This window comes from Ictalurus furcatus, chromosome 21 (assembly GCF_023375685.1).
Source record: "Ictalurus furcatus strain D&B chromosome 21, Billie_1.0, whole genome shotgun sequence".
Lineage (NCBI taxonomy): Eukaryota > Metazoa > Chordata > Actinopteri > Siluriformes > Ictaluridae > Ictalurus > Ictalurus furcatus.
The window spans coordinates 2,288,865-2,360,953 of NC_071275.1; the positions used below are offsets into that span (position 1 = coordinate 2,288,865).

At 39.8% G+C, this 72,089-nt stretch overlaps 1 protein-coding gene across 1 annotated transcript; it reads left to right on the forward strand.

The window, feature by feature from the left end:
* The first annotated feature begins 4,707 nt into the window (after positions 1-4,707).
* alpl (alkaline phosphatase, biomineralization associated) lies at positions 4,708-54,824 on the forward strand. Its single transcript, XM_053652513.1, has 12 exons — positions 4,708-4,867; positions 32,768-32,909; positions 38,351-38,467; positions 39,938-40,053; positions 41,207-41,381; positions 45,180-45,355; positions 45,571-45,711; positions 46,040-46,109; positions 46,200-46,334; positions 51,819-52,010; positions 52,090-52,209; positions 52,538-54,824. Exons 2-12 carry the CDS (start codon positions 32,822-32,824, stop codon positions 52,804-52,806), a joined length of 1,599 nt encoding a protein of 532 aa, XP_053508488.1. The 5' UTR covers positions 4,708-4,867; positions 32,768-32,821; the 3' UTR covers positions 52,807-54,824.
* Positions 54,825-72,089: the final 17,265 nt, after the last annotated feature.

Consider the following 72,089-nt stretch of genomic DNA (forward strand, 5'->3'; position numbering starts at 1 on the left):
AGATGTTTCTTGTGTGACACCTTGGTAACGAAAAGCCTTTTTATAGACCATCAATTTACTAACCCAGCTGATATTAATCTGCACAGATAGGGGGTGTAATTACTTATGGATTTCAACTGGTTCCTTGCCTTACCTTGTCTTGGAGACCTGCTTTATCCTAGTGTCTTCAATACTTTTTTTCCTGTCATTCCACTTTATTACACATAACTTTATTTATGGACTTTAATGTTATGAATTCTTTATATTTCCAGATTTCTTGAGTTAATACTGATGTCTGGTGAAAATTTCATGTAAACAGCCTCATTGGAAATAATATATTTACTGAAAAAAATGTTGACGTGTTTAATACTTATTTCCCCCACTGTGTGTCATACTGCACCATCTTTACACAGTTATCGCCAATAGCGAAAACGGCTTCCGGGCACGGCACTGGATGTAACTGAGCTGGCTGAGACAAAACGCGGAAGTGATCGTGCATAGAGTTCATTCAGTACTAGTACGATGAGGCTGGGGTTTCTGTGCGCATGCTTCAGGTGTGTGCACAGAAAGCCCTTGATCAGGCAGGCTTGTTATCTTAATTTTATGTTATGGTTTATCTTTCTTTTCATGTTACACATGGTGCGGACTCGACTGCACTCTGAAAAATTTCCGAGTTAAAAATGTATAAGTCCATGTCCAGTCCGAGTGCATGACAAGTCCGAATTCATTCATAATTGGACTCGAGTCCGGGATCGAGTACATAACTCTCTGATATGCCTTTCCTGAAGAAAAGCTTTAACACTCTTTGCTCTGTGGCAAGATGCAATATCACCCTGAAAAGTGACTTCATCATATTGATGGAATGAGAAAAGTGTCTACATGTGCATTGACTGTTCTTCCTTGGTCATTTATCTAGGGTAATACATGAGTGGGGAAATTTGATTGTTTTCTTCAGGCAGTCATCTTTACGCTATATGTTTCATTAGAACGGCACCAGAAAAAGTCCCAGTATCATCTCCTTGGCCAATGCAGATTCATGATTCATCAGTGAATATAACTCCACACCCCATGATTGCTTCTCTTTAGCCCACTGTAACCATGTTTTCTTCTGTTTAGGTGTTAGTGCTGGTTTTCTTTTTCTATATGTCATTCAGTCGATTCCTTAAAGTTCTGTCACGACACTGCTTCCTGCTTCCGCCCATTAGTTTTTCATTTCTTTGATTGTGCATTTTCTATTTTCAAGGCATATTGCTTTGAGTTTTCTATCCTGTCACTTTGCCGTCTTCCTTGTTCTAAACGTATGTTTTCCTTTTATAACCTTCCCATTTTGTTTATACTTGCACCAAATTTAGACAGCTGACTGGGAACAACCAACATCTTTTGCCACACTCCGTGTTGGATTTCCTTCTTGGAGGAGTTTTATAATCCTTTCCATTGCTTCAACTGACAACTCTCTTGTTGGGGCCATATTTCCTTTCTAAAAAGTCCAAGGTTAAGGTCTATAAGCCCTCTCTTCTAACGGCAGACTATTTCGCATTTTTAGACTTGTGCTGGTATTTGTTTTAGAAATGCAAATTAAAAGGTGATTCCATATTTTTTTTTTCTTCAACATTGAGTGATTCTATATTTTTTCCCTCTACTTGATCTGGAAAAAAAAAAATCTGACATTAATTAAAGGGGTCATATGATGCTTTTTAATGTTTTTCTTTTCCTTTAGTGTGTAATGTATCTGTTTGTGCATGTGTAAGATCTGCAACGTTACAAGCTCATAGTCTCCCACAAAGGGATTTATTCTATCTAACAGAGAACACTGATCCAGACCTGCCCAAAACACCTCGAGTCCAGATATTACTTCCACAAACATCTACATCACAATTTGAATTATCAGTATAATGCCACCATAATTATTATTATTATTTTTTATTAATTACATATTCAAAACTGTATTTGATGTTGTCACTTCAGGACATAAAGTTGTTATAATGAAGAAGACAAATGAAACGGTTATAATGTCGTATCTGAAAGGTAAGAGAGTTACAAAATAAAAACCTACCATCGTGAAACGTTCTGCTCAAGTCATGCTTGCAAAGTTGGTTCCAATTGATCTGCTCGATCATCTGCATTTTCAGAATCTGGCTTGGGCTCGAACTGATACGGTAAAACCGACAATATTATTAACTGTGTTTATAATTGCTTTAGAAGCCTTGGAAGCTGAATCTCATGATTATGGTAAGGGGCGTTACATTTCTGACACACACTTGAGGTCAGCTGACCAATCACAATGCAATAAGTCAGCTGGCCAATCAGGGCACTCTGGGCTTTTCGGCAGGAGAGGCTCGAGTGTTTCAGACAGACTGGGAATAGATGTACTGCAATAATGTACAGTATGTATTTTGAACATTAAAGCATGTTAACCTATTCTATTACACCCAATAAACAAAATCATGAACTTTTAAAATCATCATATGACCCCTTTAAAAAGATTTCATTAAACTTGTTTGAGGTATGTTTCACAAAGCCAGAATGTTCAACTATTAAACAAAACAGAAAAAGTGTTATATCGGTGATTTGTTTATTTGTTACGAAGTAAAAAAGCCGAACATCCTCTAAGTATGGTGATTCCATCATTTTTGCCAGGGGTTGTATATTCACCCCATTTATCGCCCTTGTCTCGTGAAATAATAGCGGATGACCTTCTGGTACACCTACACTCACTTCAGGACATAAAGTTGTTACAGTGAGGGAGACAAATTCACTGAGGTGGATGGTGTCCACTTTATTAGGAACACCTATACACCTGCACATTCATGCAGTTATCTAATCAGCCAATCATGTGGCAAAAGCCCAACGCATAAACTCATGCAGATACAGGTCAAGAGCTTCAGGTAATGTCTACATCAGACATCAGAATGAAGAAAAGTGGGATCTCTGTGACTTTAATCGTGGAATGTTTGCTGGTGCCAGAAGGGCTGGTTTGAGTTTTTCAGAAACTGCACAACAGTCTCTAGAGTTTACACAGAATGGAACAGAAAAACAAAACCCCCAAAAAACAAGAATAATAAATAAACATTGAGTGAACAACAGTTCTGTGGGTGGAAATGCCTTGCTGACGGAAAATTGCCAGAAGACTATAACTCTAGACAGAAGTCAATAAACTCTAGAGCCTGTTGTGGTTGAAATTCCCAGCGCCCGGATGTTCAAAAAGTTTCATTTGAAAATCCCATGTTTTGCTATCCAGGATCAAGCAATCCATTTTACTTTTGGTTCTGTTTTTCAAACCAACACTGGACTGGATCGCCCTGATCCAGATACAAACTTTTCAAGATGACCAAATCCGGATTACTAGTGCTCTAACTGGGACTACGTATCACAATGTAGGCTACAAGCTATGTAAAGAACAACAGGTAGATTAGCCTGCATGAGGTCACTTTAAATGTTTTTATATGAAGATACACAAAACAGCACAATACAAACATCAATACAAACATCACCATCCTTTTACAATTTCTTTTAAACAGTCACACCCCTCATCTGACCTGCAACGAATAAATACAAACAAACAAATCTACATTATTCACAAATACATTGTGGATATTTTTGAGCACGTTATAAATAATAAAAAGTCTATATGTCCAATAGTTAACAAAATAAGAATATTCAGAGTTCTTCATGTGTGGAGAGCGATAAGGGATGCAACTGTTAGAAACTACTTTTGACTGGTTCATCTCTGATGATTGTGTCATTGTAATAAATATACAGCGACAAATGACAGTTAAAATTAAATATATTATTTTTGATTGATATTGACAGCTGTTTGGGTGATTATTTATGGGGACAAAATAGTTTTTTGCTTAATTGGTAGCCCTAATGTATACTTTATCTACTTTATCACTGTAATGGTTAAACAAATCAAGTGCTAAATATGAATAAATATATATACTACATGAATAATACAAATACAATAATACAAACATTGTATTATTTGATCAGTTTGAAAGTTTTATTATTTTGTTCCTGAAATCCTCCCGGAATCCACCCTGTGGTTAGCACGTTCGCCTCACACCTCCAGGGTCGGGGGTTCGATTCCCGCCGTGGTCCTGTGTGTGCGGAGTTTGCATGTTCTCCCCGTGCTGCGGGGGTTTCCTCCGGGTACTCCGGTTTCCTCCCCCAGTCCAAAGACATGCATGGTAGGCTGATCGGCGTGTCTAAAGTGTCCGTAGTGTATGAATGGGTGTGTGAGTGTGTATGTGATTGTGCCCTGTGATGGATTGGCACCCTGTCCAGGGTGTACCCCATCTTGTGCCCCATGCTCCCTGGGATAAGCTCCAGGTTTCCCCGTGACCCTGAAAAGGAGTAAGCAGTAGAAGATGGACGGATGGATGGACATACTGAATGTTGGATACAGATCAAAAGCATGATTGGATTACATGATCTAATCTGATTTCAGAATCCTTTGTTCTCTTTTCAAGATTAGATCCAATCTGATAAATCTGATCAGATTACTTTTGACCATCTGGTCCCTGGTGCCAACCAACCATGGTACAAACATGGTACACTTTTTCCCCATTCTGATGTTTGATGTAAACATTAACTTAATCTATCAAGATTGAATGGTTAGATGACCGCATGAACGTTCCACAGGCGTTAATAATAATAATAATAATAATAATAATAATAATAATGTATAATAGTGTATCACTCTGAGTGAAAAGCTCGTGCTCCACTCAGCAGTAGGAGGAGCTCGCGCTTTACATGCGCCCTCATTATGCATAGCGGATTTTGTCTGTGCGCGCGCTTCACCCGGCGTTATAAGAGCATTCACGCACCACCGGGTGAAACCGCACAGTCATAGCCGCACGAATAGCGGGATAACGAGGACCTTACGAAGGTAGGTGTTCATTCATTAGAACTCACTTTGAGTTTTTTTTTAATTTTTTTTTTAAATCCTGCTACAAGAACTTCAATCAGGACATGCGTTCATTTCGCTTGCAATTACTTCCGATGCTGATGGTTGTTTGGAATGCTAATGAGCTCCTTTCTAAACCTTTTGGCTGCACAGAGTAGGTCTAAGCCACAAACAGCTCTTTGATAGCCGACAATTCAGGATGTTACAAGCCGTTACACAAGAGCCATTTCTGCATTTTATTGTCGCATAGTGTTGAGGAATCTTCTTCAGCAAAGATTAAATATTATTATTATTATTATTATTATTAATAATAATAATAATAATAATAATAATAATAAACTTCTGGAGGTGCGTCCCAATTCGTGTACTTGTAGCCTACACGATTATATGCAGTTTTGTAGTGCACTACTAGGCTTATTTACATTTAAAGTGTACTTTTTCGATTTGGAATTTTGAGTGCGATTGTCCAGTGTTCCAAAATGGAAAAAAAGTACACTTTAAATACCCGGATGATGCACTTAATTAACCGGGAAAAAACAACAACAAAAAAAACAAAACTGAAGTGTGGAATGTTGGAGACTTCATGCACGCAACTGTCGCAGCTTTAATTACGTTGCGGAGGGGGCGGGGCTATCAGACTCTGATGTTGGATGAAAAAAATAACCTTAAAAAAATAGTGCATAAGTAGACTACTTGGTGTGTAGTGTGTCATTTGGGACACAACTTGAGTCTCTGATGGGAAAAAAGAACAGAAATGAGACTTTTGTTACAATAGTAACAAGAGAGGACGAGTCGGTTTGCAAAGCGACTCTCCGACTCCATCTTAGCACACTATTTTATACCCCTCCAAAACAAAGACTCTCTACAGCAGGGGTGTAACCTGGCCTGGGCATTCGGGGCTGTAGCCCTGAAGGTTTTTTCCTTAGCCCCAAATAATTCTCCAGTTGGTGCGGTTTGTCACTATGTGACTGAGCGTCATTAAAAGAAGACCACCTGTAGTTTTATTTCTTTAGTGAATGGAGGCGAGACTGATCAGACAGGGTTTACAGGAAAATACATGGAAACACTTGTCTTATTGGCTGACGGATCTCAATTCTGCCAAACGCGATCTCAGAGTCACCTACAGTACCTTCATCTACCAATGTCCACTTTATTAGGAACACTTGTGCAATATTCATGCAGTCATCTAACCCAGGGGTGTCCAATCTTATCCGGAAAGGGCTGGTGTGGGTGCAGGTTTTCATACCAACCAAGCAGAAGCCACACCTGAGTCTATTGAAAGCCAAGATCAACCGATGAAACAGGTGGAATCAGGTGTGGCTCCTGCTTGGTTGGAATGAAAACCTGCACCCACACCGGCCCTTTGCGGATAAGATTGGACACCCCTGATCTAACCATTCAATCTTGGTTACCTCTCTGTGTGCGCCAAAATCACCTCTGGTGTTTATTGCCAAAAAGCCCTTGGTTTCATCTAACCATAGAACCCCATAGCGCAGAGCCGTCCCGGTGATGCCTAGGCTGGAGAGAGTTGACAGGAGGATCAGATGATTCACAGTGTCGAAAGCAGCAGAGAGGTCGAGTCGGATGAGGACAGATGATCTTGAGGTTGATCTTCTTAGTCGTAAGGCTTCAGTGACAGAAAGCAGCGCAGTCTCCGTGGAGTCACTACTTTTGAAGCCAGACTGCTTGGTATCCAGGAGGTTGTTCTGTGTGATAAAAATGGAGAGTTTGGAAAGAAAAGGGAGGAGGAAAACAGGTCTGTAGTTGCCAACCGCAGCAGGGTTAAGTGACTGCTTTTTAAGCAGTGGGGTAACCCAGGCCTGCTTAAATGAGGTAGGGTATGTGCCAGTAGAGAGGGATGTGTTAAAGATGCGTGGGAGTGCAGGTAATAGTGTGGGAGAGATGGACTGAAGAAGGTGAGAAGGGATAGGGTCAAGAGGACAGGTTGTGGGGCAACATGGTCTATGCATGTCTGGGGTTGAGAACTGGTTCCTGATTGATGTAACCTTGTTGGAAAAGAAAGTGGCAAAGTCGTCTGCAGTGAGAGAGGTAGGGGAAGGGGGAGGAGGGGGACAGAGAAGAGAAGAAAAGGTTTTGAAGAGAGTACAGGTATTAGGAGAGCTGTCAATCTTCTCTTGGTAGTACTTGGTAGTGTATGGCTTTAGCAGTGGAGATGCTATGGGGAAAAAGAGAAGTGTTTGTAATTGGACAGAAATGCACTTCTAATATTTTTATATATATATATATATATATATATATTTTTTTTTAAATCTTGACCTTTATAAAGTTCTATTAGACTTTTCTTAAGTCCTCTTAGCATAAACTAATAAACTAAACTAATATTAGCATAAACTAACATGACTATAATGTGCTAAATATGCAAAACGAATAATGTGAAAACGGTTTAATAGTCTGCAATCTCCAGAAATCATATATAATGCAGCCAGTATGCACATTCAAACCAACATTCTAAACTGCATTTATATGGCAACACCAATTAACCAGCCATCATTTTATTAAAGGTCATTTTCAGAGTCTGTGACTTAATTCCAGAAGGTACATCAAGAAAGATGGGGCATTTCACCTCCACTGTTTAAACACAAACACTTGCCTTTAAGTACAAAAAAAAAAATCAAAGCATAGATAATGTGGACTGATGCAGATAGATGTTTAAAGTCTTTCTGTCTCCTAAAGAAATGTTTATTTACCCGAAGCACTGCACAGTGGGAAAACAAAACAGGAGATAACATCTCTGCATATTTTTCACTTAGTTAAATTACACTTGGGCAGGCCAGAAAACAAAATAACCCCAACTAAAAAAACAAGAGAACAAGAAAGTACAAATGAGGCAAATATTTGAAATAATTAGCACTTTTGTACAAAAATAGATTTTAAACATAGTTAATTAGAAATGTAATTGTCAATATTAAAACAAAAAATTATGCACCATTGAATCATTCGTATTTTTTAAACCAAAAATGAATGAACGCAACGTACACAGACCTGTATGCGCTCCTCTTCCTCAGTGAGCAAATTCATTTCTCGTGTGGCAAGCGGAGCAAGCTTGGTGGATCTCTCTGCTCAGAGAACCGGGGTTACGGACAGTAACCTATTGTTCTCTTTCATCATCTCGTGTTCGAGATCCACCTATGGGAGAAATGGACAACTCCCCGGTTGCCCAACGCACTCACAATGAAGCCCCGTAAGCCAGCGGATGGTCACCTAGATAGGGGGTGCTTGACGCAGCCGATAATGACGTGCCTGATAACACCATGCACAAAGGTGATAGTGGTACACAGGTGGAACATGAAGGATATGCTGGTGACATGAATAAGAGAAGCCTGACAGTCCAAGCTTCAAGATGGAGAAGAGGGCTTAAGGGAGGAAGGCTATGAGGAGCCCACTCCTAGGACAGAGTCAGCTACCGGGGTCTTAGTGACATTGAGCCGGTAGTATTTGACAAACGTATGGGGAGAGGCCCAGCTTGCAGCAGAACAGATGTCCCACAGTGAGACTCCCCGAAACAGAGCCTACGAGGTGGCCACGCCCCTAGTAGAGTGTGCTCTGAGGCCCTCTGGACGCTGCACTCCCTTCAATTAATATGCCAAAGTAATAGCTTCCATAAGCCAATGGGATAGGCATTGCTTAGAAATGGGGTTCCCCGTGTGCAGGGGGCCCCAGGAAATGAAGAGCTGCTCACTCCTCTTGAAAAGGCTAGTCGTGTCCATGTAGGCCCGAAGGGCATGCACAGGACACAGAGCATTCCACCTCTGATCCTCTGCAGAGGAGAAGGGAGGAGGATGAAAAGCGGAACGCTCAATCACCTCACAGGTAAATGCTAATGGGAGGGGCCACCTCTGGGCATACAGGAGGGGAATTATCTCCACCAGCCACGGTGCCTTGGGCCACCTGGGTGCCACCAGAATGAAGGTCGGGCTCTTAACTCTCACCCTGGCTATGGTGGGGTCTATTAAGCAAAGCGGAGGGAATGCATAGAGCAGCACATTGGGCCATGAATGGGCCAGTGTGTCCACACTGAGGGGTGAATCTCTGTGCCTTAGCGAGAAGACCCTACCTACAGAAAGCCTCCTTTTCTTGGACGGGTGGGCTAGGAGGGCAAAACTGGAGTCCAGATGGCTGGATGCCCAAAAATGTGGATTCAAAGCACCGTGGAGCTGTGCATCAGGCCAGCCGTTTCCTTTTGAGGTCAGAGGGAGCGAGGCCAGGGGGTTTCTTGGCAGTGGCTGTGGTGAAGGATGTTCTCCTCCATGGCAGAAGGGGGATTACCCTGCTGCGCCGGTGGTTCGTTACAAGGTTTCTGTTTGCCAGCATTCTGGAAATGCTGTCCCGCAGTGGGATTAGGTGGCTGCGGGGGGGACGGGTGCTGGGGGGGCTGGTGCACATGGATTTCCTCAGCAGACACAGCTCGAGAGCCTCGTCCTCCGTTTTGTCGTCGCAGCGTTGTTGCATCAAAGCGATGACGGGACCAAAAAGGGCCCGGCCAGGCTCCACTGGTGCTCCTGTGATGCACTGCTTCTCGCTATCAGGGAGACCCGATAGGTTACAGCCAGAGCGCACGCTCGTCAACTACCGAGAGGGCCATGGAACTCCTGCTCGCCTGGATGGCTTGGCGTGCATTGCGGAGGACGAGGTCATTAATGGTGATGATCTCCTTCCAGAGCGAGGGTGAGGGACACCCTGTCCCCAGTTGCTGTCCCATGTCAACCAGGAGCTCAGTGTGGTAAGCTGATAGAAGCGAGGAGACATTGAGGGCCCTGACAGCTATGGCTGAGGCCTTATAAGAGGCCTGGTGGATGACATGGAAAAATGGTCCATTTTGCTGGAGAGAGTGGGCTTGACTGGAGTGAACAAGCCACCTTGGGAGGGGTTAAGTTGTCTGGCAATGGAGGGCTCATGGTCTCGAGTGCTCGGGGTCTCCCCAGCAATGTTTCATGTGCTTGGCACATACGGGGAGGACTAGGAGGAGCTGTTTTCTCAGGTCTGGAGGCGGTCCCAGGAGTTTCCCATCGTAAACATCCCTCTCTTGGTCAGTGGCACTTTGCAGGGCCGACCATTTAATATTGAGGCGAGCGGCTGCTCGCTCACAAAACTCAAACAGGATGTACTGAGGTAAGGCTACGGGAACATTAGCCTGGGGCTAACCCTCTAGAAGGCCCGCGACGTCCTCATCACCGGAGCCGGGCGGCTCATTAACTAAGGAGGGTTCACCTGGTAAGATGCCTTTGAGGGGAGAAGGGTTGCTATAGTCAGCCCAGCTCAGAAAGGCAGCGCCTTTGGAGATCCCCGGGAGCATGCTGTCATCACCGTTTCCCCCGTCAGAGTTGGACTGTCCAAAATCTACACTCTGGTTTGCGGTCACTTTGAGCCTTTGGCCCTTAGCTTTTTGGAAAGTGCTAGGCAGTGGCTACAGTTGTCAGGGAAATCAATGGCTTCTTCCACGTGTTTGAAGCCCATGCATATCACACAGAAGGGATGAGAATCCCTAGCTGCAATGAGAGCACCACATGCAGCCAGGCAGGCACGTGAGTGGTTATCCTCACCGGAAGCCGAAGCCAATTTAGTATGTGCCATGGCGATGAAACACAGGACTCAGTCGTGTCTGAAAGGCGGGCAGTCGTTAGACAGGAGAAAAAAAGGCTTAAGAGGAGGCGGGCAGCCTAATGAGCAGTGTGAGCGTGGGCGGCTTGCAGCGAGTGACACGGCTAACCTGGCTAGCGAGACAAATATGTCCGGTGGATGTCCTCCTCCAGACAAAAAGTGCAAGTCAATGAACCAGAGAGCTTTGCGCACAAAATAAGCTAGAGGTCGCGAGACGCGAATGTCAGCTGAGGAAGAGGAGCACATGCAGGTCATTTATGCACTCAGGTAAGGGGCGGGCCCTTACCTGTCATTAGACACACGCTCCTGTCTGTCACAGCCAGACTTGGTGCAATTGGATGCTACTACATAGGTCAGGAACGGATGCCTGTCCCATCGGTGGATCTTGAACGCTATATGATGTAAGAGTTGTTACATGTTGCTTCGCTCCGAGAAGTTCATCATGTGCTTTTCAAAGGTGGTAAGAGGGTTACAGGAAGGGAGGATGACCTGTCCGCTGGGAAAATTAGCTGGGTTTTTCACAGCAAAAAAGTTAGTTTTAGGTTCAATATTCACTGGATATTCACTTGATATCCCCTGCCCTCTATAGAGGCGACAGTCTTACACAGATATCAATACCACCATTAGTTTAAATAATATTTAATTATAATAAACAGATATAAAACATTTACTCAAAAATGCCAACGTGTATGCAGCTCTAGCATATTTACACCTGAGAATGTTCTGATGTGGTATCAATGTGGTATAACTCCACCCACTGAGTTAAAAATATCGACATTGTCCATACGTTAAGTACAATGACAAAAGTTTTAACATACAAAAGTCATTTTAAAAACACACATTTTTAGAAAGTACTAGAAGCAGTAGTGAAACAAAATGAAACAGTTATCAAACTTTTATAAACATACGGTAAAGCAGACGACATCGAAACCAGTGCAATGAAAACACATGAGAAACTGTTGTCTGTGATTTCACATGGGAAAAAAAACTAAACAATGACAATAAGTAATAACCTCCTTAGATGTGAGGATCAGCACAGAATAGAGCGAACATGAACATTAACTACAGAAGTAAATATCAAAGGCTTAAATTAGACCTACAGGCTACACTAGGCTTAACAAGACTACATGAGACCAGGCAAGGCACTACACATAAACAGGGCATGAACATGGAAGTGGTAGCACAAGATCATGGGAAGGAATAAGACTTAACAAGAGCCCAAGTTTAAGGTGTTTATGCACACACAATACTTTATATCCCTGTGATTATAGACAGCTTAGTAATGAACTGCTAGGGAAGGAGATTTGACATAATGATAGCATTACAGTGCACTGATCGTTTCTGCCCCAAGTCTATTTTCGCTGTGCTGCACACGCTGAATTAAAGTGATAGCGCATAGTTCGTGGTCAAAATGAACACGGATTGACACGAAAATCTAGTGATTACACCATAAATGCATATAAGTAAAGTATACTACTGTTTATCGCAGACATCTTATTACTTTAAGCCCGGGGTAAAGCAAAGAAAACCAAAACACTTACCAGGAGTTGCAAAAATAACTAATGCGGTCAAAATTATATCTAAAGTATACTTTTTAATGTAAAATACACTAGACAGCATGTTATATTGTGTGTGGATGAAGGGGGGAGATGTTTAAATGTTTTGCCACTTGCATGAGCAAAGTAATATATAAATCTATGTAGAAGTAATGAATTGAATATTGTGTTGTTTATATTTATTGTGTTTAAACATGAATACGTCTACGAAAGATTGTATTACTGTACTGTGTTGCTCTAAACTTCATTCAAAGTCCTGTCACCCTCCACCTTCATGTCCTTTTCTGAACGTGTTCCGCCGCGGGTCAGTAGCGTACTGCAAACGCGTCTTTTGTGGAAGCATAAGGGTGCGTGCTGCTTCCGCACCGCATACGTACTGCAATACGCACTGCATATGTACTGCAAACGGAGTATGTGCGAAGCAGGCGTTAGACTTTTTTATTTTTCATTTTGCACGGCCTGTTGTGTTTATGGTACATCTGCATCTGGCCTATCTGCTTCGGTCCGCATTTTCTATCCTTTTATTTAAAAAAAAAATATATATTTTTTTACTTAAAGTAGGGCTGCAGGATTATGGCCAAAATGATAATCCTGATTATTTTGATCAATATTGAGGTCTCGATTATTTATCACGATTATTCATTGATTTTAGTGACAACATATTTTTATTGCACTCTCACATTTATTAAGTTTTCTCATGCCACAATATAACACACAAGTAGCATGAGAAAACTTGAGCTGGTCAGTTATAACAGAATTTAGGAACATGGTGTGAGGCATGACAAATTAATTTACCTTCTGATAAACTAAATTTTATATTTTCAGTTAATTTTACAGACGGTATGCAAAAAAACAACGTTAACCTGTTACACCTTGTAAACAAATACAATAAACCTCAATGTTCAGTGTTTGAAGTCAGCTCCTCTTAAATATATTTAAAGCTACACTATTAGACATTTTCCACGGTCATGGTTCTGGGCTGGAGTCAGTTCTCGAACCGCTCTGTGTATATTGTGTAGATATCTGAATAATCTCATATAGGATGTGATTGGGTGAGTTCATTTACCCGTCAGATGCAAAGCGCTTTAGTTTAATGGTGTTCATTAATGCACCAATCAGGATTTTTACAGCCGATACCGATCCAGATACCGATCTTTTTTTGTTTAAACTTTAATCAGGAGGTCTGTTATAAACAGTTAAATGTAAGCTCTCTGCTCATGGTCACTGTTAATGGAGTTAAAATAATAGCAATGACAAATACTGTTGGTTAATTAATAAATAAACAAGCATAAAACATTTATTTTTAAATATCTTAAAAACAATAAATGAGTCCTAAATAAAAGTAGACTAACACAAAAATGATCCATATTAGGAAAAAGGCTAATAGCCTTCTAAGGAGATAGTGAACTAAGCTTAATGTCAAATTAATATTAAATGCAACCCATAGTAATTAAACATCATTTCATTTCTCATTTTATTTATAGTTTATGAAGTTATTATAATATCTATTTTTTTATATATTAAATGATTTATTTATAACTAAGAACATTTTCTGTCTTTACATTTTAGTAGTTTTATTTTTGTTTATCAGTTTTGGGTTCCCCCAGTGCAGTGTTCCATGTCTGCTGATAATATTGTGTTTTGGGGGATTAAATCAAAACATGGAAACTGGAGTGAGTTTAAATGAAGTGAACTAGAGTTAGTGAAGGAGAACGGCAGTGAACTGTATGTTTACAGACTGAACAGTTGCTACTCTTGCTTATAATTGGTGAGGAATTTTATTTAAACTTCTTTTTATTCCATTTTATCAAGTGCATTCATACAGTACAATTAGTAATTCAGCGATATAGCACAGGTATAAATGCCTTACAGGGCAGTCCATGGTTTCCAATATCGTCTCAGTGTCCACACATATTTCCCCCTCATGGGACAAAATGGTAAGTAAGGGATTACAACCACCAATACAGTAAATAGATAAAAATAAATAAATAAATCAACAAAGACAAAAATAGATGTACAGTAATAATGAATAAATAATAGTAATGTGTGATTAACATCAAGATGGCATTCAGATTTAGATAACAAAGAGAATCTACTCCGACTCCTACAATGAGAAAATATGAGATGATCGGGGACCATTTAATTGAAAATATTTCTGTTTTTAGTTGTAATTTTGTTTGTTTTTAGCCTGGCTGCGGCTTCAGCCAGGAGACCGTAATCATCTTCTTAGGTATTAAGAGTAAGACTCTCAGTAAGAATGTCACATTACTGTTCTCCACCTCCTCCGGAAGTAATCCCAATAAATATCAAGATGGTTCTAAAGGCAGTTCTATATGTAAACATTTTTAATTTCATTTTGTATGCTTTGCCAATATTCTGGTAATTTTGGACAGTCCCAGAATATGTGTGTATGGTCTCCCACCAGGCCGTAGCCCCTCCTACATTAATCTGATTTGTCTCCAAATTTTGAGGTAATAAGGGGAGTTCTGAAAAATCTCATCTTGACTTTCCTCCAAATGGGGCTGTTTGTTATTTTGTGTCCCTCTCCGCAAGATGTGGCGTATAAAGAAGTGCCCATTTTTCATCTGGAATGATGGTATTCATCTCCAGTTCCCATTTTTCCTTAATGTCCAAACCATCATCCTTTAGTTCTTCTTGTAAGATCTTATATAGGTGTGATATGATCTTCTTTTTAATGGTTCTTTTGATTATTAACATAAACAAACATTCTCTGTTGGATGGCGAAGTGCATAGTTTATCCCATTCATTGTTTGTCTGTAAGTAATGCCTTAGCTGCAGGTGGTGAGGAATTTTTTAATTAAGAAGTTTGAATTAAACCCACCTTGTAGCGTTAGCATTATTATTAATTTACTCCGCCCGACGCCGCTGTGTCTACATGAGCAGGTGCAAGTTCAGGTCATTTTGCGTGATCAATAAAAGATGGCGGATTGTGAGATCGGGAAGTTGAAGCAGATGATGTACAGAGTTACTCTTGTCATCATAATGGCTTCTCTGCAGTATTTACACACTTGTTCGGTTGACTGAGGAGATGAAAAGCAGTGCGAAAGTAACAGTTGCGCGGTGTAGATGCATTTTGGACTTCCTGTAGTTTTTATTCCAATTGTATTATACAACTCCGAACAGGTCCCTCGCACCGGTGCGAATAAATATTTATTCACAGTCGCACAAAATACTTTTCAGTCACAAATGTGAGTGAAATGGTCGCACTGTAAAGCCCTGAGTTTATCTGCAAAGTTTTTTCCCGTTTAATGTCCCCGACAACCTCTGTAGTGCCGTTTAGCATCATGTTAATATCATGATTTCCCCTCGCGCAAAGCGCTGGAGCTCGAAGCGAAGCTGGCCGCTCGAGCGCTAAAATGCTAACCCCGTTTAAGGGTTTTGGCACTACAAAATGACGTCATCATTGCACCACTCTATGGTGATTGGCTGTAAATATAGGAAGCGCTTGATTTGATCTGCAGCAGCGTTTTCTATGAGCGGAGGACGAACTTTAAACGTCAATATTGCAGTCGATCATGTTCATGTAATCGTGGGCAGTCAAAATCGTAATCGCAATCGATATTCGATTAATTGTGCAGCCCTAACTTAAAGGCAAGTGTTTGTGTTTAAACAATAAAGGTGAAATACCATATCTTTCTTGATATACCTTCTGGAATTAAGTCACAGACTCTGAAAATTACCTTTACAAAAATGATGGTCGGTTAAGTGGTGTTGCCATATTAATGCAGTTTAGGATGTTGGTGTGAATGTGCATACTGGCTGCATTAAGATATATATGTTTTCTGGAGATTGCAGACTATGCAAACGTTTTCACATTAGTCATTTTGCATATTTAGTATATTATAGTCCTGTTAGTCTAGTAGGACTTTTCTTTGAGTAGTTTATAAAAGTCAAGATTTAAAATAAAATAAGAATATATATATATATATATATATATATATATATATATATTTATAACCATTAATATTATAAAAATTAATATTAGAAGTTAATTTCTGTCAATATTTTTTTTACTGTTATTGCCCAAATTTCTGATATTCAATTCAAATTTATTTGTGTAGCACTTTTAACAATGGACATAGTTGCAGAAATATATAAATTTAGGACATTAATTTTACATTCATAAATTTACCCCTAATGAGCATACCAGAAGTGACAGTGGCAAGGAAAAACTCCCTGAGACGATATGAGGACGACACCTTAAGAGGAACCAGACTCAAAAGGGAACCCATCCTCATCTGGGTGACAATGGATAGTGCAATTACAAATAATTCCCCTATATAACTGTGTACTAACACAGTGCCCTCCACTAATACTGGCACCCTTGGTAAATATGAGCAACGAAGGCTGTGAAAATGTGTCTTTATTGTTTAACCATTTGATCTTTTGTTTAGCCTGCATTATACAAGGTACCAACAAATAGCCTGCACCTTTTGATCAAAGTAGGCATGGCGGATGACAAAGACCAAAAGTATGCTCAGGTGCGGTATAGGTAAATGGTAGTATTTTATGATCAATGCAAAATTTGATTGGGATCCAGTGCAGGGTGGATAAGATCGGGGAGATGTGGTCATATATTCTGGTTCTAGTAAGGACTCTTACTGATGCATTCTGGATTAACTTGAGCTTGTTTATGCTCCTACAGTACTGGAACAGCCAGACAGAAAGGGATAACAATAATCCAGCCTAGCGGTAACAAAAGCATGAACTAGTGTTTCTGCATCGTATAGTGACATTATATTTCTTATCTTGGTAATATTTCTGAGATGAAAGAAGCCTATCTTAGTAATATTATCTACATTATCAACAAGTACTTCTGTCTTGACAGAATTAAGTAGAAGGAAGTTGGCAAGCATGTCCTTTACACATTCATCAACTTTATTAAGCTGGTGTCTCTTATCTGGTTTTGCTGAAACATAAAACTGTGTGCAATCAGCATAACAGTGGAACCATGTTTACAAGTAATTTTACCCAGAGGTAGCATATATAAAGAAAAGAGTAGCGGGCCTAAAACAGAACCTTGCATAACACCAAACCCTACCTTAATATGCATAGACAAGTCACCATTTACATATATAACTCGATAACAATCAGTCAAATAAGACCTGAGCATGGAGAGGGCCCTTCCCTTAACTCCAATAACATTTCCTAGTCTATCAAGGAGAATAATAATTTATAGTCTGAACTAGGGCTGCAACTGACGATTATTTTCATAATCGATTAGTTGGCCGATTATATATTTTCGATTAATCGGATGGGGCGGGGCAAGCTTTCAGTACCATTTTTTCCCCGTTTATTTAAAATGAAATCCACAAACTGATTGTTACAAATATAAACTTCAGACTAAAACTTTACACAACTGTTTGTCTAATTATATAAGACTGAAAAGAACCTAATACACACACACACCAGAATATATATTATTAATTTAGGACTGTAGTTTGATTCAGTGCCATAAAAAAATGTATAAATACTTATATATATATATACTATATTTATACACACATACACACACATTATATATATAAAATATATAATATAATAGTATATATGCATGACTTTTTATGGCACTGAATTAAACTACAGTCCTAAATGAATAATAAAAACTCACTTTCACTGCACCTTGTGGTTCCTGTTACTCGCTGCCTTTAGACATATTATATTACTTGTGTTTACTTTTGATCATAGTGTTTTAATTAGACATTACAGATCTTACTCGCGCTTCCTCTCTGTATCGGCGCGTCTACACTGCGCGTGAGGAGCAACACGGCCTCCTTACTAATAGATCACTTCCGTTATAATAAAGAACATAAGTTACACTGACACAGCATATAATAACAATAAACTTAAATTAAACTAAACCTTTTAAGCAACTGGCGACAGCATCACTGTCGTGCTCGTGCTACACAAACTCCGCTTTATAAAGTTTATAAATCTTCTCCGCGGTGTTTAATATAAAATGTTCCACTGCCTTAGAGGACTTGAAGGTCGCACATTTTCTTCCTCAGTCACGTGACCATTTTCTCCTTCGTCTGATGGTCATTGAGAGAAAAGAAAGTCATGTACGGTGACTCTGGGTATTAGGCTAAAGCTAGCGCCGTCGCATTACGTGCATGTGACGTCATGTAGGAAGCGGCTTATGCTTCCTGTTAGTAAAAAAAAAAAACGCTAGTGTTCCATTTGAGATGATTTTACCTTTCTAAAATCCACACACTAGACGGTAGTACACAGTGCATAGTGTAAGTGTACAGTACTTCATTTGGGACACAACTTTAGTATTTACTTTCCGAAGCGTGTTTTCAGTACATAAGTAACGTAATGAGTAAACACGCCCCGTGCCGCACGCAGACCAACTAATCCATAATGAGATTTGTCGACGACGATTTTCATAATCGATTATTATCGATTTTATCGATTAGTTGTTGCAGCTCTAGTCTGAACATTCTTTCACTCAGGCATGTCAGTGTTTTGATAAGAGTTGGTGACTATGTGAGTATGGCTTTGTAAGACAGAGGAGCTAATACGTCTGATTCATTCAGAACGTATTAATCCTAATCCTCTCTTATAATCATCCTTACATGAATGCACCTGTATCTTGGTGCCTGAATAGGTTTGCAGTCTGACTTGGTTGGATCTTCTCTTTAACTCTATAAGGAACAAGTGGATCGTATACTAAACTCACTGCTCCGTGATTAACCTGTCTACTGATACCATGAATCAAGAAGTAGTCTGGGTTGGGGTGACCGCCTTCTTCTCAGGAGTGCTGTTCCTCTGTGTGCTTGCACTCCTCTGCTTCTTCACATGCCGACTAGCATCCAGAGTGGTTCCTCTTGGAACACCACTGCGTTTATGAAGATGATCTGGGTAAATATAGCCTAGAGTCATACATTTGTTTTTAATGCTTATTGTTCTGCATGCTTATTAGATGGATAGACTCACACATATGGTGTTTGACAGAAGCTGGCCTGGTGAATATGTACAGCATACTCATGTAGATAGTCAGTCGAAAGTTTAAGAACGCATGGAGTTTCTTTTTTGCGTGTTTGCTTTATATGTTTCATTTCATTTCATCACAAAACAAGGTGGTATATAAAAGTAATGAAAAAATGGCACATTAAACAAGTACTTAATTATCTTTGTATTTGAACACATCTTAACTGGCCACTCATAGATCTTATTGGGCAATGAAAATAAGCCTGCTTTTTTAAAAACCCTTTAAGCTCCAAGAACTGCTCCAGAAACTCCCAAGATCTGTGGACCCTGACTTGTAATTACTCAACTATTACTGGTAAATAATTGCTATGGTAATGAATAATAAAAAAAATAAAAGGAAATAGTAGTGAATAATATGTTTAAGTAAGTAATAGTCCTATAGAAAAAAAAAAGAAGATATTGCTAGTTTTTTTTACTTATTACATCAAGATGATTAAAAAAAAAAAAAAGTTACATACATTTCTCCACCAATACATAATTCGATTTTATCATGAGTAATTACTTAAAAAAGTAAATTACTTATTGATAGGATGTTTGACAACCTTTGACTCAGAGTGTATACTCTGTGTTACATTTAGTTCTTCTCCACTGAATGGTGTGTGTGTGAGAGTGAGAGAGTAGGCAAAAAATGTCCACTTAATCAGCTTTGTCATCCTTATTAACCTTCTCAGAACATTGCCATTCGAACTCATTAAAATGTCCCTTACTGAAGGGCCATTTTATAAAAAGGTTCCCTCTCACTTTTAAAGATCTTAACTGATCTCTCTTGTAAATTTACCACAAATCCTCTACAAGTGATTTCACTTCTACACTTGAATGATTATGACAGAATCATACAGCTTCATGCAATGAATCATACATTCAAAGAAATGCTGTAAAGCAAAGATGCCTTCAAAAATAATGAAATGAAATGTTTCTCCATTAAAACAAATGACTATAAAGAGCGGTAAACAGGAAACAAAGGCAATATGTGGTGTGACGACCCTTTGCTTAAAAAAAAAAGTAGTCTCAGGTAGAATGAGTGCAGTTTTAGAAGGAAATGAGCTGTAAGTTTTATTGAGCTTCTTGCAGAACCAGCCACAGTTCTTCTGGAGACTTTGACTGTCGCACTCGATTCTTATTTTTGCAGCTAAATCCAGCAGCCTTTATTATGTTTTTGTCTGAAAAGTGTCTCTTACAACATAATACGCCGCTTTCTTTACTGACATACAAACATTTTTCTGTGACATTTAATTTTGTGCTGGAAAACTAATGTTTTTGTTTTTGTACCGACTCGATAATGTAGAAGTCATAAAATAAAAATCTATAACAAAGTTTGTACTAAAAAAAAAAAAAAATAGGGTGCCTAAGACTTTTGCACAGTACTGTATATGAAAAAAGAAACATCCCTCCCAGAATGCTTAAGTCCTTAATAAGCCATTGTTCAAGTTCATGTTCAAGGAAACTTTGTCATTCATCCACATATAAAGTATACAGCTGTACGAAATATTGTTTCACTTGGACCAAGATGCTAAAAAAAACAATGAAAGAAACAGTGTGTGATGTCACAGCAAACCAGCAACTACAGTTCCCAGAATACAACACAAACTACAAACATGGCCGACGAGGACTACACTTCCCACACGCGCACCATCTCCTGAGTTCTAGACACCTGCATCCAATCACACACACACACACACACACACACACACACACAGCATATAAGTGAGTTTTGGAACATTACGAATTTGCGAAGTAAACGCTCAGGTGCGTAGTCTCTGTCATTATCCAAGCCCTTATTATGTGATCGCTATTCTGATTTTGTCCTTTGCTTTGTCCCTTGACATCGATTCTCTGCCCTGCCTAGTATTGCCTGTTTGCCTGATCGCCTGACCTCTGCCTGTCTCTTTCTCTTGTAATATTGTAAGACTTTGTAGGCTTTGTAAGACAGAGGAGCTAATACGTCTGATTCATTCAGAACGTATTAATCCTAATCCTCTCTTATAATCATCCTTACATGAATGCACCTGTATCTTGGTGCCTGAATAGGTTTGCAGTCTGACTTGGTTGGATCTTCTCTTTAACTCTATAAGGAACAAGTGGATCGTATACTAAACTCACTGCTCCGTGATTAACCTGTCTACTGATACCATGAATCAAGAAGTAGTCTGGGTTGGGGTGACCGCCTTCTTCTCAGGAGTGCTGTTCCTCTGTGTGCTTGCACTCCTCTGCTTCTTCACATGCCGACTAGCATCCAGAGTGGTTCCTCTTGGAACACCACTGCGTTTATGAAGATGATCTGGGTAAATATAGCCTAGAGTCATACATTTGTTTTTAATGCTTATTGTTCTGCATGCTTATTAGATGGATAGACTCACACATATGGTGTTTGACAGAAGCTGGCCTGGTGAATATGTACAGCATACTCATGTAGATAGTCAGTCGAAAGTTTAAGAACGCATGGAGTTTCTTTTTTGCGTGTTTGCTTTATATGTTTCATTTCATTTCATCACAAAACAAGGTGGTATATAAAAGTAATGAAAAAATGGCACATTAAACAAGTACTTAATTATCTTTGTATTTGAACACATCTTAACTGGCCACTCATAGATCTTATTGGGCAATGAAAATAAGCCTGCTTTTTTAAAAACCCTTTAAGCTCCAAGAACTGCTCCAGAAACTCCCAAGATCTGTGGACCCTGACTTGTAATTACTCAACTATTACTGGTAAATAATTGCTATGGTAATGAATAATAAAAAAAATAAAAGGAAATAGTAGTGAATAATATGTTTAAGTAAGTAATAGTCCTATAGAAAAAAAAAGAAGATATTGCTAGTTTTTTTTACTTATTACATCAAGATGATTAAAAAAAAAAAAAAGTTACATACATTTCTCCACCAATACATAATTCGATTTTATCATGAGTAATTACTTAAAAAAGTAAATTACTTATTGATAGGATGTTTGACAACCTTTGACTCAGAGTGTATACTCTGTGTTACATTTAGTTCTTCTCCACTGAATGGTGTGTGTGTGAGAGTGAGAGAGTAGGCAAAAAATGTCCACTTAATCAGCTTTGTCATCCTTATTAACCTTCTCAGAACATTGCCATTCAAACTCATTAAAATGTCCCTTACTGAAGGGCCATTTTATAAAAAGGTTCCCTCTCACTTTTAAAGATCTTAACTGATCTCTCTTGTAAATTTACCACAAATCCTCTACAAGTGATTTCACTTCTACACTTGAATGATTATGACAGAATCATACAGCTTCATGCAATGAATCATACATTCAAAGAAATGCTGTAAAGCAAAGATGCCTTCAAAAATAATGAAATGAAATGTTTCTCCATTAAAACAAATGACTATAAAGAGCGGTAAACAGGAAACAAAGGCAATATGTGGTGTGACGACCCTTTGCTTAAAAAAAAAAGTAGTCTCAGGTAGAATGAGTGCAGTTTTAGAAGGAAATGAGCTGTAAGTTTTATTGAGCTTCTTGCAGAACCAGCCACAGTTCTTCTGGAGACTTTGACTGTCGCACTCGATTCTTATTTTTGCAGCTAAATCCAGCAGCCTTTATTATGTTTTTGTCTGAAAAGTGTCTCTTACAACATAATACGCCGCTTTCTTTACTGACATACAAACATTTTTCTGTGACATTTAATTTTGTGCTGGAAAACTAATGTTTTTGTTTTTGTACCGACTCGATAATGTAGAAGTCATAAAATAAAAATCTATAACAAAGTTTGTACTAAAAAAAAAAAAAATAGGGTGCCTAAGACTTTTGCACAGTACTGTATATGAAAAAAGAAACATCCCTCCCAGAATGCTTAAGTCCTTAATAAGCCATTGTTCAAGTTCATGTTCAAGGAAACTTTGTCATTCATCCACATATAAAGTATACAGCTGTACGAAATATTGTTTCACTTGGACCAAGATGCTAAAAAAAAAACAATGAAAGAAACAGTGTGTGATGTCACAGCAAACCAGCAACTACAGTTCCCAGAATACAACACAAACTACAAACATGGCCGACGAGGACTACACTTCCCACACGCGCACCATCTCCTGAGTTCTAGACACCTGCATCCAATCACACACACACACACACACACACACACACACACAGCATATAAGTGAGTTTTGGAACATTACGAATTTGCGAAGTAAACGCTCAGGTGCGTAGTCTCTGTCATTATCCAAGCCCTTATTATGTGATCGCTATTCTGATTTTGTCCTTTGCTTTGTCCCTTGACATCGATTCTCTGCCCTGCCTAGTATTGCCTGTTTGCCTGATCGCCTGACCTCTGCCTGTCTCTTTCTCTTGTAATATTGTAAGACTTTGTAGGCTTTGTAAGACAGAGGAGCTAATACGTCTGATTCATTCAGAACGTATTAATCCTAATCCTCTCTTATAATCATCCTTACATGAATGCACCTGTATCTTGGTGCCTGAATAGGTTTGCAGTCTGACTTGGTTGGATCTTCTCTTTAACTCTATAAGGAACAAGTGGATCGTATACTAAACTCACTGCTCCGTGATTAACCTGTCTACTGATACCATGAATCAAGAAGTAGTCTGGGTTGGGGTGACCGCCTTCTTCTCAGGAGTGCTGTTCCTCTGTGTGCTTGCACTCCTCTGCTTCTTCACATGCCGACTAGCATCCAGAGTGGTTCCTCTTGGAACACCACTGCGTTTATGAAGATGATCTGGGTAAATATAGCCTAGAGTCATACATTTGTTTTTAATGCTTATTGTTCTGCATGCTTATTAGATGGATAGACTCACACATATGGTGTTTGACAGAAGCTGGCCTGGTGAATATGTACAGCATACTCATGTAGATAGTCAGTCGAAAGTTTAAGAACGCATGGAGTTTCTTTTTTGCGTGTTTGCTTTATATGTTTCATTTCATTTCATCACAAAACAAGGTGGTATATAAAAGTAATGAAAAAATGGCACATTAAACAAGTACTTAATTATCTTTGTATTTGAACACATCTTAACTGGCCACTCATAGATCTTATTGGGCAATGAAAATAAGCCTGCTTTTTTAAAAACCCTTTAAGCTCCAAGAACTGCTCCAGAAACTCCCAAGATCTGTGGACCCTGACTTGTAATTACTCAACTATTACTGGTAAATAATTGCTATGGTAATGAATAATAAAAAAAATAAAAGGAAATAGTAGTGAATAATATGTTTAAGTAAGTAATAGTCCTATAGAAAAAAAAAGAAGATATTGCTAGTTTTTTTTACTTATTACATCAAGATGATTAAAAAAAAAAAAAAGTTACATACATTTCTCCACCAATACATAATTCGATTTTATCATGAGTAATTACTTAAAAAAGTAAATTACTTATTGATAGGATGTTTGACAACCTTTGACTCAGAGTGTATACTCTGTGTTACATTTAGTTCTTCTCCACTGAATGGTGTGTGTGTGAGAGTGAGAGAGTAGGCAAAAAATGTCCACTTAATCAGCTTTGTCATCCTTATTAACCTTCTCAGAACATTGCCATTCGAACTCATTAAAATGTCCCTTACTGAAGGGCCATTTTATAAAAAGGTTCCCTCTCACTTTTAAAGATCTTAACTGATCTCTCTTGTAAATTTACCACAAATCCTCTACAAGTGATTTCACTTCTACACTTGAATGATTATGACAGAATCATACAGCTTCATGCAATGAATCATACATTCAAAGAAATGCTGTAAAGCAAAGATGCCTTCAAAAATAATGAAATGAAATGTTTCTCCATTAAAACAAATGACTATAAAGAGCGGTAAACAGGAAACAAAGGCAATATGTGGTGTGACGACCCTTTGCTTAAAAAAAAAAGTAGTCTCAGGTAGAATGAGTGCAGTTTTAGAAGGAAATGAGCTGTAAGTTTTATTGAGCTTCTTGCAGAACCAGCCACAGTTCTTCTGGAGACTTTGACTGTCGCACTCGATTCTTATTTTTGCAGCTAAATCCAGCAGCCTTTATTATGTTTTTGTCTGAAAAGTGTCTCTTACAACATAATACGCCGCTTTCTTTACTGACATACAAACATTTTTCTGTGACATTTAATTTTGTGCTGGAAAACTAATGTTTTTGTTTTTGTACCGACTCGATAATGTAGAAGTCATAAAATAAAAATCTATAACAAAGTTTGTACTAAAAAAAAAAAAAATAGGGTGCCTAAGACTTTTGCACAGTACTGTATATGAAAAAAGAAACATCCCTCCCAGAATGCTTAAGTCCTTAATAAGCCATTGTTCAAGTTCATGTTCAAGGAAACTTTGTCATTCATCCACATATAAAGTATACAGCTGTACGAAATATTGTTTCACTTGGACCAAGATGCTAAAAAAAAAACAATGAAAGAAACAGTGTGTGATGTCACAGCAAACCAGCAACTACAGTTCCCAGAATACAACACAAACTACAAACATGGCCGACGAGGACTACACTTCCCACACGCGCACCATCTCCTGAGTTCTAATCATAGACACCTGCATCCAATCTCACACACACACACACACACACACACACACACACACAGCATATAAGTGAGTTTTGGAACATTACGAATTTGCGAAGTAAACGCTCAGGTGCGTAGTCTCTGTCATTATCCAAGCCCTTATTATGTGATCGCTATTCTGATTTTGTCCTTTGCTTTGTCCCTTGTCATCGATTCTCTGCCCTGCCTAGTATTGCCTGTTTGCCTGATCGCCTGACCTCTGCCTGTCTCTTTCTCTTGTAATATTGTCTAAATCAGTACAGTACGGACGTTTCCATTCTGCTTTCACTTCCTGCCCTCCATCTGAATTTCGCGTGTCATCAGAATCACATGACCGCAAACAAGGGATAGGATAAAACGGACGTCATATCATAAAAAAAGGCATAACTCTACGATACACATCGTGACATTTTTGCATCGTGATATATCGTACCACGATATATCGTTACATCCCTAATTTAAAGTGATGTCTGACGACTGTAACCACTGGTATTTATACACAGTATATGAATAAATAGTCCATTGTCCACTGTGTGTGTGTGCGTGTGTGTGTGTGTGTGCGTGTGTGTATTGGGAAGGGGGGGATGTTTATGTGGTGAATGGCGGCAGGATGTTTAGAAGTCTGACAGCCTGGGGGGAAAAAGCTGTTGCAGAACCTTGTAGTTTTGAGTTTGATTCTGTGAAACCTTCTGCCTGATAACAGCGGTACAAACAGTCTGTGGGAGGGGTCCTTCTGGTTGTTCTCTTGTGTAAAGATGAGATGACACAGTAGAGTTGCCTGTAACTTCCATTTTCAGAGGTCAATTAAAAAATGACAAAAAAAAAAAAAAAAAAAACATTAATTGAAATGCCAGCTTTCAAAAGTATAAAAGTATCCTTTTTGTGGAATGATCCAGATGTATTTACAAATGAAAGTTAATTAATTTGCATCCTTGTTTTGATTAACAGCAGAGATGGTATGGATTAGAGACAGGTTAAACAGCTTAAAATGCGAATGGAGCAGTAGATAATTCTCAGCAGGGTTGCTATGTTACATAAGGTGCCCTCAGTATAAAGAACTGATTACCTTGTTTGTTAAAATGTGTGGGGTTGGCACTACTCTTTTTTTTTTTTGTTGTTTGTTTGTTTTAAATTGTCATGTGCTTTTAAAAAAAAAAAACCCAAAAAACTAGTCTTGTCTTCACCCTTGTCCTGTCATTGCCATGTTTGAAATATGGATTATTCTTCTTTGATGCTGTCTGCCTGTGATTTGACCAGCACCATGGAATTCTGATCATGAATTACATCCTGCCTCTGCATATACGTTACAGTTGCACGGACCTAAGCACACATGAAGACGCTGTGCTCCATTCGTTATGGAGAAATGGGCATGAGCAATAGCTATAGAAATCTGAAAAAATATTTTTTCAGTGATTTCAGATCTGTGTTTGAAACCGAGATATTCACAAGTAATAAAATGCAAGTCAGAGTCAAGTACTGAGTCTTTAAGCTCTAGTCTAGTCAGTTTAGTATCGGGGTGGGGGGTTGTGAAACACAATAGATCAACAGTTGTGTGGACATTCCAACAGTATTTTTTATTTTTAAGGTCCAACATGACAATCCCCATTTGGTTTTGACAACTCTTAAAACTTTTTGTCTCTAAACAAACAAAATATTATAATAACAATGAACAATAAAATTTTTTTAAAAATTCAGAAGACCACGTTGGGTTCCACTCCTGTCGGCCAGGAATAGGAATCTGAGGCTACAATGGGCACAAGATCACCCAAAGTTCACAGTTGATGAGTGGAAAAAAACCAGGCGATTTTTTCCCTCCCCTAATCTTAAACTGTCCCATTTTAGTGAGCCTGCACCCACTGTAGCCTCAGATTCCTGTTCCTGGCCGACAGGAGTGGAACCCAATGTGGTCTTCTTCTGTTGTAGCCCATCCACCTCAAGGTTTGATGTTTTGTATATTCTTAGATGCTTTTTTTTTTTTTTTGCTCAATACAGTTTAAGAGTGATTATTTGAGTTACTATATTCTTCCTGTTGGCTTGAACCGATCTGGCCATTTTCCTCTGACCTCTCTCTTCAACAAGGCAGTTCAACCCATGGAATTGTCACTCACTTGATATCTTTTGTTTTTGTTTATCGTGGGAAAATTCCAGGAAATCAGCCGCTACAGAAATATACACACCAACCCCTCTGGCACCAACGATCATGCCACGGTCCAAATCACTGAGATCATATTTTTTCCCCATTGTGATGGCTGATATGATCTTTACCCAGAGTTGCTGGCTTGTATCTGCATGATTTTATGCAGTGCATTGATTGGGTGGTTTTAAATAATTGCATGAATGACTAGGTATACAGGTATTCATAACAAAATCCTCAGTAATATATATTATATAATATATTAATATGATATGTGTGTGTATATGTATAAAATGTCTGTTAATACCAATGCAGGAAACCATGAAATGGATTCTAAGTGCACTTACCGATGAACGGTAGTGTTCCCAAATGTAGCAGGTACATCAACTTCCTTTGATAAATATGCCAAACATGTACCATAATACTGATGGCACATGCATGGCATATATTAGAATATTTGCTGATGTGAACAGAGGGATGTCTTAACAACCATAACATTGCTCTGACTAATGTAAACTAAACAAATCGGTCTGGCTGTGTTTTCCTGTGTCTTACGGAGTTTGATGTAGTTGATCCAGTGTCTTTAATTTTCTTCCCACATTCTTTATATGTTGCAATCCATCATGTACGGCGCTCCTGCTGAATAAAATTCGCCTGGCCGAAAATCCATTTCACTGCAGGGGAAAGGATGTGGGACATGAAAGACACATTTGTTTCTGGTAGTGGTACTTGGTGCAAAATTGATCTTTTACCAGTGAATTAGAAAACCATGGACTTGAGAATCAACAGAAAAGAAGATGGTGGCTGATCTCTTTGGTCAGTAAAACATGGAGGAGCTGCTATTAATGAAGTATTATTATATTGGTTACTTTTGGTTACTGGGGTTAAGGTTAGGGTTACATTTAGGTATATCATAGTATTAATAAGCCACATTAATAACTGTGTCAATGGAAGGTCTTTGCAAGTACAACGTGAGTGAGTGTGTGTGTGTGTGTGTGTGTGTGTGTGTGTGTGTGTGTGTGTGTGAGAGAGAGAGAAGGAGGGAATAATGTTCAGTTAATGAGCTTTGCCATTCTCATTACTTTTCTCAGCAGTGCCACTCAATCTCATTAAATTTGACCTTGACTAAAGGGTCTTTTTAGAAAAGGGCATAATTTTACTTTTAAAAAGATTATATTGCACATAATTCCTCTTGTCAATTTTTAAAAAAGTATTTTTGAACGACCTTTTTTTTTTTTTTGAAATGATAGGAAACTGTGCTTTCTCAGGCTGTATAGGTTCGCCCCTTACTAGAGATTTTTCTTAAACAATCACGCCACCAGATTTTCAGGCAACGATTGCCTGTTGATCAGAATAAGAATGTCAGCATGTCACAGCAAGTCCTATACACCTCTTTTTACCTTGTGCAATCAAACGGTATGCAGTGAGGATTTATTACCGCAATTACCACACATCAGTGTTTAGACTTTAGATGTAACAATGGACTTACAGCCCTCTCCACTAATATTGGCACCCTTAATAAATATGAACAAAGAAGGCGGTGAAAAATTGTCTTTATTGTTTAACCTTTTGATCTATTGTTAAAAAAAATTCACAAAAATACTCTGCTCTCGTGGATATCAAACAATTGCAAACACAACACAGGTGTTTAAAAAAAATCTTTGTTAAATATAGGTGTACAATAATTATTGGCACCCCTTTAGTCAATACTTCCCTTTGCCAAGATAACAGCTCTGAGTCTTCTCCTATAATGCCTGATGAGGTTGGAGAATACATGGCGAGGGATCTGAGACCGTTCCTCCATACAGAATCTCTCCAGGTCCTTAAAATTTCGAGGTCCACGCTGGTGGACTCTCCTCTTCAGTTCACCCCACAGGTTTTGTATGGGTTTCAGGTCAGGGGACTGGGATGGCCATGACCATTTCTGTGTTGATTTTGATGGATGTTTTGGATCATTGTCCTGTTAGAAGATCCAACCACTGTGCATTATGAGCTTTCTGTCAGAGGCAGTCAGGTTCTCATTTAATATCTGTTGATATTTGATAGAGTCCATGATGCCATTTATCCTAACACAATGTCTAGTTCCTCTTGCAGAAAAACAGCCTCAAAACATTAAAGATCCACCTCCATATTTAACCGTGGGCATGAGGTACTTTTCCATATGACTACCTCTTTGTGTGTGCTAAAACCACCTCTGGTGTTTATTACCAAAAAGCTCTATTTTGGTTTCATCTGACCACAGAACCCGATCCCATTTGAAGTTCCAGTAGCGTCTGGCAAACTGAAGACGCTCGAGTTTGTTTTTGGATGAGAGTAGAGGCTTTTTTCTTGAAACCCTTCCAAACAGCTTGTGGTGATGTAGGTGACTTCAGATTGTAGTTTTGGAGACTTTCAGACCCCAAGACACAACTAACTTCTGCAATTCTCCAGCTGTGATCCTTGGAGATTTTTTGTCCACTCGAACCGTCCTCTTCACAGTGTGTTGAGACGAAACAGACACACATCCAATTCCAGGTTGATTCATAACATTTCCAGTTGACTGGTACTTCTTAATTATTGCCCTGGTGGTGGAAATGGGCATTTTCAATGCTTGTGTATTTTCTTATAGACACTTCCTATTTTCTGAAGCTCAACAACCTTTTGCCACACATCACAGCTACATTCCTTGGTCTTACCCATTGTTATGAATGACTAAGGGAATTTGGCCTATGTGTTACCTTATATTTGTACCCGTGTGAAACAGGAGGTCATGGCTGAACAATTTCCTATTCCTAGTCACCCAGGTGTATAAAATATTTTTTTAGTTATCAATGGGAATATATTTTTCTCATATGAATTCATAGGGGTGCCAATAATTGTTGCACACCTATATTTAACAAAGATATATTTTTTGATAAACCTGTGTTGTGTTTGTAATTGTTTGATATCCATGAGAGCAGAGTATTTTTGTGAATCTTTTGAACAAAATATCAAAAGGTTAAACAATAAAGGCAATTTCTCACAGCCTTCTTTGCTCATATTTACCAAGGGTGCCAATATTAGTGGAGGGCACTGTAAGTGCTATTCAGAAGTTGTGCGAGAGCTACACATACAGGGTGTAGTTTGAGTAAATGAGGCATGTCTGAGTCACACATAAATCTGAAGCATTTTTTTCTTGCATGATTTTGACTCGAGTAAGGGACAGTATTGCAACCCCAATTCTGAAAAAGTTGGGACGGTATGGAAAATAAATAAAAACAAAGAAGAGTTATTTGTAAACGTATTTTGTGAAAATTTATAAAGACAAGGTATTTGATGTTTTACCTAATCAACTGCATAGTTTTTAAAGGTAAACATTTATTTTGAAATTGATGCATGCAACACATTCCAAATAAGGACAGGGGCAATTTAGGACTAAAAGCGATGTGAGAAGTTGAAATAAGAAGGTGATGTGAAACAGTATATAAGGAGCCTCCAAAACAGGCCTAGTCCTTCAGGAGCAAGGACGGGTCGAGGCTCGCCGATCTGCCAATGGATGCGTCAGCGAATAATCCAACACTTTGAGAACAACTTTCCACAAAGACAAATCTTTGGGCATTTCACCTTCTACAGTGCACAATATAATTAAAAGATTCAAGGAATCCGGTCAAATCTCAGTGTGTAAAGGGCGAGGCCGAAAACCACTTCTGAATGCGCGTGATCTCCGATCCCTCAGACGTCACTGTCTTAAAAACCGTCATGAGTCTGTAATGGAGATCCTGACATGGGCTCGGGAATACTTTGGTAAACCTTTTGTCATGCGACACCATTCGCCGCTGCATCCACAGATGCTAGTTAAGGCTTTACTATGCAAAGCAGAAGTCATACATCAACACTGCCCAGAAGCTCCGCCCACTTCTCTGGGCTCGGTCTCATCTGAGATGGACAGTAGCACAGTGGAATCGTGTTTTATGGTCTGACGAGTCGACATTTCAAATAGTTTTTGGACAAAACAGCCATCGTGCTCTCCGGGCCAAAGAGGAAAAGGACCATCCAAGCTGTTATCAGCGTCAGGTCCAAAAGCCAGCGTCTGTCACGGTATGGGGGCGTGTCAGTTCACATGGCATGGGGGTGTGTCAGTGGGTAACGTGCACATCTGTGAGGGTATCATTAATGCAGAAAGATATATACACATTTTGGAGCAACATATGCCTCCATCCAGAGCAGGACAACGCCAAACCCACATTCTGCCCGGATTACAAGCGCATGGATGCGTAAGCAGAGAGTGCGGGTGCGAGCATAGCCTGTCTGTAGTCCTGACCTGTCTCAGATTGAGAATGTGTGGCGCATTATGAAGTGCAAAATAAGGCAACGACGGCCCTGTACAGTTGCACAGCTGAAGAAATGCATAATGGATGAATGGGAGAAAATTCCGCTTGCTAAACTTAACCAACTGGTGTCTTCACTCAGCGTCCAAACGCTTAATAAGTGTTATTAAAAGAAAAGGTGATGTTACACAGTGATAAACAGTTGACTGTCCCAACTTTTTTGGAGTGTGTCGCAGTCATCAGATTTGAAATGAGTGTATATTTTCAAAAATAATTTAAATTCAAAAATAATTTAAATTTAAACTAAAGGGGACCCACAGAAAGAGTAGGTTCATTTTTAATTCTGTGTTTTTCACCGTGCCTTGCTTCATTATGAAGTTCGCTTCAATTGGTATGCAACGTATAAGCTTTTTTTCCCTTTAAAATCTCTCTGTGCCAATTTTCATTTCTCATTACTTTCATTTCTTGCTCATTTTTCTGTCTTTTCTTTCAGCTTTGTCCAGGCCAAGCTCCAGGGTTCTGGGAGAACTGCCTTCCTGACCTTTAATTAAACAAGATAACAATTAGAATGTAGATGAAAATCATGGCTCTTCTCAGGAGAGAAAGTTTTAAAAGGTTGTACTGACATTTAAAATATCCAAAAGGCACACGTCATTACATGTTTATTATAAATGTAGACCAGCCCGCTAGAGGATCTTTAATTAAGTGAGAAGTTGTCAGCAGTAATTAATATGCTTTCTAGCATCACATGTCTAAATCGCTTATCTTTTGTTTTGTTTTTTTTAGGAGAAGACTTGAAAGCCTTTTGCTGGGTTGTGAAATGCAACAGATGCCTGAAAAATGATGTCTACAGAGAACACGATTAAAGCCATCACACTCATCTTATCTTTCCTGTTCCGGCAAGTCCAGCCGAAGCCGATGTTTCCCGGTGAGCAACACTACTTTTTTATACTTTGGGTGCTTTCATGTATGCAGCGTTTAGTCCATTTGAACTGAACCCTGGTGCAGGTTGTTTAGGCAGGCAAGGACACAACAATTAGACCAGACTCCGATGCAGATCAAAAATGTATAGTCTGAGCGACGTGGTATTAGTCCTGTTGAACTTTAAAACTGTAAAACTTTACACAACTGTTTGTCCAATTATATAAGACTGAAAAGAACCCAATACACAAAGACAAGGACTGTGGTTTTTGCATCCATAAAAAGTAATGCATATATATATATATATATATATTATTTATGCATTGCTTTTTATGGATGCACAAAAAGCACTGAATTAAACTAAAGTCCTAAATTAATAATAAAAACTCCTTTTCACTGCACCTTATGGTTCATGTTACTTACTGCTTTTAGACATGTTGTTTTACTTTTGATCATAGTGTTTTAATTAGACATTACAGGTCTTACTCGCGCTCTCACTGCAAGTGAGGAGCAACGTGGCTTTGTTACTAATAGATCAATTCCGTTATAATAAACAACAGAAGTTACACCACAAGTCCGCAAATACACTATATAATGACAATAAACTTAAATTAAACTAAAGTTCTTAAGCAACTTGCACCAGTTTCTCCCACCCCTTACACACAGTGGAGCATTTTGGATACGAACATAAGTTTGTGTGCGTGCATGACTGTCGTGCTTCCCTGCTACACAAACTTTTATCTTCTCCGCTGTGTTTAATATAAAATGCTTCCCTGCGTTAGAGGACCTAGAGGTTGCACACTTTCTTCCTCAGTCACTTGATGATATGCCTCCGTCTGATGTCTGATGGTGACTGGGGTCATGTTGAGAATAAACGTGAAGAAAGCCATTGTCGGTGACTGGGTATCTGCTAAAGCTAGCGGTGTCACATGACATGCATATGACGTCATATGCCACTGACTAGGAAGCGGCTTATACTTCCGGTTAGTAAAAAACGAATGTGTTCCATTTGAGATGATGCTACCTTTCTAAAATTCATACATTAGACCAGTGGTTCTCAACCTTTTGTGAGCTCTGGGCCCCTAGCATATTTCGAACAATCCACAAGAACCCCCTCACTCCACAACAATTATAGGCTATATATTTAATAGGTAATTCTTTCTTCATTGTTTTATTTTATTAATATATAACATTAATAATTTTAACATTGGACTTTAAAATTGAATCAAAACATTTCAAGATTTTATTTTTTACTTTGTATTGTTGGTGCGACATTTAATTTGACTCTCTGGATTATCTTTTATTTATTTTATCCATCAAAGCGACACTTCTCTACCACTCATAGGTTTTTGCAAATTATCATTTAATTTGAAATAAATGTAAAATATAATCCATCAATGAACGATCATGATATTTGTGAATGCACGCGAATAACCAAATTGGTTAATTTTAAACCTCTCATTTGAATATGTTTTGATCCATTTAACAAAAAAATATATACAGTATTATTTAAACATTTTTAAAACTTTCCCACGGACCCCCTGCAATTACACCACTGACCACTAGGGGTTCGTTGAGAACCCCGGTTGAGAAACACTGCACTAGATGGTAGAGTACATAATGCATAGTGTAAGTGTATAACAGGGAGGGAATTTGGCCCGAGGCATTGGCGGAGCTTCACCGCACCATGGAAAGGCAACTCTGTCTCACCTACTCAGGAATGGGGGATAAGGATAACTTTTCCCTGCTGGATGCCCCTATTGAACCTTCCAGCCTGTTCAGCGGCATGGTTAATGCCATTGCTGACAGGTTTCATGAGGCGAAACAGCAAATGGCAGCCTTTTCCTTCCCCATCAGGTCGAGTTTGCCCAGGGATGCATGAGTGGAGCCCAGGCCAGCACTAGTGGGAGGGAGGCACAGAAGGCGAGTGTGATAGGCCGCCTCCCTCCACAGAAAGCCAGGAGGACCAGGTGGTCACAGTCATAGCCTGCTAGTAGGCCCAATCTAAGAATGATCATTAATGCCAAGCAGGCGAAGAAGGAGTGGTCCTGATGGGTCACAGAAGGAGGTATCAGGGGACGTGAGGTTAGCCCCCAGTATTACTGTAGGGCCCTCCCTACCCAAGTTTTCAATCCCCTCCGGTCAGCAAGCTGTCATAGAGCAACGGAAATCTGATGCTTTCCTTCCGACAGAATGTGGAAAAGGTAACACCACTTAAAGACCATAATCTGGCAGCATGGAAACTACTGCCAAATGTGTCTCCATGGGTTCTGTCCACCATAGAAAAGGGTTATGAAGTGGATGTGTTTGCCTACAAGGAGAGAACACACTGCCCGCTGTGGTTTGCCCTCACTCCTCCAGAACCATTGGGGCTGAATGCTATGGTACACATGTGGCCGAGGTCAGGTCTGTATGCCTTTCCCCAATTGCTCTGCTCCCACAAGTTCTTGCAAGAGTTCACCAAGACCGTCTACGTCTGCTGCTAGTAGGACCCTTTGAACAGGCCTTACCTTCAGTATGATGGGAGTGGGTATACTCATTCCCACAGCATGAAGCTCATGCAATGTTGAGTTCCCAACGTTGAGTTTGAGAAAGGGAATATCTGGTTTACACATATAACCCTATTCCCTGAAAAGGGAACGAGATGTTGCATAGTTTTGTGATACAGGCGCATGCCTGTGAATCGCATCTTTTCTTCAGATAATGACATGGTTTACAGATGCCGTTTTATGTTCATGTGGCATCCGAAATGCCACTTCACCTGACCACGGCAGGCCTATGAATAGGTGTCATTTCACACAGACTTCACTTACTAGTCACGTGTGAGGGCACTTCCCACAGTGTGAAGCTCAGGTAAGGTCTCATTCCCTTCTCAGGGAACAGGGTTACGAGAGTAACCCAGATGTTAGTTTGAATCAATCCTTGGTGTGTTTCATTTAAGCAGGTGAGTACACAGCGGTTGTTCTCTGATGTGGACCAAAACAACTGCTCTGAGCGAGATGTCATGAGCGAGATGGTCATGTTCCTGTACCAAACTGACTAGTTCAGTTGAATCCAACTGAAGGAAGTGAAACAAACATAACATTTTTTTTAGATTGCGGACAACATTTTTGTGTTAAAGCCAGCTGTCTAGGCACTTTGGATGTGATACACAAACCATTTCAGACTTTTTATTTACATTCTGTGAAAATGTATTTTGATTTCTTCTGTTCTTCTCACACTAAATTATTTCAGAAATGAAAACAAAATCTAAGAAAAAACAAAGGCAGCCTGAGTAATCACAAAATACAGTTTTTAAATGATAAGCTTGTCTATTGAAGCAAAAAAAATTATCCGATACCAAATGGGCCTGTGTGAAAATGTATTTACCCCCGTAGTTACTAATTCCCAAATTTATGAAACTGCATTTATGACTGGGTTCAGCTGGACTAAACGCAACCAGGCCTGATGCTGCAAACCCTGTTCCATCAAATAAACACTTAAATAGAACTTTTTCAACAGCAGGAAGTTGGTTAAAAGGTCTTACCCAGTAACACACTATGCCAAAATTGAAAGAAATTCCAGAAATGATGAGGAAGATGGTGATTGAAATACATCAGTCTGGGGTTACAAAGCTATTCAAAGTCTCTGGGACTCGAAAGAACCACAGTGAGAGCCATTATCTCCAAATGGAAAAACTCTGCACAGTAGTGAATATTCCCAGATGTGGCCGACCTTCCAACATTCCAAGAGCACAGCAATGACTCATCCAGGAAATCACAAAAGAGCCAAGGACACATCAAAGGAACTACAGGCCTGTCTTTCATCAATAAAGGTCACTGTTCATGACTCAACTATCAGAAATACACTGGGCAAAAATGGCATCCATGGAAGTGTGGCAAGGCAAAAACCACTGCAACACAGAAGAACATTAAGGCTCATCTGAATTTTGCCAAAACACACCTTGATTATCCTCAAACATTTTGGGAGAATTTACTTTGGATTGAAAGAGGAACTGTTTGGAAGATGGGAGTCCTGTTACATCTGGCATAAACCAAATACTGAATTCCACAAAAAGAACATAGACCGGAAAATCCTTAAGGAGAATGTCCGGTCTTCAGTCTGCAATTTGAAACTAAAGCACAACTGGATTATGCAGCAAGACAATGAACCAAAACATAGTGTCATGTATATCAGAGAAGGAACTCTGAACTACAGTTCCCAGCAGCCACCGCACCTCACTGCTTCACAGTCACATGACCACTTGCACCTGAATCATGTCATGTTAAACGGTCTGCACTTATGTAGCGCTTTTATCCAAAGCGCTTTACACTGTGTCTCATTCACCCATTCACACACACACACTCACACACCAATGGTAGCAGAGCTGCCATGCAAGGCGCTAACTTGCCATCGGGATCAACTTGGGGTTCAGTGTCTTGCCCAAGGACACTTCAGCATGTGGAATCATGTGGGCTGGGAATCGAACCGCCAACCCTACGATTAGTGGACAACCCGTTCTACCATCTGATCCACAGCCGCCCCGTTAACGAGCACCTATGTGTATATAGCCACAGTTTGCACTGTACTCCTTGTCTTACGTTTGTCTTTCTTTGCTGTTGTCTATGTTTCTGTGTTTATGGTGTTTGTTTCACGGTTATTCTTTGCTTTAGTGTACCGAGTAACAAACCAGAAGTATCAATCCCCATATGTGTAAACCGACTAATAGGTGTGAAAACACCCTTTATTATATTTTGACTCCATATGAACTAAATGCCGTGATACGGAAATCTGAAATAGATATACTGTTGTCGCTGTGGCATAATAATGGCTTAACAGCATTGTCTGTAGGTGTTTTAAACAGAGATTTTGACCAAATTGTATTTACAAAAATGACAAACTACTGAATTTTGAAAGTTGATTTTAAAACCTAATAACGACTTCCCAGACTACATAATAAATATCTGACACAGCCGAGATAGTGTTACATGTCATTTGATTACATCATCTTTGAAGAAAATTGTCACTTATAACTTTGACATTAGGTTGTATTGTTATTGTAAAAATGTTTTGCTTACTTTGCATTCCCCCAAAAAATGAATGGACTCTGCAGTCTCAGGCTCCTTACTTCACAGTGTGAATGTAAACAAAGTTTTACCCTGCCATCATGTGCTGATTTATGTTTACGCATGTTATTCACTGATAAGAGGCTTAAGTCCCCTCCAAAAGACAGAGAGATTATTATTTCTGCTGCCATGTCATTTTCCTACTGGGTTCACCGATGATACAGGATTTTAGTGGTTATGTCATGTCTTGTGTTGAAACATGGTATAGGTGTCATAATGATTTAGTTATAAATGACATTTTCTTTGGAGACAGAACATTTTTGTTTTTTTTTTAACTCTTGTAGTGTGCTTATCTCTATCAATATATAGCCAAAGTGAAACTGCTATGATTGATGCTCTGCAGAACAGGAGAAGGATCCTGAATTCTGGAACTCATGGGCACAGCATACTCTAGTGAAGGCTCTGGGAGAGGAGCGCAACACAAATGTTGCCAAGAATCTTATTCTCTTCCTGGGAGATGGTAAGTGAAATTAGTCCGTCCATCCATCCATCTATCCATCTTCTATACCACTTATCCTTTTCAGGGTCACGGGGAACCTGGAGCCTATCCCAGGAAGCATCGGGGTACACCCTGGACAGGGTGCCAATCCATCACACAATCACTTACACGTTTACACACCCATTCATACACTACGGACACTTTGGACACGCCAATCAGCCTACCATACTGGGGGAGGAAACCGGAGTACCCGGAGGAAACCCCCGCAGCACGTGGAGAACATGCAAACTCTGCACACACAGGGCCACGGTGGGAATCGAACCCCCGACCCTGGAGTTGTGAGGCGAACGAAAGTTGTAAGCCACCGTGCGCCCCAGTGAAATTAGTGGCCCTGTAAATCTGTACATCTCGTATCATTTATTAATTGTCAGAGTTCACCTCTTATTATTAAATGCATTATTATTTGTATTATGATCTTTTAAAATGTTGAATAACAGTCCTAAAGATGACGTTTTAATCTAATAGTTATTATGTAATATGGTCCAAGGACAGGAAAATGTACATAAAAAGTGTATTCCAGTGACTTATTTAAGAGCAGTTTGAATCACTGCTGAAAATGTTAACATTCTACATTCAAACTAATTCACAAACTACAATGAAACTTTACCCTGTATTTCACATAAAATCATGTGGTTATTATTAAATATAGGCATCCAAGAAATGCAGAAATCAAACTTGATTCAGTTTAATAGATGATGCACTGTGACAGAATATATTTTTGTGTGCACTTTTGCACAGAGTAGCATTAGGGCACATACTGCATAATAAAGTAAGCTTTTCTTCATAAAATACCACTTTATATTTTGTGAGGTGTTAACAAACATTTAAAATGAATTAAACCCACACTCCCGCATCTGAAAATGTAGCTTCCTTTTTATCAGGAGAGGCTAAAGGGGCTGAAACTAACTAATGCACTAGCATACTAGCATAAAAGTGTAATAACATATTAGTTTGAATAAAGCAGCGATGGCTATGCAAATTGCCCCAAGTCTTTAAGCTCTGGTGTGTGGGAGTACATTGGCTTCCTGGTAAGCTCTGACATTAAATTCCAGTGAGTTGTGGGCAGAAAAGTGAGTGTGAAAAGGTCAGAATTTCTCTGTTAATTTGGCTTCCTGTGTGCAGTGCTCTTACAGGCTTACTATTAATTACTAAGCATCTTATTATTTACAAGGCAGTTGAAACTCCAAATTGGGTTATTTGTTAAAACCATTAAACCATAACATTTATTTTGCGTCTATAATAGATATAGTTCAGTGGTTTATATTCGCAAGGATGTTGACTTACAGCCCTTAGACAATTGTGAATACTGTATTCTGCCTCTGTTATGTTTTTGTTTTGTCTGCCAAATGATTTCAAGTAACACATAAGCATGCTATTATAAATGTGAGATGGTGCATCGTGGTGAAATCTAATGCTCTAAATTTTGTCTAGGTATGGGTGTACCTACAGTAACAGCGGCGAGGATCTTAAAGGGACAGCTAAGCGGCCACTATGGAGAGGAGAGTCAGCTGGAGATGGACAAATTCCCATATGTGGCCCTCTCTAAGGTTTGACAGCACACCTCTTTGTCCCATCATTGCTTTCCTTTGTGCTCCTAATCCGTGCTGTGACATAATGGCCCTTGTTGGTCACCGCATGTCCACTGATGTCTGAATGCACATGAGGTAATGTCCATGTCTGTTAAATAAAGCAGATGAAAACAAACTGCATACCACAGTGAGGATGTATTTTCTCAGAAATCAGAAACACACAGGGTCATTATGAAGTCTGACTGTTAATCAGTACGTCTGACCAGCCTTGGTATATAATAAGGATGTGTACAGTCTCATCACAGCACACCATTTTAGTTCAGTCATTCAGTCATAGACTTTCAGCCTCAAGTACTTAGACTAAGGTCCAAAAGTGTACAAATCAGCATTTTATTTATTTATTTTTTTACAGTGTGAAGTACTGTAAATGTACAGTAAATAAAATAAACGTTAAGTATATTTACAGGTAATTACTGTACTTTGTATAGTATGTTACTGGAAACATACAGTACTGTGATATACTGTAAAAAGAACAATAATCAGCCGAATGAGTAAATGTAGTGGATTACATTTAAAATAAAATATAATCCACTACATTTGTTCATTTGGCTGATGATTTTATCCAAAGTGGCTTATAATTGAGACATGATACAACTGAGCAGTTAAAGGATAAAGGTCGAGGACCCAACAGTGGCAGTTTGGTGGTGCTGGGATTTGAACTTCCAACCATCAGATCTGTAGTGCAAAGCTTTAACTACTGAGCCAACACTTCCCTCAACTAGCTTATACTGATTCAACCACCTTAAATGTCAGTGCTTTACTAAACAAACATTTTACTAGCATATAAACGTAAAAAGTAAAATAGCTGCTAAAATAAAGGGCATAGAAATCCTAGTTGCAGATGTTGCATGATACTGAAATTTTTTACCATAAAACCAATATTCTGCTCTAAATTGCCCAATCATTTACAGATTGATTTCCTGTAAATAAAACAGTATTTTGCTGTAAAATAAATACTGCAAATATCACTGGGTGATCACTGTAATATACAGCATTATTTTTTATTTTCATTCCATCTGGATCTGAATCTAAACACTAACTTGCTCTGGGATTAGCCCAACATTGATGTTTTCCTATTTCACAAACATTCACAACCAGCTTCTTTCTGTAGACCTACAACACAAATGCTCAGGTGGCAGACAGTGCTGGCACGGCCACGGCATACCTGTGTGGAGTGAAGGCCAACGAGGGCACAGTGGGCGTGAGTGCAGCGGCTGTGAGGGGCCAGTGTAACACCACGCAGGGTAACGAAGTCACCTCCATCCTTAAATGGGCCAAAGATGCAGGTGTGCAAATGAAAAACTCTTCTACTCTTAACTACTTTTCTGAAGGCAAACAAAATGGACAGAATATAACAGAGAGCACATGAAAACATGAAGAGTGTCTAGTAGTAGTAGATGAATATGGAGCAGCGGCTCACTACCGTAGATTTTGGTTGGACAAGAAAACATTGATAATGACATTTCTCTCAAACAAAATGAAGTTAAGACCATTTTTAGAGTAACATTGTAATAGGCAGCTAAGAGTTGACAACATGCGGTCATCCTGCATGCAGTCTAGAAGCTCATTTTGTGTGGTTTTAGATGTAACTTTGTTCAGCTGTTTTTGAATCTAATGTCATTAACCAGGGTTTACAGGTTTCAGCAAAATTTCCCAACTACATCTTAAAAAGACCTATAACTAGCCCCCCAAAATTGTCTATTGGAAAAGAGAGACATGTATTTACTTTTTCTTAGCCCTTGCATAGGAAACAAATATTTCGCTTGTATTTCTATAATCCCCCTTTCCCTCTCCCAGTCTTTGCAATACAGTATATCTTTCAATATAAATGGTAAATGGCGCACTTATATAGCGCTTTTATCCAAAGCGCTTTACACTGCATCTCATTCACCCATTCACACACACACACACTCACACACCAGTGGTAGCAGAGCTGCCATGCAAGGCGCTAACTTACCATTGGGAGCAACTTGGGGTTCAGTGTCTTGCCCAAGGCACCAGGCTCCTCTACAGACATTGCTCCACCATCCTACTCAGCTGAGGACATTGCTCTGCCTTCCTGCTTGACTTCGGATGTCACTTCGCCTTCCTACTCCACTGAGGACATTGCTCTGCCTTCCTGCTTGACTTTGGACGTCGCTTCACCTTCCTACTCCACTGAGGATGTCGCTCCTTCCCTTTGCTATGTGCTGTATGTCACTCCCCCCTCTTGCTTCGTGGAGGACATCACACCCCCCTTGCTTCATGGAGGACATCACACCCCATTCTTGCTTCGAGAAGGACATCACACCCCCCTCTTGTTTAGAGGACAGCACACCCCCCTCTTGCTTAGAGAACGACATCACACCCCCCTCTTGCTTCGAGGAGAATGTCGCTCCCCCTCTGGCTCCGCAGAGGAAATCGCACCCCTCTCTGGGTTTGTGGAGAATGTCACTCTTCCCTATGAATCTGTCTTGAACTTCGTTCCCCCTACTGGCTTTGTGGTGGTCATTACTATGCGTTCCATCCTGAACGGTGTGCTACCCCTTAGCCATGTGGAAGAAATTGCTCCATCTCGCCGCATATTGAAGGACATTGTGATTTCTTTCCAGCAACGCTAAGGGTGTCACTTATGAGAAACTTTGTTGGCAGAAGGGCCCATATCTGCACACAAATTTTGTTTGACTGTCCTGGACCCCCTTTCGAACTAATTTTGTCTGTCAGGAGCCTCACAATTTTGGGTGGGGGGCTCTGTCAGGGTTATGCCGGAACTAGAGCAGGACTATAGTTCCCAGCAGCCACTGCACCTCACTGCATCACTCTCACATGGCCACCTGCACCTGATTTAGCTAATGAGCAATACTATTTAAGCTACGTTTTGCACAGAACTGATTGTCTAGCTTTTATCACTGTTCATTGCTCATGTTCTGTACTTTAGTCCATGTATTTTTTGTCTTGATATCATAGGTCATGTCTTTGTGTTTCCAAGCTTAGTATTTTGTATTGTTTGTTGTTTCATTGAACTACTATCTGTACTTGTATCCGGCTTCACCTCCAGAACATGACAAGTGCTGATCGAAGATGTCACATTTAACTGACAGGAACAGCTGTATGAGGTCAGAGAGGCAGCACAAATGCGCGTAAAATATTAAACAGAACTCCACGAAGCTATCTATCTAGCCGCATTTAAAAGACAAAACAGACACCATTAATTCCTAAAAGAGGAGCCCTATTGTACATAGGCTATATTTGTTATGTGTGGTGTGTCGTTAGCGGTTTGGTGTACAACACACAATTTAATTTGATTACATTTTTTTCAATGTACTTTTTATATATTGTTAAATAATAACAATCAAAGTTTGATATCAACCTGTCTTGCGTTATTGTGGAGGCTATTGTGCATCAAAAATTACCCCATAGCACCATCTAGTGTCCAAGGAGCGTTAATACTGGTATTACCGGTTTGAACTAAGGACACCGCATTGGTGTGAAAATTATGATATCATGGCAAGTCTAATATACCTATATGCTGATCAGCCATAACATTATAACCAACTACATAATATTGTGTGCTATGGTACCTGGTACCAAGATGTTAGCAGCAGATCCCATAAGTCCTGTAAATAGTGAGGTGAGGCCTCCATGGATTGGACTTGTTTGTCCAGCACATCCCACAGATGCTCGATCCTATTGAGATCTGGGGAATTTGGAGGCCAAGTCAACACCAAGCCATGGGCGCCTTCCTTGGACCACTTGTGGTAGGTACTAACCACTGCATACTGGGAACACCCCACAAAACCTTCAGTTTTGGAGATGCTCTGACCCAGTCATCTAGCGATCACAATTTGCTCCATGTCAAAGATGCTCAGATCCGTACGCTTGCCCATTTTCCTGCTTCCAACACATCAACTTCGAGAACTGACTGTTCACTTGCTGTCTAATATACCTTGACAGGTGCCATTGTAATGATATAATCAATGTTATTCACTTCACCTATCAGTGGTTTTAATGTTATGACTGCTCTATGTATGATCTATATATCTATGTGTATATATAGGATAGGATCTCATGATATATATTGTTTTTTATAGAAATGTGATATATTTTTTCTCATATCCTCTACCCTACCTAGAGTTACTACAGTTTTAAAATTACCCGGAAGAACCCCTTCAAATTCTTCAAACTAGTGGCGTTTTCAAGATCCTGAGTGTAAACAGCAGGTGCTTAAAAAAAAATTCTCAAAAGGCAGGCTTGTTGCAAATGGAATAATATCACTGTTAAAGCATGTGCTAAACAAATAATTGAAGGAATGCTTATAGGAGCAAAGGTAATAAAGGGAGTACAGAATCCTAACGGCTCATTCAAACATGAAATATAAAAATGAATAATTCATTTTATAAGGGCAAAGCCCTGTGCTGGAACAGTTGTGAATGGAGTAAGTGGAGTAGAATTCATGACATGCTCGGACAACTGAAAGACATCAAAAGAACAATCATTCAAAAGCCTGCCATGACAGTTAATGGACACGGAGGACAGCTAACAGTGCTGGCGTGATCCTACTGGACAGCTGCACATAGATCTAGGGGTTATGTAGTGTAAATGAGGGAACAAATAATAAATATAGATTTAATGCATTTGTTTTAGTAGCCTCTGATCAATATGTGACCAACCTTGTACAGAATCTGGGGTAGCCCTACTATTAATTAACCTGGACGAGCTATTAAGTATTAAGCCTATTTTTTAAAAAAAAAAAAATTAACATCAGTTTAAATACATTAATTATTTTTCACTCATAAGTTATTTGTCCTTTTTTTGTTCATTTCATTCATTGCCTTTTAAATCAATGCATGGATCCAAATCGTCAGAATGTTACACCCCTAGTTAGACACAAATAAAATATATTAATAACATATACGGCTTCGCAAGAGCGAATATTGTTTAAAGTAGAGATCAGGATAGATTTCAATTTCATATAAGGATATCAGCTAAAATATACTCTTGGATCGTTAGTACCAACAAAAATGATGTGTCGGATTTTAATAAATGACGATCCAAAAACAAACCCTGTGGTCATACTTTTGCACCCTGTTGTTTGTCTTCATCAGGAAAATCTGTGGGCATCGTAACGACAACACGAGTGACCCATGCCACCCCGAGTGCAGCATATGCCCACTGTGTGGACCGCGACTGGTATTCAGATGGAGATATGCCTGCTAAGGCAGTGCAGGAGGGCTGTAAGGACATCGCCCGTCAGCTCATTGAGAACATTCCAAATATTAATGTGAGCCCATGCGCCCTCTTAATTTCACTTGATAAATGGTTTATGTGGTTAGACAGTTGCATATTGATATATATTGGGTAATTTAGATTTAACTATTGGAGTTTGCCAAACCATTCCAAATATACTCCAATAAAGTATATTTTGAATCGTAGATAGGTTCATTTGAAGTTTTTGCCCTTTAGTTTTTGATTCTTGCCTTGGGTACGGGTGGACAGGTAATCATGGGTGGTGGACGAAAGTACATGCTTCCTAAAAACACGTCGGATGTGGAATACCCCGGTGAAAAGAAGCACAGTGGGACACGCAAAGATGGCCGGAATCTGATCCAGGAATGGATTGACAGAACAAAGAACAAGGTAAGAGTAACAAGGGAGTTTGAATACTGAATCATTTTTTTTTTTTTTTATTTCAGGCAAAGAATATTTCTGCTTTTCATTTTCTTTCACATTTACTGATGCTTTGCAAGATAATTTCACTCTTTGTACTAGTCATGGTTCACTGGCTGTCTGGTATGTGAGCTGATGAGCTTCGGCTCTGTAGAGCTGTCTTGTTATTAGTACCACATGACCCGCACATCATTCAGAGGAATTACACCAGTGATTTAGCCACAAATCCCCCCATAAGAAGGAGGTTTATTCTACATGTATCATAAAATGAAATAACTTTTTTTTTTTTTTTCCACAGAGGGGTCACTATGTTTGGAACAAAAGGGATCTCCTTTCAATAAATCCCTCTTCTGCTGATTATCTACTAGGTGAGTTTTTCACTTGCATGCTTTAGCCAGTCTTTAACAATGCTGAGGTGTTGGAAAATATGCCCTGTTTTTCTTGTGTCGATGGTGTAGGGCTGTTTGAGCCAGCAGACATGCCATATGAACTGGAGAGGGACAGCAACACTGATCCTTCCCTCACCGAGATGGTGGATGTGGCTATAAAGATCCTCAGAAAAAACCCTAAGGGCTTCTATTTGCTAGTAGAAGGTGAGAGAATCATGGATCTTCAAGTCACATTGGTTTCACAATGTTTATATTTAAAGCAGGGTGATGCAACATAAGCATACAGTATTTCAGGAGTTGTCCAAGGGCAGACCATGAACCCAGCAAATTATTTCAGTGGACTGAAAAGAATACTTGAAAACAGATACTGTAGCAGAGCTGATAAAATATATGAAAAACACTGGCTGTAGTATAGCGACTCCAGTTTTCTAAACATGACCCAGCGTGGCTTCTGTAGCAGATCACATGCATTTAAGCCTGTCTAAGTTACTTAGCTGAAGGCAACAGAGACTCAGACCAGAGAATAGATACATGGCTAGAGTGAGAAAGGGGAGAATCTTGATAGATGTTATTATAGTTTTCATTATGTTTACCCTCTATATCTTGATTATTCAACTTCATTCACCACTACTCCAGCAAAGGGCTTTGCCCTTATAAAATGATTAAAAGAAAGGTAATGACCAAATCAGAATGCTTAAAGATGAAATAATAGAAAAGTATGTGTGAATTCTCATCTGTTCAAGCGTCCGCAGTACTGAAGCGCCACTACGAAACAAAATATAAGCACTTGAATTGTGCTATTTATAGCCATGGACAAATCAGTAATGGTTAAGCATTATAAGGTAACTGCTGTCGCCATTCAGTCAGTCTCTTATCTATTGATTGTCTATTGTCTATCTAATGTAGTAACTAAAAACTATTTAACTGTTTATTATAAATAAATACAGTCTGAGCACTTTCTGATGAATGTTAAGTGATTTTAAAGGATATCAGTTATTACAGCATCTTTGTGTGTCCTATTTTACCGTTTGGGTTTAGCAGCTAGGGCATTTTGAATTTGAAGAGAGTAAAGAGAAAAATGTAACAATGGACAGAGGAAATTCTGTGACATTTAGACTTGGTCGGACTTGACTTCAAAGCTGGTGATGACTAACATGAGGAGGAGCTATTTTTATAATGAACAAATTGTTAGACCAAGTTTTTTATTGCTGCTGTTTCCATCCCTCGGGGTGTCTCCTCAGGAAGATCCTAAGCATGCAAATGACTTTTTCTGTCTATTTGTACTGACAGTTAAAACAAAATTAAAGTATTTTGTGAATTTTAAAACGGCAGGACATGTTGGACTGGAGCCGGACTGCTATGGAATAAGATTTATTTAGAAAGAGTTGAATATGCTTAATTGAAAAATTGAAACAAAGAAATGTAGGACTTTGTCTGCTACTGGTTTGCTTGTCTGTTTCTTGCCATATAAATTATGCTGCTGGAAATTCTGTTATCATTGTGACACAGCCCTCTTGTATACAGAGATACAGAGATAAATTCACATTGGCTAGCGAGGTTTGCAGTAATAGGCCTAATGCTAGGACATAGGAAGCGTAACAGTGGAAGAAGCCTTATAGTTGGCTTTTGAGATGATTTTTTAAAACTCATTTGATACCTAAAAAGTATATTCAGTACACCAGTGACACCATTTTGATGCTATAGACTGGCTCTATTACACAGTAGTGAACAGCATACTTGGTTAAGCCTGCCATATCTAAGGGGCTGTTTACACGACAACGTTTTCAACTATAAACGGAAAACTATTTGTTACATACGCCAAATTATGAACCCACATCTACGCTGATGAAGGGTATTCAAAAGATGTGTTTGAGTCAGACCTGGGAGGACAAGCAGTTTGTGGGAAATCTCTATCAATGGTGTTGTTGACGAGCGTGAATGGAAGGAAAACTTCTGCGTGTCAAAAGCCTCTGTCTTTGCCTGCCGTGAAGAACTTCGTCCTTACGTTCAGGGTGAGCAGACCAACATGAGATCACCAGTTGGAGTCCGTTATAAGGTGGTGTGCATGCTGTATTACTTCAGTTCTGAGAGGAGACTTTGAAAAACCACCAGTGCCTTCAGATTGTCATGGCCAACTGTGTCTGTTATTGTCAGGCAAACGTGCAGAGCCATCTCTGTCCATGTAGGTCCAAAATTCATAATGCTGCCCTCCACTGTGCCCGAGGTGTCCGGATTTGAATGTGCTCATGGTATGCCTCAGTGTTTAGGAGCTGTAGATGGGACCCACATCGAAATAATGCAGCCATCTGTCAACTCGATGGATTACCTGAACCCGGAACGGTAAATATTCACTGAATGTGCAAACTGTATATGACTACAAATACAGATTTGTGGATGTCATCATACAATGGCCTGGGAGTATTCATGTCACGTGCGTCTTCACCATTTTGAAGGTAAATACATATTTTAAGACCGGAAAGATCCTTGCACTGGAGAAGAAGATTGTGGATGATGAGGAGGTGATACTAATATTTCTTTTGGGAGATCCTGCCTACCTGCTACTGGCTTTCCTGATGAAAGAATACGCAAATAATGGCTCTCAAGAACAATATTTTCAACTTTGTCCATGTAGAGCCCAGATGGCAATCAAGTGTGCATTTGGCCAGCTTAAGGCCAGGTTCGCATCCCTGAGGCGGCCAAAGGTGTGAGTTTGAGTCTGTTGTAGTCTGCATTTAGACACGACACTCGCCAGATTCACCTTGGTTTTACGTTAGCGTAATCTCAAACATGTTTGTGGGCAGAGGTTTACAGCATTTCACCTGATTGGTAATGAGAAGTGAATTTTAAAAAACTGTTGCCAAATAAATTGAGCACTTCCTGCGGTTTCCCGCCAAAATTAAAGACACAATGTCTAACACATAAAAGTGAATTAAGTCAGAAATATATTACTATTGTTATATTACTATTTGTACCCCAAATAATTTATTATTATTATTATTATTATTATTATTATTATTATTATTATTATTCAGTGCAATAGTGATATTACAAAATAGCAAAGGTTTTTTAAAAATATATTTTCTTCTTTATGAAAATTTATAACACTACTTGTTACATTACCCTGGCATTAAATTACAAACTAAAAAAAACCTCGTAAACACTGCAGCGAGGGGGTTTCTAATACAGCTGCTGAGGGAGTGATGGTAAATTTGACATCTTTTTCTCTTCTGCCTGCCGTAATCCATCTCTCTATATATTTTTCTTCCTCTCTTGGAAAGTCATGGAAAGGAAATACTGGATTTTATTTTTCTTTCACTGTTGGAGCAAATGGTAACGTAAGAAGGATATTTCCTACGGTCTTCCATCTCCCCTCTATAGAAGTTTACCCTGCTATAGTTTACTTAAACCCAGAAATGGATGTACTGCATATGCATGAACACAATCCATTATAGCTGATGTATCGTGTAGCATGATTGAAGTGACGTGCAGGTCTTTAAATATTTTGGAAATGTCTTGAATATGGTATTAAAAAGTATTACATTTGAAGTGCTGACACCTGCAGATACCCTGAGCATAGTGCAAGTGATCATTCTGTCCTATTGCAAGTGATGGTAAGACGTACATTCTGCGGTATCAAGTTCTCACTGCTTTTCAGTGCAAGTATCTCTGATAAACTTAAGTGTCACTATGCACCCGCTAATACTGAAGTCAACATTCACTAGTTTTTAACAAAAGATGGCGACATATATTAACATGTATTAACACTCTTGAAAAACATTGAACATTCAGTCTAGTGCCTATGGAGGACGAAACCTGCAAAAGCAATACACAAATAAATAAATGAACACACAAATCCTTATATTCCTGCATAAATAAATATGAAATAATTCAATTTTGCTCGGAGAAATGTAAACAAATAAACTAAATAAAATAAATGGTTAGGAAAATGCTAAATAAATAAATGAACACATAAATCCTTATATTCCTGCATAAATAAAAATAAAATAATTACATTTGTGGGGAGGAATGTAAATAATTAAACTATATAAAATAAATGTTTAGGAGAATGCAAAACGGAAAGTATTTTTTTTTATGCAGGAATATGTGGATTTATATATTCATTTATGTATTTCTTTATTGTTTTTGCCATATATTGCCACTTTTATATGTTTATCTGGCCCAACAACGGAACTACAATAAACCGTAGTAGTGTCAACAATAGCTGGTTTAAAGTACTGTAAATATCTGAATGAGAATATATTATCAAGTGACTACCATGGAATATGCAAAATGAGGTTGCAGCTGGGACATTAAAGCATCATAAAACATTAAACTACATTTGCTGGGATTTTAACTGAGGTGTTCGTATCACACATCATAAAAGACAATCTTAGCATCTGTTCATTTTAATTGTAGGAGAAAACTGGTTAATTTTGAGCTTTTTCTCCGCTATTTTTGTCTTCCTGGTTTAAAATCTCAGTCGCAGGCGGTGACGTGGCAATGTACTATAGTACTTCGATGACGTGTCGGTGTCTCATAATTATTCATGAGCCTGCGTGTTGTTATCCTATGAGAAGATGCTGTCTCTTAATTATTCATGACAGCACGTGGTGCTTTCCTACAGATGTAGTAGATGAGAGGCGTTCAAATGGGTCGGAGGTGTTTGTTTCAGTGGTGTAAGAGTTCGAGTGTGTTTATTCTGGAGAGCGATGAGAATTGGAGAAAGGTGGACTTCGGACTCGCTCATGATAGCAGTTTGCGTCTACACAATGATGCGGTAATAAGTCCCGAGGACTTTTCCATCCCTAATTTTTAACCATGACAGTTTTACTTGCCTTTTGAGCTAATTAAACCGCTTAAAGCTCCGTGGGCCGTCGTGTGCAAAACTATACACTGAGAGTCCGCGTTGAAGGGACGAGTCTTCCCCCTTTTATTCGTGAAAAGCTTGAGCCTATTAGCTAGCTTCCATTCCAGCACTCCCCCAACCGCGCTGCCCCCGGCTTGAGGAAAACAATATACTAAAATATATTATAAAAACTGTACATACAATATATAATATAATATCATATATGTAATATTAAAGCACCGCGGGCCGTCGTGTGCAAAACTATACACCGAGAGTCCGTGTTGAAGGGACGAGCCTTCGCCTTTTATTCGTGAAAAGCTCGAGCCTATTAGCTAGCTACAATTCCGACACTCCTCCCATCTACGCTGCCTCCGGTTTTATTTGATGTTTTCCTCCATAGTCACACCAGGTGCTAATGGTTTAATAGATAGGGCAGAGGACCTGCACTGCTTTCTATTGTGTCTCCATTTAGCCCTGGGGATTCAGGAGGAGAGAAGTCCTCTGTCTCGTCTGCAAACTTTATCTCTATCCATTTTTTTTTTTAATGTTCTGAAGGCTCACCGCTCTGTGGAAGAATTCACCTCTCTGTGGAAGAATGCTTATGTGCGCAGGCGTGTAGTGTTTCTTTACAAAGTGACATCGCCAACTACTGGCCTGGCATGCATAGTAAAACGTCTTTAGTCGTTTTTGCGGATCCGTGTGAACAGATATCGTTTTGACAATGTTGCTGTCTGTACGCGAAACGTTTAAAAAAAATGCAAAGGAAAAACTTTTTCCATTTTTAGTACATTGTTGTTGTGTACATATACCCTAAGTGCTCTAACTTCTCTGGCCCGTTGCAGGCGGGCGCATTGATCATGGACACCATGAGGGCAAAGCAAAGCAAGCCTTGCACGAGGCCGTAGAAATGGACCGTGCCATTGGTCACGTTGATCTTCTCACCAGCATCCACGACACCCTGACTGTCATTACCGCTGATCACTCTCATGTATTCAACTTCGGAGGCTACACAGCACGAGGAAACTCAATCTTTGGTTAGTGTTTGAATAGAATAAAGGACTCAGTGTTGTTTAAAGTGTCATTCAGACTTCCAACACTCAGGTGTGTGTGCAGGACTTGCACCTATGCTGAGTGATGTTGACCAGAAGCCCTTCACTTCCATTTTGTATGGCAATGGCCCTGGGTTCAAGCTCATCAATGGTTCCAGGGTCAACGTCTCAACTGTGGATTATAGTAAGTCAAAAATGGTCTGCTAAACGCTTGAACAAAGGCTTTTAAAGAGTTGTTAATATTCAGTAGAAGTGGTGCGTGTCTGTCTTTTTATGACCTTTTTATGATTCATGTCAGAGGTCGTTAAATTGTCTGTCTGTTGAAAGACATAGTAAATGTCAAACTTTACAATGATGCTCAACATTAACGTATCTATCTTCCTTTCTTTCTTAGTCTTTATACCTTACTTTAGTGTGATACTCTAGTTTAGTTTACTGAAGTGTGCTCTGAACAAACCTTAACATAGGATGTAATGCACTGACATCTCTCTTTGCTTCTCTCATCCTCTCAGAGGAAAACAACTATCAAGCCCAGGCAGCCGTCCCGTTAAGCATGGAAACTCATGGAGGTGAAGATGTTGCTATTTTCTCCAAAGGACCCATGGCACACTTGCTTCATGGAGTTCAAGAGCAGAACTACATCCCCCATGTCATGGCATATGCAGCCTGCATCGGCCAGAACAAAGGCCACTGCCCTTCTGGCAACAGCTCCGCTCCTTCAGCCACAACAGTCCCTCTCACTCTAGCTCTACTAATTGTAGTCTCTTGGTTATTGTGCTGAAATTTCTTCTTTTGCCAACTTACTCACAGATGTACTTATATACCTTTATCTAGCTCCAACTGATGGATTTTATATAATGTTTTTTTTTAACTGTCAATTTTTAAATGATCTTTGTACAACATTTTACACTTTGGGATGACTGCTCACACATTTTGAAGAGAATAAAAACAAATAGCAAACTGAAGGCCCTAAAGAAGAATCAAGACTGATAACATGAAAATAGAAAGATGCCCCCCCCCCCCCCTTTACTTCACCTGTAGTACATAACAACCTCAGAAAACTTGTCTTAATGCACTGTCAAACCGAAGGAAAAAATCAACTTTTTTTAAATGTATTTTTTAAATGTTACTCACAATTTCTTACTATTTACTGGATAACATCTTAATTCTGATGCTGTAGCTGGTATTTTCAAGCTGTAGAGCTGTAGATACTTATCAATTCTATATGAATGTTAATTATAAAGCTTAATTATTTGTTATTAGTAGTGTTTAACAAAAATCTACCAAGACTATGACTGAGCTCTGCACAGATTTTGTAATCTGTAACTGTACAGTTACAGTCCTCAGTATTCCCAGACGTTCCCAGGACACCACTCTAAATCAAATCTCCCAAAAATAATAATGGTCCCTTTTTATAAAGTGAGTAATGTTTTTTTTTTTTCCCCCCTTTGTAATTTCCTTTGGATGGTTCTTCGTGAGAAGAATGAAACATTGAAGACAAGGTTCTTCGATTAGATATCTCTCTTGTTTCCTTTTTATCGACGCCTGTAACTTTCTCATACAGCCTAAACATTGCCTTTGGCGAGTCTCTTTTCCCAGTAAATTGAACTGAGCCGTGTATATGTTTCTTAAGCACTGGTATGTCGATAGAGGGAATTCTAAAAATGTGTTATTGATTACAACAATAGTTATAATCGAGCAATCCATGCATATTTGTCACAGACATGAAGATACTGGCTTGTTTGTGAAGTGATGTTCAATTGTTGAAATAAATGAAGGCAGAATGGGCCAAAAGTTTCAGTATATTTGTCTTGTTTTACTTTCACTCACTATCTATATTAAGACTAAACAGAGACAAGGACAGTGAGTACGTAGTTCTGCTTTGTTGTGCTTGGTATAGGTTCAGTGTCACTTGTGTAGTATGCATAACATTCAGGATAGAAGAACTTAATGAAAAAAATAACACTAGTTTTGGGCATTGAATTAGAAGGAGAAGTCATAAAATGATAGTCATCAACATGGAAAAGTGGTAGTGATTCTAAATGCCTAAACGACAAAAGATCCACCGTGAAACGCCCCGACACCTGCTCCTTAGTTAGAATGAAGTCACATGGACTGGATTAAACATTTTTTTTCTGATGATAGTGTAGTGAAACATCAGCGTTGTGCTGATCCCATCCCTTTGTATTATTAATGAGCATAGGTTGAGCTAATGTTTTATTTTCCTGTTTAGCGCTTTCACTGATGCAGAAAGGTTGTTGATGTAGTCCGCTGGTGGTGGCTTTTACTAGCTGGGCATATTGTTCAGCCTTTGGGCTTATTAGTAACTAATTTTGTGAGTCATTAAAGGACCATTTCATTTTCTTTATTTTCTTTGGGTTCATTTTTGTATTGTTATTTTGAATTGTGAACTTTTGGTGTGTGTGTGTGTGTGTGTTATGGGGTTATGACTGACTCTTTTCCTTCGTTTAAGAGTTGAGACCCAGGGCAGATGGCTAGCTCCCCTTCTTCTCTCTGTTGTGGTGGTGGTGTTTCTGGCATGACATGGCGTGCATGCATGCTTGTGTGGCGTGTGAGCTGGATTGGTACACATGGTGCTATACGATTTTTCCTAAGGGAGGATTTTGAATCTTCTTGTATCTGCCACTGGTATGGCTCAACCCTGTAGTTTCTTCATGTGCCTTATTCATATGCTCAAACCTGTGGGAATTCTGGAGTGGGACCACTTAGTTATGTTAAGCAAATTTGAATGAATTGTTTTTCATACAGAAGTGTTAAATAAAGATATTTGCATGTGTATCCACGTTTGAGTACATCCATTGAACAACTGGCTTGTGTGCCCTTTTTGGGTGGTTGGGTTAATGTCCGTATATAACAGGGTGACATAATCGGCTATGAGTATATATCATTCGTGAGGCACGCCTCTTTTTTTTTTTAGCCCCTCCCCAATGTTTACTATAAATCTGGTGTAACAGTAGGATTTATATACGCATATCTTAGTTTTCAAATGCTCCTTCCACCACAATAGGAATAAAAAACTATGTTGCCTAAGCTCATGACTAGTGGTCACTATGTGCACACTACTACTATACCCCAGAATATGCAAATAGAAAGCTGAAAACAACAAAACGTGTTGCTGGAAAAAGAAGTCCTTTTCAGATTCATAAATTACAATGAATAATTTGCTGAAAATAACCTTGAACTCTTGAACCAGATATCCTGTGAAACATTATGGCAAACTTTCTATCTATCTGAGTAATATAGTAAGGTAACTATATTTCAAAACATAGTCTTTGCTGTGTTTGTTACATTTCAGGAAGATCAGAGAAATTTGCTCACACTTGCATAATAACTGTATTATTTTCCTGGATGATTTTCTTTTCATAATGATGGAGAACATTTATTTGACATCAAAACATATGCAATGAACGTATAAATAAAGTAAAAAAAATCAAATTAAGTAAACTATATATATATATATATATATATATATATATATATATATATATATATATATAAAAATTTTTTACTTAATCTGAGTCCCCAGCAGTGATATGCTGCTCTGTGCACAGAGCAGTCTGTGTGGGCTACATGGAGAAGCAACTCTATAAATAATCCAGAAATGTGTGCAACTTGTTTCCCACACAAATACTGAGAAAAAGAAGAAAAATGCATCTTCCTTGTTCACTGCCTGAACTTTTTCACCTTTGTTTTTTTTTTTTTAAAGATGTATTTGGTGTGGGAATTTCCTGAAACCTGGCAACCCTGTCCGTAAGCTTCGTCCTCACACCTTTCCAGTTCTAAAGCATACACCTAATTTCCACATGAAGCTTTCTGGCAAACTTTTTGGAGAAAAAACGACCCAAATAGTGCACGTACTATTAGTATCTGTATTTGTTTAGAACACATGTTTCATCCCCTTAGTGGATGAGAAAACAAACACAGATGTTAATGTGTGCAGCTCTGACATTCATTGCTATAATATGTGTTTCCTTACAAGAGATATACAACGGAGCCTAAACTTGATTCCTCGCCTATCCACCAAGCTCCTTCTGCAGGCCAGGTGACATTTCAAATATTCAAGGAAGTTTGTTATCACTCCAAAACATGGGCTATATAAAAGGAAAGAAGCTAAGTACGGAGGTCCCGGTAACAACAGCAAAGAATTAAAAACACTAAATATAAAATTCTTAATTATCGTCCATAAAGATTCTGTTTTATGAAAAGATATCATCTCAGAATTATGAGTAGATAAAATATCAATACTTTATTATACATAGATGTCATTAACCAAACAAATAGGAGGATGTAGAATGTAGTGCTTAGTTAATTCACTTGCTCAGTGACTCAGTGTCTTTTCAGACTTTGTTTGAAGACAGACAATGATTTCATAAGTGCATTCAGGGAGGTGGGAGTCCATTTTTGGTTTTGTAGATGAGCATCAGTGTTTTAAATCTGATATGGCAGTTACAGGAGAGAGTGGAGTAATGGGGTGTGGTGTGGGAGAATTTGGAAGGATTAAAAACAAAGCGTGCATCTGCTTTATGCTTTATATTCTTGTAACTTGCATGAAAGACCAGCCAGAAGAGAGTTGCAGTAGTCCATACTTGAGATGAGAAGGGACTGAACAAGCACCTGAATAGCCTTCAGGCAGAGGATGCATTCCCGATTATATAGAGCAGCTTAGTTATGCAGGATTTAGTTTTATAAGCTGCAAATCCATGACAGGATGTCCGCCAGACATGCTGAGATGCAAGCAAAAACATGAGTGTATGCAGGAAAAAACATGAGGCAGAAAAGAAGACAATTAGTTGGGTGGAAAAAGAGTGTATGGGGCTCACCAGTGGAGAGTCTGCATGGAGCCACCTAGGGCAAAATTAGTCACAGTCATTTACAGATTTGCTCCAATGTCAGGGAGGAGCCTGATAATGGATGTATGTCTACCTCAAGCAGTGTAATTTTACCTAGATCCAGCTCAGTGTTATAATGATCACAGAGAACGATTCACACAAATTCGAATCTTCATCATGTGACCAACTGAAATATACATGACGGAGAGGTGAGACTCCATGTAGGCACTTGTTAGGTATTTAAGATAACAATGACTAACATTACTTACAAAATACAGCTGTCTAGTTTTCCTTGGCTAATGAACAGAACTTTGCTTAAACTCATTGTTATTTATGAGTAAAATTTAAGATTATTTTCATATACTTGTATTCATAAGTCAAAATAAAAAAGCAATTTAACATACCATCCCAAATGGTATCTAAAGCTGACAGCTGAATTCAGTCCTTAGTAGCCAATAGAATAAAGATAGATTAAGAACATTTATGACTTGCTTAAAAATGCTCTCAGAATTCATCAGATAGTGTTAGCTAATTGGCAGGCTAGCATTGGCAGGCATTGGCAGGGTAAATCATATACATTTGTGAATATGACTTAAATCCTCACAAATATCCTGTCAGGTTGGCTGTCAACATTTAGGCGTACTTTTATAAAAATGGGCTGCATGTGAAATCGTGTACTGTGACGGTATCTACTGCGTTCGATTCAGTACCTACTGCTCGGCCTGTGCTGCTGTGTGTACCGATCAGTATTAGTGGTAAGCATGAATACAATCCAGACCTACTACATCCACCATGTTGGCCTTATCAACTTCAAAAGAGCTGACGAGCCATTTTTTATTCTAACAGCTCTTCTGTGCCAGTCCCATTGCCTTATGGGATAGTGCAGTATCCACAGTGTCCAGTGCTTCCATACTGCAGAATTTCATCAGTAGGTTATCCGGGTATTTCTCGCCTACTGTTTTATAAATACTGAGAATTTGGACATACTAGTCCTTTGGCATACTGCTTTTTGTCTACTGTATAGTAGGGTAGTAGGGATATTCAGACACAGCCATAGTTTTAAGATCTTCAGAATCCTGTCTGATTAGCTTATGTTAGACAATAGCTATTAGCTATCATTAGCATTGTACAATAATGTATGGATATGGTTAGCTCAGGTTAACTAGATGTTTAGCATTCATAATTAGAAGCGCAATAAAGCCACTGGAACTTGTGACTAAGGCTAATGCACTCCAATAACTCCTGTCACATTTGATTCATTATGAGTAATCACTTTCATTTGTAACAAATAAAATAAATTGGATGTTGTGTGATTTTATAAAGAACATTGTTCTTTTAGCAGTTTACCTTCAACATGTAGCAGAGGAGAGGCGCACGAAGGCTTAGTGGTTAGCACGTTTGCCTCATACCTCCAGGGTCGTTGGTTCGATTCCCACCATGGCCCTGTGTGTGCGGAGTTTGCATGTTCTCCCCGTGCTGCGGGGGTTTCCTCCGGGTACTCTGGTTTCCTCCCCCAGTCCAAAGACATGCATGGTAGGCTGATTGGCGTGTCCAAAGTGTCTTTAGTATATGAATGTGTATGTGATTGTGCCCTGTGATGGATTGGCACCCTGTCCAGGGTGTACCCCGCCTTGTGGATGATGCTCTGATGCACATTGTTCAATTCACTTCAATTTTATTTGTATAGCGCTTTTTACAATAGACATTGTCTCAAAGCAGCTTTACAGAAACATATAAACACAGGATACAGATTTGCGAATCTGTGCGAATTTATCCCAATTGACTGAGCCGGTGGCAACGGTGGCGAGGAAAAACTCCCTAAGATGTTAAGAGGAAGAAACCTTGAGAGGAACCAGACTCAGAAGGGAACCTGTCCTCATCTGGGTAAGATTTGGTCAATTGTGGTCACAGTGTTCATTTTTTGCAAATAATGAAAGAATGATATTTGCAGACAGGGACATAACATATAGACATAAAAACATTGAACAACTAAGACATGAACTGAACAAGTTTCACAGACATTTGAGGAACAGAAATGGAATAACGAGTCCCTGAACAAAGCGGGGGTCAATATTAAAATTAACAGTCAGTATGTGGTGTCTCCTCCAGCTGCTTTAAGTACTACAGAGCATCTCATCCTCATGGACTGCACCAGATTGGTCAGTTCTTGCTGTGAGATGTTCCTCCACTCTTCCACCAAGGCGTTTGCAAGTTTTCGTTCACATCTGGTGGGACACATGGTTTTACGTATTTTGCCACTACAAGGACGATCAGATGTAACTTCCTGTCTCTCTGTAGCACCGTCTCAGGCATCTTACATTACAGACATTACAGTTTATTACTCTGGACACATCTGTAGTCCTCATGCCTCCCTGCAGCAGGTCTATGGCATGTTCACGCAGGTGAGCAGGAACCCTAGACATCTTTCTTCTGGTGTTTTTCAGAGTCACTAGAAAGGTCTCTTTAGTGTCCTAACTTATTATAACTGTGTCCTTAATTACCTACCAGCTGTAAACTGTTCTTCTCTTAAGGACTATTCCACAGGTGCATGTGCAATAATTGTTTATGGTTCATTGAACAAGCATGAAAAACATCAATTAAACCTTTTCCAATAAAGATCTGTAAAGCTTATTTGGATTTTACAAAATTATCTAAAATACAGTCTCCTGAAAAGGGACATTTCTTTTTTTGCTGCGTAAATGAGCAAAGAAGGCTGTGAAAAATTGTCTTTATTGTTTAACCTTTTGATCTGTTGTGAAATAATTCACAAAAATACTCTCTCATGGATATCAAACAATTGCAAACACAATATGGGTTTATCAAAAATATCTTTGTTAAATATAGGTGTGCAACAATTATTGGCACCCTTTTATTCAATACTTTCTGCTACTTCCCTTTGCTAGATAACAGCTCTGAATCTTCTCCTATAACGCCTGATGAGGTTGGAGAACACACGCAAAGGGATCTGAGACCGTTCCTCCATACAGAATCTCTCCAGATCCTTTAAATTTCGAGGTCCATGCTGGTGGACTCTCCTCTTCAGTTACCTCACAGGTTTTCTATGGGTTTCAGGTCAGGGGACTGAGATGGTCATGGCAGGACCTTGATTTTGTGGTCAGTAAACCATTTTTGTGTTGATCTTGATGTATGTTTTGGATCATTGTCCTGCTGGAAGATCCAACCATGGCCCATTTGAAGCTTTCTGGCAGAGGCAGTCAGGTGTTCATTTAATATCTGTTGATATTTGATAGAGTCCATGATGCCATGTATCCTAATAAAATGTCCAGGTCCTCTGGCAGAAAAACAGCCCCAAAACATTAAAGATCCACCTCCATATTTAACCGTGGGCATGAGGTACTTTTCCATACGACTACCTCTCTGTGTGTACCAAAACCACCTCTGGTGTTTATTACCAAAAAGCTCTATTTTGGTATTTGGTATTTTATGGTCATCTGACCATAGAACCTGATCCCATTTGAAGTTCCAGTAGAGTCTGGCAAACTGAAGATGCTCGAGTTTGTTTTTGGATGAGAGTAGAGGCTTTTTTCTTGAAACCCTTCCAAACAATTTGTGTTGATGTAGGTGACTTTGGATTGTAGTTTTGGAGACTTTCTGACCCCAAGACACAACTAACATCTGCAATTCTCCAGCTGTGATCCTTGGAGATTTTTTGGCCACTCGAACCGTCCTCTTCACAGTGTGTTGAGACGATACAGACACATGTCCAATTCCAGGTCGATTCATAACATTTCCAGTTGACTGGAACTTCTTAATTATTGCCCTGATGGTGGAAATGGGCATTTTCAGTGCTTGTGCTATTTTCTTATAGCCACTTCCCATTTTATGAAGCTCAGCAACCTTTTGCAGCACATCACAGCTATATTCCTTGGTCTTATATTCTACACAGCTATACTCCTTGGTCTTACCCATTGTTATGAATGACTAAGGGAATTTGACCTATGTGCTACCTCATATTTATACCCCTGTGAAACAGGAAGTCATGGCTGAACAATTTCCTGTTCTTAGTCACCCAGGTGTTCTAATAAATTGTAAAATATCAATGGGAAAATAATTCAAATATATTTTTCTCATATGAATTCATGAGGTGCCAATAATTGTTGCACACCTATATTTATCTATATTTATTATTTTTTATTTATTTGACCTATATATATTTTTCTTTGGATAAACCTGTGTTGTGTTTGCAATTGTTTGATATCCATGAGAGGAGAGTATTTTTGTGATTTTTTTTTTTAAACAAAAGATCAAAAGATTAAATAATAAAGACAATTTTTCACAGCCTTCTTTGCTCATATTTACCAAGGGTGCCAATATTAGTGGAGGGCACTGAACATAAAAACATGTTCACAATGACCAATATAAACCAATCCTTTACCATTCTACAGAGAATGATTGTCTACAAATGGAGAGAAGTATTGTTTACAAATGGAGAGCCTTCTTTAATGCTCAGAGATATAAAGAAAAACCCAAGAGCTACATCATGTGGCCTACAGGCCTCTGTAAGCCCATTAGACCAAGGTATATGGATCAAGTACTGTGTTTGGTGAAAACAGAATGCAGCATATCACCACACACAATTCATACAAACCATCAAGCATGGTGGTGGAGGGGTGAGGATTTGAAGAGGAATCTTCTCCAGAATAAATCTACTGTTGCTCAAACTACCATGGAAGTTTTTCCCCACTTTGTCCAGATGTGAAGGTTCAGGTCCAGCATGTGCAAAATGTGCAATAAGCCACCGATTCACCAGGAGTTGTGCCATGGGTTCAGCCCCAGAAGGGTGCTCCCAACATTCCTTTTTCTCTGATTACTAGAGCCTGTCTACCATTTACCAGCGAATCTGTGACTGCTTAAAATATACAAAATGTCTTCTTGGTCTTCTTCATGTGCTTAAGCAGCATCAGTTCCCGTATTCCAACCTTCCTGGAGTATCTCTGTTACTTATTGTCTTATGTTTTCCCCATAGCCGTTATTCATCATTTAGTAGCATTGTAGCTCTATTTCCTGTAGATTCTGTTTGCCCATTTATTTCACATTTGTGTTTGCATTAACATTATGTTTAATGCAGCTGCTCATACTTTGTCACACCAAAAAATGGAACACCATGGACAGAGTGAGACCTAATCTCCAAGACCCACTGCTGATAAGGTTTGGGTAGCTCTCTTCCTGTTGACATGTGTTTCACAGATGCACCCTTTCCTCTAGAGTCTATAGTCACTGGGAATAGATGGCGTATGGTATTTTTCTTAAAAACCATGTTTGTGTCCAAAGAAATTTGAAGGTCACAACCCAAGACCTGCTGGGATTAAACCAGAGGAAAATCGCAGTCATTAACTGAGCTGAGTGGGAGCTTCTGATTTGACATGAAGACGAGCAAAATTCAGCGTTGTGTAGAAAAAATGTCTTATGTCTTTCTGTTTCATCTGAAATACATATGTGCAGGAAGGTAAGGAAGACTTTAAAGCTAATTAGCTACAGTCAGGCCGTTCAGAAATCCAGAGAGAATAGCCTCAGATAGTTAGCTATGTGGCGGAACTTGCAAAATTGAGATCTTGCAACCATCAATGAGCAGTCTAATGTAAAATGACCAGCGAGAACATAATGTGGTATGACCAACATTTTCCTTGTGAGGGTTCTTCTGTTATCCCACTGGGGTAAACCTAATAGGTTATAAATTTACACCCCTGTGAAAATTTCATGTGAATAGCCTCATTGGAAATATATTTACTGAAAAAAATGTTGACACGTTCAATACTTATTTCCCCCACTGCAGAATTGCAGCCACATTTCACACGTCATTGATCAATGGTGGCCCTGCTTTCCTCGTCTGTCTGGACACTGCTTAACTCCATACTATGGGGCAACCTGGGAGGGGTACCGTCCTGAAGAAAGCTCATGCGTTGTTGTTAAGAACATTCCAGATGAACCCAAGTATTGAGCTACCTCACAAGCCCTTTGAGTTAAAAAACAGTTAATTACTTTTCAATAATCCTTTGTATTTGAGAAACACAGACCATATTTATATGTACAGATGGGTAACAAATGAAAGGGAAAACAGATTACTCTTATGCTGTGGGGTCATCTGTTCAGACTAATCACCTTTATCCTATAATGAAACATTTCCATTCTGATGGGAGTGGTCTCCTCCAGGATGACCCCACCCCCATCCACAAGGACTCACTGAATGGTTTGATGAGTATGAAAATGACTTAAATGATATGGGCTTCACAGTCAACAGATCTCATCCCACCCAAACACCTATGGGAGGTTTTCATGAATTTTCATATTAGACAGTATTTAAATTCATAGGGGTATTTAAAATAAATTTTCATTTATCACCAAAAACACCAACTGAGGGAATATCTTTTGGCGGACCAGGTTTCATCCCTCTCGTACAGTTCCAGAGACTTGTGCAATCTATTCCAAGGTGAACTGAAGCTGTTCTGGCTAATACACTATTTTTTAAATTTAATTTTTAATTTATTACTTATAAAATTTTTGTAAAGAAAATCTTTCACATGTTTAATCGAGGAACTTCAGACCTCAGCTGTTTACTTAAGTGGATTTAGATATCGACTCCAAACTGTTCCTCTTGATGTACTTAAGCTAACTTGCATTAATGGTTAAGATATCCTCAGACTTTACATCAAATTAAAAACATGCTGGTTTATTCTAGACCTCATCCTGGATTTTATCAACTCAAATACGTTTTTCATTAGGTGATCAATTGAGATATGCGTGTGCAGCAAAAGCACTAAAATGATCACTCCAGATTTTCTCCAGACATTTAAACATGGTATTTATGAATTTGTAAACATGCAAAATCTATCTACTTGAATGAAGAAGAAAAAAAACCACGAAGGGACTCATGACATTGTACTTGGCACAGAGATAGCCAGCATTTCATTGTAGAGCTGAAGGACGTTTGTTAAACAATGTGAGTCTGAGTTAAGGTAAAATCATTTTCCTTCATCGCTCTTATCCCTTCCTCACCGTGCACAGATGTACGGCTCCAGAAACAATTCAACAAGCCTACACTGGAGTGAAATTTGCCATTCCATTGTATGATTTAATTGCAAGCAAATGGGTTCTGCTTGAACTCTTCCCCCCATTGGTCTCTTTTCTTCCTTCACAATACTTTGACATAATAAGCATAATGTGCTGAACTGACTCTAATTGAGCCTAGACTAAATTGACTATGTCAAATGATGTCAGCATAGTGGTTTTGCTAAAACAAAAAGCATGTTTTAGAGAACATAATTAAAACCCACAACAGATAATTGAATTGAGCAGTTTTCTGCCTTAGTCTTGAGCAGCATTTCAGCTGTGAGATTTTACATGAGTATGTTAATACATATCTGACAAGTTCTTTGATGCATTTGATGTGTTTATTAGACATTATGTTGTTAATAACTTTAGCATGTACACACTAATATGTTTAGTAACACTGTATAGGTAATGTTCATAGGGCTACATTCACCTACATAAGCCGTGACATAAAACTACAAAAATATTTATAAAGGCTTATTCCAATAGGAACCAGCTGACATACGATTTTTTACGATATGTTTTTGTCAGTTTTGATGTCAAGTTGACGTAACCCCTGACTGAAGTGATTTTAATGACATAAGTTTGTGTTGTGCCAAATTTTGGAATGGCTTTGTTGACATGAAGGGTTTATGCAGGTATCATGAAGAGCTTGCTCACTCACTCACTTATACTTGATTTTATCCCCTCATTTTATCCTAGTTTGCCTCACACCTCCAGGGTCGGGGGTTCAAGTCCCGCCGGGGCCATGTGTGTGCAGAGTTTGCATGTTCTCCCTGTGCTGCGGGGGTTTCCTCCAGGTACTCCGGTTTCCTCCCCCAGTCCAAAGACATGCATGGTAGGCTGATTGGCGTGTCTAAAGTGTCCGTAGTGTATGAATGGGTGTGCGAGTGTGTATGTGAGTGTGCCCTGCGATGGATTGGCACCCTGTCCAGGGTGTACCCCGCCTTGTGCCCCATGCTCCCTGGGATAGGCTCCAGGTTTCCCCTTGATCCTGTAAGGATAAGCGATAGAAGATGGATGGATGGATGGATTTTATCCTAGTCTGGGTTGCAGTGGATCCAGAGCTTATCACTGGACATGAGGCCGGAATACACAGGATGGGACACCAGTCAATCACAGGACATCATCCATTCACACACTCAGTCACACCTAAGAGCATAGCATTATGGACTGGAGACTGGAGAACCCAGAGGAAATCCACTTGGACACATGAGAACACAGATAATGTCCTGAGCTCAAGATCAAACCAAGGATCCTGAAGCTGTGTGGAGGTAATGCTACCAACTGTGCCACCAAACCACATCCAAAGGAATGTCATGAGAAATTTAACACTACTTAAAATATTTTATTAAGCGTGTATATTGCTGATGGTGTATATGGCTAAGTGTATATTGCTGTTGATACCAGGGCAGGACTATCTTGTTTCTGTGTAAGCTTTGTCCTAAAGCACATTAGCATCATACCCCTATTCCTTCTTATACTCATAATAGGCCTTGCAGTTTAGGTCATTTTGAATTTCCAGTGTTTTTCACTTGCAAACATCCTTATCCTGCTTCAAGAAACATATTTATTTGGAACTCACAGTACATACAGTATGATTCTTGATTCACCACGGGAGTTTCTTGTGGTGTATAGCTTCCTGCAGCACTGTAGGAAACCTGTGAACCTTCTCACGAATATCATAATAGAATTGCATGAGAAGGAAAATGTTTATTCCTGCCATACTGAGTAACTTTTCGGTGACACGAGATTAACATTTTCCATGAGCAGTGAGACTTTTGTTTTTTTCTGCTCATTTGCCTTGTTTTCTGTTTCTCTCTTGTAGACTTTTACCCAGGACACACACAGAGAACTAATGTTTAAAACGTTCTGATGGTAAAATATTTACATGTGTACATCCCATGAGAGGATGGGAAATGGGGACTGCTGCCTGAGACAACACGATGAGGTCATGGTACACACGAAGCAATCACAAGAACATAGTATGAACGACAGCAAGAGATAAAAATATAGCAGAAAGCAAAACTCTTTTGGAATGAGAATTATTGCATTGCTGAAATGGGACCAAACCAAAATCAAATATTCCCTCAATTCCTCTCTCATCATGAACAATGCTCAAATTCACATGTAACCATATTAATTCTTCCATCCATCCCTCCATTTTGTGTACTGCTTATCCTACACAGGGTCATGGGGAGCCTGGAGCCTATCCCAGGGGACTCAGGGCACAAGGCGAGGGGCACCCTGGACGGGGTGCCAACCCATCGCAGGGCACTTATTTTTACCAGTTATTCTCAAGAACAGTGTTTAGTTAAGACTTACCAAGCTACAAAGGAAAGCAACAGGATAGGCGTTGCCACGGTTACAATGTTGAAGTTGAAGTTAGACTGGAGTTAGTCATACAATCGCAGCTGAGAACATGTCAGCAAGATAGAATGCAGTTGTCAAAACCTGCAGCATGCAAAACTGCACTCAGACTACTTAGATGGATGAATGAATGGATGGCAGATGGATGAATGTGGAAGGATGTATAGATGGATGTGTTACGCCACGGCCAGCAGAGGGCACTGCGGCACGGCCTCTGGTCACGTGACTCTTTTGTTTTCGTTCGCTTCCCACTTGGACATTGAATTAAGTTTGATCATGTCTCTGATTTGCCCCAGGTGTCCATGTTTTGGGTTAATTAGGTTTGCTATTTAAACCCCCCATGTGACTGCGCACTTCGCGCAGTATTATAGTTGATATAGTTTGTACCAAACGTCTGATGCGGTTCCCGTTTATGTTTGATTACGATAGTGACTGCGTTAGCATGTTAAGCGGTCTGGTTTCAAGCCCTGCTCTAGTTTCAAGCCACGATACCAGTTTCTTGTTTTCCTGCTGAAGACCGCGTTTCCTGTGTTTGTTTGTCTACTGCTAATAAAGACTTTGACCTGCACCTGCATCCGCCTCCAGTCCCGTTTTGTAACAGAATACTGCGCCAAAAATGCGGAAGCAGCAGGTAGCCATGAGCGCCGCCGAAGAGGCCAGGATTTGGGCGCTTTACCGTTCGTCCCTGGAGATGAGCAAACAGCTCGAAGAGGAAATTGCTCAGTGCAAAGCCGAGCTGTGCGCCGCGTCATCCCTCGCGCCATGTACCCCGTCCCCGCCGCCGAAGAGCAACGCCGTGCAACACAGCCAGCAAAGTGACCTGAGCATCTGGGGCTTCCCACTGCAGGGGAGTTGTACAGCGCCACGCAGCCAGCAAAGTGACTTGAGCATCTGGGGCTTCCCACTGCAGGGGAGGTACACCATGCTGCGCAGTCCAGAGGTGAAGGCTGGCCCAGAAATTTTTTTTGGGGGGGGGCAATGAGGACAGCAGAGCTCCAGCCTGAGGCCTACGGGGAGGTCTCAGCTGTGGAGCTCCCACCTGAGGTCAACATGGCGACCTCAGAGGGACAGCTTGAGGCGGCTGAGGAGGCCGTCCCGCTGCCCTGCCCGGCCGAGGAAGCTGTCCTGCTGTCCAGCCCAGCCGAGGAGGTCGTCATGCTGCCCTGCACAGCCGAGGAAGCTGTCCTGCTGTCCAGCCCAGCCGAGGAGGCCGTCCTGCTGCCCTGCACAGCCGAGGAAGCTGTCCTGCTGTCCAGCCCAGCCGAGGAGGTCGTCCTGCTGCCCTGCACAGCCGAGGAAGCCGTCCTGCTGCCCTGCCCGGCCGAGGAGGCCGCCCAGCCCTCCAGTGCCGGCGGGGGCGGCGCCCAGCGTCCCAGAGCTGCCGGGGGTGGCGCCCAGCGTTCCAGGGGCGGCGCCCAGGTTCCAGTGCCGCCAGGGGCGGTGCCCAGTGTTCCAGTGCCGCCGGGGGTGGTGCCCAGCATCCCAGAGCCGCCAGGGGCGGCGCCCAGCGTTCCAGGGGCGGCGCCCAGCATCCCAGCGCCGCCTGGGGCAGCGCCCTGTGTTCCAGAGCCGGCGCCCAGCGTTCCAGAGGCGCCGGGGACGGCACCCTGCATTCCGGAGCCGCCGCCCAGCATTCCAGTGCCGCCGGGGGCGGTGCTCCGACTTTCAACCCCGGTGGGGGTCCTGCTCTGCCCCTCTGCTGCCCGACGGAGGCTGCCTCGCTTTCCGTGGCAGCGAGAGACAGTTCGCACAGGGGCCCGGGACCCCCGTTGGAGGGGGGTTCTTGGTGCTCCGGGAGGAGCACCCTTTGGAAGGAGGTTCTGTTACGCTACGGCCAGCAGAGGACACTGCGGCACGGCCTCTGACTCGTCACGTGACTCTTTTGTTTTCGTTCGCTTCCCGCTTGGACATTGAATTAAGTTTGATCATGTCTCTGATTTGCCCCAGGTGTCCATGTTTTGGGTTAATTAGGTTTGCTATTTAAACCCCCCATGTGACTGCGCACTTTGCGCAGTATTATAGTTGATATAGTTTGTACCAAACGTCTGATGTGGTTCCCGTTTATGTTTGATTACGATAGTGACTGCGTTAGCATGTTAAGCGGTCTGGTTTCAAGCCCTGCTCTAGTTTCAAGCCACGATACCAGTTTCTTGTTTTCCTGCTGAAGACCGCGTTTCCTGTGTTTGTTTGTCTACTGCTAATAAAGACTTTGACCTGCACCTGCATCCGCCTCCAGTCCCGTTTCGTAACAGGATGGAATAAATGAATAAATCTAAATAAATGATAGATATATGAATAAGTCCTTCCACTTAGATAGATGGATAGATAGATGGATGAAAAGTGGAAGGGTGTATAGATGGATGGAATAAATGAATAAATCTAAATAAATGATAGATATATGAATAAGTCTTTCCACTTAGATAGATGGATGGATGATGGATTAGAAAAGATGTGTGACTGCATATGAATAGAGTTAAATGGATGAATAAAAGATAGATGGATGAATGAATGAAAGGACAGATAGATAGACAAATAGATAGATATATGGATAGATAGATAGATAAAAGTTTGTTTAACTTGACTTATTAAAGATTAGCTAACCAGCAAGCCAAATTTTAGCTTTGTCTGATGATATTTCCCTTAGGACTGCGTTGTTAACGAACTAGCTAATTATTGGGATTGGGCATGATGAACTTGTGATCTGCTCTTTTCAAGGTATTTCCTTTTTGCTCTTACATACTCAAATATTTAAATGTAGATTCTTTTTAACTTGTACAGTAGATACTTTTTTCACTCCATACTTCTATTTTTAATGGAATAAGAATTGGACACAGTACCCATACATTTACTTAATCACCGTTTTTCTGTACATTTTCTCCATCTGCATGTTTTCTGTTAGCGGGGCTTTAATCCCCATTACCAGTGACGGACAGTCGCACAGAGATCAGTTGCATCCACGTTGAAAGTATTTGCCACTAAGCATTTAGTGGATTTGATTCTGTGGAATAGATTTCTGGCATCATCCTGTAAAGAACCACATTGCCAATCTGAAAGCCTTCTGTTTTCATGTTGATTGTTAATTGTCATGCATTATTTTAGTTATTTGAAAGTTGGTCCCAAATGACAGCTCTTGGCAAAAAAAAAAAATTCTATGTAGATGCAATTATGCTGAAAGATTGCACAAACCTCTCCTGTCTAGAATCAATTATCGCTTAGTGTCCTTTATGAATGAGTCACATGATCATGAACAACATTTCTCATTTATGACAGACCACTGTGACTGTCACAGCACTGCATAACAGTACACTGCCATGCAGAGCAACGTTGTTCCTGTCTGTAAGGTGAAGGGACAGAAACCCTATTAATCCTTCTTCTTCTGTGCAGATCAGTCAAGGTTTGTTCAATCTCTGTTGCAACAATCTTGCTGCAAAGATTATATTTAAAATGGAAAGCCTATTTTTATCAGCTGTATGCCAAAAGCCTGTGCGCCTACCAGCCTGATTCGTTTCATAACAAATGTGCTATTAATGTCCAATTAACCTGGTTCATGAACCTGAATGATTGTAGAATGATTGGCACGTATGCTAATGTTCACAATTATAGAGGACTTCTGCTTCATTATAGGATTGATTTCCAAGAGGAGTTGGTCGGTGTAGCTGTGAGAATGCATTTAAGTTCGGTTCTTCAATCCCAGACCATCGGCATAAAACAGATCATAGTTTACTACCCAGCTTACTGATAATTATTTAAGTAAACATTTCTTTATTTAAAAGACTTGCTTAAATTAGTTTCCGATGTGTTTTTCGCACCTAAATCCAACATGAATAAAATACATAGACTGTAGTGTGGGGCAGTATGAATGATCTGATTTGAATAAGGCATAATTACAATAACAAATTACATTCCTCATTAGAAACGGAAATAAACATCAGTAAAGTTGTTGCTGATAATATCATTTGTAATGATAACCTATGTGTTAAATTGAAAAAGAATGCCAAACAGAAGCCTTGATGTGATGCTGGTGACTGATCATGACACACTTTTACTGCTGCAGCTGCTCTTACCCTCCAGACCTGCCTGATTCATCCTGATGGTTCTGCACTTGTGACTCACATGAATACACGAAGGTTTTACACTTCCAAAAGTTTTTGCCCAAGGCTTACGTTTTCTTCAATGGATAATCTCACCTGGACACTGTAGACTTGTCCCTTAGAACTTCTACTGTAATCATAAAAACTAAGGGATGGGTTCTCCTTTTGAGTCTGGTTCCTCTCAGGTTTTCTTCCTCATGTCTACACAGGGAGTGGCCTCGGGTTTGCTTCTTAGGGATGTAAACCGTCATCTGTATTCCTGTGAAGCTTTTGTGACAATGCCTATTGTTAAAGTGCTATACAAATAAAATTGAATTGAATAAAATTCATTTTATCCCTCATAACCATATAAGACCCATGTATGGACATCTACTCTCAGTGACACAACTTCCTGTGTGTAGAGTTCTGTCGCCCTGGTGCAGAAGCGGAGAGCATACTCCACAGTGCTCTGGTTACCTTGGTTGAGGGTGATGAGTTGCTCAGCAGTCTCTTTGCCCTCAATCAAACACTTGCTGGAAAAGCTATAAGAAGCAGTCATATGAGATGGTGTGCCCTTCTCCTTGGTTCCAGATGGCCTTTGCTCATTCTAGCACTTTATGCAATAACAGGTTGATGAACTGGGCGAATTTGGTGCTTATGGGACCTCCACTTGACCAGCAAAGTAGAGCGAGCACTGTACCATGAACCCCTTGCAGCCGGATGTGTTGCCGGCATACTTCTCAGGGCAAGTGATGAGTGGGGTGCAGATGGAGAGGCAGTTGCTGGTGGAATTGGCATAGCTGAAGTGGTTGCTTGAAGCTGTGCTAGCTGTTTGGTTAGCAGGTTGATTTGCTGCTGCTGCTCTGCTATGAAGCAGCCCTGTGCCGATAGCACTTGATGCCACTTGTCATTACTCACTGCATCCATGGAACGTTGAAGTATTCTTTCAGGAATCAAGTGAGAATGCAAGTGCAGGTACTCAAGGGTTTTATTCAGCATAACAAACAAGAGAGGGATGTAATCCAAAAGCAATGTCAAACCCCCCCCCCCCCCAAAAAAACGGAATGGGCCAGGCAATGAGCAAACAATATGAATTGGGGTATGCAGAATCACAAAAAAGAAAATAAGAACCAGCTCAAAAACCAGAGAGACAAACAGTATTCAAAAGGCTCGGTATCAACCTGTACATAATGACACAGAGCATATACTTCCCAGTGCATGTGTGAACTGTGAGAGTACTGTGGAGGTGATTGTGTCTAGGTGTGTGCGGTCAGAAATCTGGTGAGTGTGAACATGAGAGGGTCTGGGTCTTGTAGTGCTCAGCGGCCATGTTTGTAGGCCACGCTGAATTCTGGGAAGTGTTGTTAGATGCTGATTCTGGCGTAGACATGACAGCGATGCATGTGCTCTGGCTGTGGAATGAGTGCAATGGCGTTTCAAATAAATATAATAACCCTATTCAAAATGAAGAAATAATGTGTTCTAAACAGATACAAATACAGATATGATTAGGAGGCACAATATCATTTTTTGGTCTATTCTCAGTGGTTTGCTCCAGAAGCCAATGTTGCCCAATTCCAGTTTAAATTTCCTTGTCAAAAAATCCTAAAGAGTTCAAATAAGAAACTTGTACAGGAGTCTAATTAGAATTTCTATCATATTTTGGAACCATTCCTGTAAGATTCCTATAGGAATTGTCTTATTGG

Bases quoted from the DNA above. Each gene is read 5' to 3' on its own strand.
- alpl (XM_053652513.1), top strand. From the start codon at position 32,822: ATGATGTCTACAGAGAACACGATTAAAGCCATCACACTCATCTTATCT. The intron at 32,910-38,350 runs GTGAGCAACACT...GATGCTCTGCAG, and splicing joins GCCGAAGCCGATGTTTCCCG to AACAGGAGAAGGATCCTGAA. The intron at 46,335-51,818 runs GTGAGAGAATCA...GGCCCGTTGCAG, and splicing joins CTTCTATTTGCTAGTAGAAG to GCGGGCGCATTGATCATGGA.